The sequence below is a fragment of the Suricata suricatta genome, chromosome 3 (genome assembly GCF_006229205.1).
Source record: "Suricata suricatta isolate VVHF042 chromosome 3, meerkat_22Aug2017_6uvM2_HiC, whole genome shotgun sequence".
Classification (NCBI taxonomy): domain Eukaryota; kingdom Metazoa; phylum Chordata; class Mammalia; order Carnivora; family Herpestidae; genus Suricata; species Suricata suricatta.
The window spans coordinates 146,747,071-146,819,159 of NC_043702.1; the positions used below are offsets into that span (position 1 = coordinate 146,747,071).

At 39.8% G+C, this 72,089-nt stretch overlaps 1 protein-coding gene and 1 pseudogene across 4 annotated transcripts; one reads left to right on the forward strand and one right to left on the reverse strand.

Annotated features, from left to right (window-relative positions):
- Positions 1 to 9,850: 9,850 nt before the first annotated feature.
- DDX59 (DEAD-box helicase 59) lies at positions 9,851 to 33,421 on the reverse strand. Of its 4 annotated transcripts, none has more exons than XM_029935422.1 (8): positions 32,765 to 33,420; positions 31,164 to 31,981; positions 29,631 to 29,798; positions 25,060 to 25,149; positions 18,056 to 18,307; positions 17,221 to 17,373; positions 16,596 to 16,724; positions 9,851 to 10,284 (listed from the first exon to the last, which is right to left on the reverse strand). In XM_029935422.1, the coding sequence occupies exons 2-8, from the start codon at positions 31,968 to 31,970 to the stop codon at positions 10,021 to 10,023; spliced, it is 1,863 nt and encodes a 620-aa protein (XP_029791282.1). In that variant the 5' UTR covers positions 31,971 to 31,981; positions 32,765 to 33,420; the 3' UTR covers positions 9,851 to 10,020. The 4 variants fall into 4 exon arrangements, with proteins under 4 accessions (XP_029791282.1, XP_029791283.1, XP_029791281.1 ...); XM_029935423.1 differs by having other exon boundaries at positions 18,056 to 18,232; positions 31,164 to 32,087; XM_029935421.1 differs by having other exon boundaries at positions 31,164 to 32,087.
- Positions 33,422 to 67,354: 33,933 nt separating this feature from the next.
- LOC115287123 overlaps positions 67,355 to 72,089 on the forward strand; it is a 6,486-nt pseudogene continuing 1,751 nt past the window's right edge.

A 72,089-nucleotide genomic window follows, 5' to 3' on the forward strand; every position in this document is an offset into this window, starting at 1 on the left:
ACCTGGGCACCATAATCAACTCCCATGTGCTTTAGTTTTCCCATCTGTAAAATGGAGATGATAATAATAGTGACTACCATATTGGGTTGGTATCCCATGTTACTCGAAATGTGAATAAACACATTTGCCTGGCACTTAGCATTCAATATTCTTAGTTGAATCCCACTATAAATCCCACTATTTACAGTTTATCCAAATAGGACGTTTAATTGTTCCTTCAAGGAGAAAAAAAACAACAGGAAAAAAATTAAAGTAAGCCATTTTCCCCAAATCACAGTATGAATTGACTCATTACAGGTCTTCTGATGTGAGTTAGAGCAGACTTTAATCACAAGGAAGCTGGGATGGGGGGTGTGGGGCACTGGTGCTGATGAGGAAGGGGGCTTGGTGTTTGGAGGGTCAGGCAGCAGCAGGGGACAGAAGTGGCATTGCGAAGAGGCAGGGAGGAGTACAGAGTGAGGAGGGGAGGGGGCAACGTTACCTTCGTTTCCCACGCACTGGCCAGGGAGTAGGAAGGGTGTGGAGAATTGGTCCGCGCTGCCTTGTCTCCTCTCCTTCTCTGACTCTCCCAGGAGGCCTGGGCAGCGGGGAATATAACCAGGTCTGTTCTCTCACTGGCTGTAGAGAGAATGAGACGGAACAGCCATGGCAGCTAAAGAAAAATTAAATAAAGGGCCTGTGTGGCCAGCACCTCTGCTGGCTATGGCTTCCCCCTGCATTCCAGCTTTCTACCAACAAGAAACAGAAACAGATGGAGGAAAAACACAATAACCTCAGCCCTCTTGGGGGCTTCTCAATAATATTGCACATCTTCTGAGACTTTGTCAACCATAACATCCAGGGAGGGGGGTCATTGCTGGAATAGCCTCTGGCCCAAGATTTCTCCGGATGAATGAAAAAAAATTAACAACTTTCAAGACAAGTATGGACACTTTGTCACAACAGTTACAGAGTAGAATAAACATTTAGCTCCATGGTTCCAGGAGTTTGGAAACAGTCCTTCCAGATGTTTTGTGATCTTTTTTTTTAAGTAGGCTTCACACCAAACATGGGGCTTGAACTCATGACCCTGGGATTAAGAGGCAGGTGCTCTACCAACTGAGCCAGCCAGGCAACAGGTGTTTGGTTTTTTAATAGTATCTGTTAACAAACATTTTCTCTCTTCAGGTGTAGCTGCTGGTGTCTGAATTCTAGCTTGTTCCAGTGTGTCGTGAGCCTCTGTCTTATACTTAATGTTTAATATTTATACTAAACATGTAGAACCAAACATTCCATCTTCACTTGGGTGGTTTTCCTTTTAAAACATTGTATTATGGTTGGAACAATAATACTGTTTGCATATTATTTTTTAATATTTTTAATTTTTAAAATTCTCATTGTGAACCTGGGATTTTAAAAACCATGCAATAATATGTGAGGCAGTAGCAAAAAAAGAGGACAATTTTCATAATCATATGGAGCTGGGCTTTAATCTATGCCTTAGTACACTAACTGTGTGATGTTGGAGAAGTTACTTAGCGCTTCTGTTCTCAGTCTCCTCATCTATAAAATGGGATAAGAATCATTCCCACCACATGGAGTTGTTGTAAGAATTCCATGGTTGGGGCGCCTGGGTGGCTCAGTTGGTTAAGTGTCCAGCTTTAGCTCAGGTCATGATCTCACGGTTGGTGGGTTCCAGCCCGGCATCGGGCTCTGTGCTGACAGCTAGCTCAGAGCCTGGAGCCTGCTTCAGATTCTGTATCTCCCTCCTCTGCTCGCACTGTCTCTCAAAAATAAATAAAAAACAAAACATTTTAAAAAATTCCATGGTTAATGAGTATGAAGCAATTGGCACATAGTAGGTCATTAGTAAATGGGACTTCCTTTTTCTACCACCACAAAGGTTTCCACAGATACCAGGTTTCTGTTGCAATAACGTGATATATAAGAAACAACTCCAAAATTTCAGTGGCTTAAAACAACTACTTACTTTCTTGCTCATAGCTCTATATGTTGTTGGCATGGCTTTATCTCAGGCTACTGGTGAGAAACAGGTCTACTCTGTGCCTCTCTTTCTGGGAGTAGGCTGAAGGGGCAGTGGCTAGCTGGCGTGCCTCTCATGGTCAATGTCAGGAACACAAGACGATAAGCCAAACCATGCAAGCTCATTTCAAACCTCTGCCCTTGTCCAAGTCTGCTCTTGTTCCATTGGCCAAAGTAAGTCACAGTGCCAAGCCTGAGCCAGTGGGGCAGAAAGGTATACCCCACACCCCACGAGATGGAGGGGGAGAGAAATAGTTTCTTGCTGAATGGCAAGGTAATCTACCACACACCTGCGGGTTCAATTTCCATAAATTTCTGACTAATATATCAACAAGTAAAGAGGACTAGAGAACCCAGGTTGAGTTTTCATTACAATTCTTTTCCCTAATATTTTAGGAGGAAAAAATTAACCCAGAATACCCATGAAAATATAATACAATTTGTTTACAAGCATTTCTATGCAAAGAGTTTTGAAATTATAAAACAGTACAAATATGAAAGGATTATTTTTCCATCTGATTTATTTCATGACACAATGATTCATTTGTATGGATACTCTCTGTAAACTGCCAAATACTATAGATTGAATTCAGCTTTCATTTTCACCATCATATATCCACAATTTTTTAAAAAGGCGTAGTAATACTGTGTGATGTATAGTGTTTTTATTGTGTTATTTTATTTTATGAATAGATTTTAAATGTTTTACTTTAAGTCACAGGCTATATACACCCTGGTCTAAGCATTCACTGAGAACACAGCACAGCACTGTACTAGGGGCTTTAGGGACTAATAAAGTCTGCAAAATGATGTCATGGAAGAAATCAAAAGGCTTGGACTCTGGCCCTAGCCCTCCAACAGGCCGTGGAAATTCATACTTTCCGTCTCTAGGAGAACTAAGAGGGGAAAAACAGCAGTCAACCAGGTAGTCTCTCTGGCTCCAAATGTTCTGTTTCTAAATAGAGATATGGTCCCTGCTTTGTGAAGATGGGAGGAGCCAGGGCATAGAGGAAGGAACTTGTACGTGATTCCAGCTGTACCGAAACTCACAGGGAAGTGGTGCTGCACAGAAATGCTAAATCCCGGCCGTCTGGCTTTGAGTCTTGGCTCTGCCACTTACCTTGGGCACCTCTGAACATCTGTAAACTGTTGATTAGGAAAACAGTACCTACCTCTTAAGGCATTTGAGTTAATCATCAAAAGTAGTTAGAACACTGCCTGATACCAAGGAAATGCACAGCGTTAGTTATTCACTGCCTCCATTCAACAGTTTACAAGTACGTGTGTGGCTATTCTGTTTCTTAGAGCTTCGCTAAATAATTGTAATCTACAAGAGTTCCTTTTTCACTCATCAGAGAAACAGTGCCTATTATCCAGTTAGAAAGGAAATCTAAGTCTATTATCTTAGAAGTAATTCAATCATTAGCATCTCCAGTAGCTTTACATTGTGGATAAGAACCAGAGTCTATTTAAGAAAGCAATATTACCTCGGGCTGCCTGGGTGGCTCAGTCGGTTAGGCGTCTGGCCTCAGCTCACGTCATGATTTCTTGGCTCGTGAGTTTAAGCCCTACGTCGGGCTCTGTGCTGACAGCTCAGAGACTGGAACCTGCTTTGGATTCTGTGTCTCCCTCTCTCTCTCTGCCCCTCCTCACTCACGCTCTGTTTCTCTCTCTCAAAAGTAAATAATTAAAAAAATTGTTTTAACTTTAAATAATAAAAAAATAAATATAAAAAGAGAGTAATATTACCTCAACCTCCTTCAGTCCCTTACAACTCCATCTAGGCTTTTTTTTTTTTCACTCTACTACTGTTAGTAAGAAAAATCAATCAGAAAGGGTATACATAATCCTTATTTGATTTGTTCCTTCCCTTTCTTGACCTTTGATGATGTCTTCACTCACTTTTACTTTCACTGATTAAAGCATTCAAAACATAATTGTATCATTAGTTTCATTTTGTATTATCAAAAGCTTAGAAACTGGCCACTTAAATACTTAATGATTATTTGCCATTATTAACAATTCTACTAAAATCACAGACTCATTTTCATAATCAACATTTTTCTTTTTAGCATGTTCATTTTTTTAAGTTTATTTCTATTTAGAGAGAAAGAGACCACGCACACACACGCAAGTGATGTGTGAGAGGCAGAGAGAGAGGCAGAGGGAGAATCCCAAGCAGGCTCCACACTGTCAGAGCAGAACCCCACTGCAGGCTCGATCAACAAACCGTGAGATCATAAGATGAGCCAAAGTCAAGAGGTGGACGCTTAACCATCTGAGCCACCCAGGTGCCCCTAGCATGTTCATTTTAAGTGCAATAGGGTAACGAGACTTTTATTCAACACAGCATGAAAGTTCATAGTAAGTGGTTACAATCTTGCTCTTTTGACCAAGTGAAACACTCTCTCTTCATATTTACTTTTGGGGATCCTGCTCCATCTCATGACATAGAAACATTATGAGCACAGAGCTAAGCCTTGATGCTCTCGAAAGCATGATAAATTTGTTCTCCTTTGTTATTGTCAAATAACGTCTCTCCTTCCCATACACACCCGTACCCACCAGCAACTGCAGGGAAACACCAGTGTTCTGTGCTGTGTTCAGCATTGCCAGGCTGTACCGCGAATACTAAACAGTAAGCCTGTGCAGCACCGTAACCAAGGAGCTCAGAGAAGCTACGAGGAATGGTCTTGCTACCGGACTTGCCAAACCATGTGAAGAGTAAACTGTCAACTCGACATTCGCTTCACTCGTTGCCAGAAACACCCTTAAAACTCATAGTGACCCTTTTGCACAACTCAAGGGGGCACCATTCATGTAGTTATGCTGTCGAGCAGCCCTATGAATTTGCTTTTATTTGTCCAGGCTGGTTGCCTTTTGTAGAGCCTAAAAAAAAAAAAAAAAATGAATTCAATTAACTAAAACTCCCCAATTATCAGCATTTTCTCAAGATTAGAAAAGCGGATAATAAAGCTCATGCAAATCTCAGAGACATGGTCTTTATGTTTAAAGATGTTGGTCTGAAGTTTTCAGATCTTTAAAGACGCTTGACTTTTTGGGAAAGACTTCAGTGTATGTTAATCATGAGCAGTAAGGATCATAAGGGCTAGAATATCATAAAATGTCACCAGCATAGACTATCGACAAAGTGCTGTGCAGCAGTGACATGCGTGGATTTCTGGCAATTTAATAAATGTATAATTAACACCCGTGCAAGCCTGGCCATATACATGCAATTATACATTAGGGAATAAATCTTCTGTAAGATTGTGTCCTTATTTCAGTATTAGAAAAAGTGGTTATCATAAGCATGCATCTGATTTTGTGTTTGCATTTTTTAAAACATAAATTGAGTTTGTTAGTCTCATAAAGGCTACTGATGCCTTCGAAATTTTAATAAAACTGGAAAACGCAACATTTTTGCAAAACAGAAGATTAATAACATAGTTATTTGAGAATACTATGTATACAAGAGTGAAACCACATTCAAAAAGTAATCAAGAAAAGCTATGGAAGTTTTGGGAACCTGGGTGCCTCAGTTGGTTAGGGTTCTGACTCTTGATTTCAGCTCAGGTCATGATCTTACAGTTTGTGAGATCAAGCTCTAAGTCCGGTTCTGTGTTGACAGCATGGAGCCTGCTTGGGATTCTTTCTCTCCCTCTCTCTCTCTCTTAAAATAAATAAACTTAAAAAAAATCAAAGACATATAGTCCCAGCTGTTTCCTCCTCATGGGCTATCACATTTGCCTTCCTAATATTCTTACAAAGATACTTCCTGTGTGCATGTGCACATTTTATGTTAAATGTCATTTCCAATTAGGAGTTTTCTGTCTTATATTTTTGTATTCATAGAAACCATAAGCTGTTCTGTGTGAAATGTCTTAAAAATCTTAACAATGGTTTAAAAATATCCTAATTTCTCTAAAGCACATTTAATGAAATGCACTCAGTTGTCTAACTCCTATATCAGAGCAATTCGTCAGTTCTAAAATGCTGCCCAAGTTTCAGAATTCACTTTACTATTATTACTTGATTCCAAGCACTTAAGATTCTCTGGAATTCCAATGAAAATATTACCAGGATTCAAAATAGGAAAAAAGAAATTGCTAACAACATTCCCTCTTTAATTAAAATTTTCCCTCCACTAGCAGATTCTTTGCTTCCCTTCAGTTGTGTTGGGTGATTGAGAGCTTACCAGTGACATAACAGTTCGGATTGCCAGCAATTAATTATCAGGACTGTGAATGTGTTCACGGAAGTTCTGATGAATGTTTAATCTTTAAGCAATGGTGTTCGGTTCTGTTCTAGTGGGCAGAAAAAGCCATAGCAGATGGTTCCGGCTTGGGAACAGTGGGAAGAAAGCTGTAGAGTGGACTCAGACGAAGGGGGGCCTTGGACACCAGCCAGAACTCAGATCTGATGTTGTCAACAGGAAACTGCTGAAGGTTTCTGAGATTATGCTCTAAAAATACATTGCTGCTCTGGATTGGAGGAGCACTGAGTGGCAGGGGGTCCGGAATTAGAATGGCCAATTCAGAGGCTCTAGTAAAATTCAGATTTGGGGCAATGGAGCCCTAGGCTTCTGTGGCAGCATAAAAAATGTGGGCATTTTGACAGAAAAACAGATAGGACTTGGTGACTAAGCAGATATGGAGAAGAGGGAGAGAGATGAGTCAATGATGACACCACGATTCTGAACATGGCTTGGAAAGTGGTAGTGCACAGGCAGTGCGGAAGTCGGAAGGGGGAGTTCGACTTTTTTGTAAGGAAGCTGATAAACTTGGCTCTAGATGGGCTGAATTTTGAGTCAAAGGTTCAGTGGAAATTTGAAGATGTGTAACTAAGGCACAAGTCAAAGGATAGGATTGGAGATTTTATATATATATGTGTGTGTGTGTGTGTGTGTGTGTGTGTGTGTGTGTACGTATGTACATGTGTGTATATGTGTGTATATATAGGTATATATATATATACACACACATATATACATACCTATATATACACTTATATATATACACACACACACACTTCAATGGAATATTTCAAATACATCAAACATAGACCAAACAGTAAAGAACCCCCATGTACCCATCATCACCTGACTTCAATAATGATCGGGTTTTGGCCAACCTGTTTCATCCAGACTTTCCACTACTCTGAAGCCTATTCCAGACATGGAGAGAGAAACAGATTTAAAAGTATGACATACAGGAGCACCTGACTGGCTCAGCCGATAGAACATGTGATTCTTGATCTCCAGGTTGTGGGTTCAAGCCCCAGGTTGGGTATAAAGATTACTTGATAAAAAAGAAAAGTATGAAGCACAGAAAATACAGATTTGGGAAGACCTCAGAGAAATTTAAAGCACTCCCTCTCATCTTACAAATGAGAAAAGCTAAAGATTAGAGACAGTAATGAATTTACACGAGTTAAAAAAAATACAACAGTGGAGCTATAACTGGAACCCAATTCTCTGCAGTTTTGTCAAGTTTTCATCTCCTTTGAGATAAAATGAGAAAAATAAGGATGACATGAAAATTCCTCAGACAGCTAAAATTCAAAAAATTAGTTTGTAAACATTTTACAAATTGCTCTTTGTAAACATATTTACAAAGTAAACATTGGTCTTGAATTCACTTCATTTGCAATTCTGTCAAATAACACCCTGGGTGCCCTACTAGATGGGGCTCCTCGGTGGCTCAGTCAGTTAAGAGCTGACTTCAGCTCAGGTCATGATCTCATGGTTCATGAGTTCCAGCCCCATGTTGGGCTCTGTGCTGACAGCTCAGACGTGGTGTCTGCTTTGGATCCTGTGTCTCCCTCTCTCTCTGCCCCTCCCCTGCTCACACTCTGTCTCTCTGTCTCTCTCTCAAAAATAAAATAAACACTAGAAAAAAAAAAAAACCTAGAACATAGGTCCTCACACTAACAGCAGAATAAGAAAACTGTGCTCACTTAGATATCATTGGTTGATTTTTATACCGTGGCCCTAGAGCCTCTGGGGTCACTGTAAGTGTGCCTTGGAGACAACAAAAGAGTCCTATCTGTCTGGAGTGAGTTTACTTTTGGCTGCCAGCAAAGTCACCTTGAATGACACATCACCTCTCGTACCATGCCTCCCTACGTTAATGGAGCAAACTTTGTGTTGACTGTGGTGGGCAGAATATATAACACAGCAATAAGAGGTGGATATAAATTCCATGGAAGGTGCAAGCTGAAAAATATTCTGCCTGCACACACACACAAAAAAGGAGTTTTATCAGAAAATATGACAGTTCATGGATTCAACTTAGATTTAATTTTTTTTACTTAATAGTATGAGTCATAGTTTAAATATCTGGCAATGTTCTTTGCAAAGATGTGAGAAAGCCAAAAAAAACTTTGGTTTTTTTTTTAATCTGATTAAATCCTCATGAAGAACCTGCGAGTTAAAGGCTCCTTCCCCCCACCACTGTTTCATTCACCTGCTACCTGAAGGAAGCGAGAATATCAAAGAGGGGGCCCAATACCCAATGCAACAGAAAAGTTCTAGATGAGAGCAGGCAGAACATGGGCTTGTAAGAAAAGAACTGAAGGACCTTGAGTAGAAGTGGGAACAGAAGCCAGCCAGCGAGCCAATGAGGCTGACCCATGGGGTTACATTATAGCCCAACATTATTTATTTTTGTTTAAATATAGCCTTCTAGGGGTGCCTGGCCGGCTCAGTTGGGAAAGTACGTGACTCTTGATCTTGGGGTTGTGAGTTCACACCGACTGTAGAGATTACTCAAAAAAAGATGTTAGTGCCCACTGGTTATGGTTTAAAAGGTTGAAAAAAGATTTAAATTTATATACAGTCTCCTAAAAATGCTGATTGCAAAGTACTCTTATAGCTATACTGCTTTTATTTATACAGAAGTTTGAGTCTACTGAAAAAGAGCCCTATCTCTAGTATTATCAACACTTAAAGGACTCTCATACACGTTGAACATGGTGGTGATGCTTGGTTTTCAGCCTCCTAGTGCACCTGCTACAGCACCCTGGAACCTTAATGGTTGCCTCATCCTTGAAATTAGACATACTTACCACTCAGCTGTTGCCAACCACAGAATCAAGATAGGGACAGCCAGGTTCTTTGGGGAACCTCTGACCTCATGTTTTCCTTTGAGTGGGGACATTCAGAAACTACCTACCGAGGGACTCTAATGAGTTCCATAAATCTCTGCCATACCCCTTTGGGGAGGATGTTTAGGATCTAAAGCTTAAGTGTCCACATTTATTTAACATACTATCTAAATCCTGCAAGTAACTGATAGTAACAGCTTTTAAAGAAATGAAAGTATTGATGTATCAAAGCAAAACACCTGTCTTCCTTCCATTATTTAATATTATCAATTGAATCAGCAAACTGACATTAACATAAAACTGTAATTGCAATGCAGCATTAACATAACTTGACATTATTTTGATAAGAAGCCTATTTAAGTATAAAATAAATGTTTACCAAGCTGAAGGGAAAACAACTGAACATAAAACAGATATTTCACATTGATTTTTAAAGCACCACCAATCATTTCTTCCAGTTTCCACCTCACATTCATTTATTCAACAATAACCCAAGTGCCAGTGTGCCCAGAGTGCGCTGGGGCCACTATACAAAACCATCCCCGTTCTGAGTCTGACTGCTTGCTGTGCGGATTTCTGGCTCTGACAGCAGCTCCGAGAGTATTTATTGAGGAAAAAAATTAAAAAAAAAAAAAAAAAAAGGCTTTGTCTACACACAGAAAAAATTTTACTTTATTTAGCAATTCATTTTCTGATTTTAATTTACAAGAACTACAGGGAAATAAATACAATACTGTGGTATAAATCTGATATTCAATTTTAAAAATTTAAATTATGTTAAATTTTTTTTGCTTCATGTACATGTCCCATTGATTCAAACCATATAGTAGTAATATACAGAGATTTCATGGACAACATTCACAGTAAAAAATTGTTCAGTGGTTTAACAAGTCATTTCTGAGAATTACTTTTATCATGTTTTCTAATAATGTCCATAAGATTAGCTCCTGTAACCAGATCATTCTGTGTCTGTTTATCTTTCTGTTGTTCCTTTCTTTTCTGGTCGTGAAGATAAGGGGAGTTTAGCAACTGGGGGGGAAGAATGGACCCTGTGGGTTTTACCCTTTTTGCAATATCCCAGAAGAGTCTTTTTGAGTTGTTATTGATGAAAGTAATCGCTGTTCCATTTTGACCTAATCTCCCCACTCTTCCAACCTGAAATGAAATGCAAATGACATTTTCAAAATGTTCATTTAAAACCTTAATGTCTCTTGCAAGAAAATTAAGGTTAGTTTTTAAAGAGGCTTTGCTGAGACTAACACGCATCATTCACACAGCCTTGTTTGCTCTGCACGTCTCCACGGGTTTTGTGAAACCAATTTAAGTAGCCTGCCACCAGCATCTTTTTATTTATTTATTTTTATAATAGTTTATTGTCAAATTGGTTTCCATATAACACCCAGGGCTCTTCCCCACAAGTGTCCTCCTCCATGACCATCACCCCTCCCCCTTCAGCCCTTGGTTCGTTTTCAGTATTCAATAGTCTCTCATGATCTGTGTCCCTCTCTCTCCCCCACTCTTTCCCCCTTCCCCTCCCTATGGTCCTCTTAGGTTTCTCCTGTTAGACCTATGAGTGCAAACATATGGTATCTGCCCTTCTCTGCCTGACTTATCTCGCTTAGCATGACACCCTTGAGGTCCATCCACTTTGCTACAAATGGCCAGATTTCATTCCTTCTCATTGCCATGTAGTACTCCATCGTATAGATAAACCACATCTTCTTGATCCACTCATCAGGGGATGGACATTGAGGCTCTTTCCATGATTAGGCTATTGTTGACAGTGACACTATGAACACTGGGGTACATGTGCTCCTATGCATCAGCACTTCTGTGTCCCTTGGGTAAATCCCTAGCAGCCCACCAGCATCTTTTAATGAAATAGCTCAAAAAGAAAATATAAAAGTGATCACATGTAACACCTGTAAGTATTGTTTGTGAACCTTGTGTTTCAGTTCCGGAAGTTGTGGGGGGTGGGAGTGGGTGGCAAGGACATGAAGATGTTCCTTACTGTTGACAGGGTGACAGGGTAAAAGGAAAATTTTTTGAAAGCTGCAGCTTTTAGAGCAAGAGGACAATTACTTTAGAGTGCTTCAGGGCCTTGAAATGTGAGATTTAAGCAAATTCATTTTTGCATAAAGTTATTTCTCATTTTGATAAAATTAAATGGACACAAATTTGTGATGGACATACATGATAAGGAACAAAATTCACTGGTCTCCAAATATACTGAGAAACTCTTCAGAAGGGAGATAAATACACATTCTGCTCCTTAACTGAAATATAGAACAAAGTCTATATTCAGGATATTTAAATGATTAGATAATTGCTGCTAATATATAGGACATTTTTAAAAATTATAGTTTATTGTCAAGTTGGTTTCCATATAACACCTGGTGCTCATCCCAACGAGTGCCCTCCTTCATGCCCATCACCCATTTTCTCCTCTCCCCTTCATATAGAACATTTTTAATATTGCATAAATAAAACATTTTTAATATTGCATAAACAAAACATAACATGGCCCCTCTATGGAATGAGACTGGGCACAAGAGAAGAAATGTTGTTTTATTCAATTATGTTAGTGAATTTTTCCAATAAAACTAAAAACTAATAAAAAGAAAATATTTACAAATCATGTATCTAATATGGATCGTCTAGAATACATAACTTTTACAACTAAATAATAAAAGGACAACCCAATTAAAAAATGGGCAAATTTTTTAAAGTTTTATTTATTTTTGAGAGAGAGACAGTGTGAGCAGGGGAGGGTGAGAGAGAGAGGGAGATACAGAATCCAAAGCAGGCTCCAGGCTCTGAGCTAGCTGTCAGCACAGAGCCTGACGTGGCGCTCAAACCCACGAACCGCAAGAATGTAACCTGAGCCAAAGTCGGACACTTAACTGATTGAGCCACCCAGGTGACCCAAAACGGGCAAAGAATTTAAACTGACATTTCTCCAAAGATGATGCACAAAGGGCCAGTAAGTACATGAAACAACGTTCATTAGTCATTAAGGAAATGCAAATCAAAAACACAAGGAGTTATCACTTCATACCCTTAGCAGGGCTATACTTAAAAACATAAATAGGGGCGCCTGGGTGGCTCAGTCGGTTAAGCCTCCGGCTTCGGCTCAGGTCAGATCTCACGTTCCTGGGTTCGAGCCCCACATCAGGCTCTGTGCTGACAGCTAGCTCAGAGCCTGGAGCCTGGAGCCTGCTTCCGGTTCTGTGTCTCCTTCTCTCTCTGCCCCTCCCCCTCTCATGCTCTGTCTCTCTCTGTATCAAAAAGAAATAAAACATTAAAAAAATTTTTTTAAAAACCCATAAATAATTAAGTGTTGATAAAGATTTGGAGAATTTGGAACTCTCATATATTGCTGGTGAGAATGTAAAATCATGAGGCCACATTAGAAAAGAGTCTAGCAGCTCCTCAAAATGTTACACACAAAATACTGTATGACGCAGCAATTCCTCTCCTGGGTGTGTCCCCAACAGAAGTGAAAATGAACATACGCTGGCGAGGACGTACAGAAAGGGTAACACGAGTGCCCTGCTGGCTGAAATGCAAATTGGTGTAGCCTCTGTGGGAAACAGTATGGAGTTCCCTCAAAACATTAAAAATAGAATTGCTATATGATCAAGTAATTCCAGTACTGGGTATTTACCCAAAGAACAGGAAAACACAAATTCAAAACGATATATGCACTCCTATGTTTATTACAGCATTATTTAAAAATTTTTTAAACTTTTATGTATTCTTGAAAGAGAGAAGACAGCACTAGTGGGGGAGGGGCAGAGACAGAGTGAGCAAGCAAGAGAGAGGGTCGGGGGAAGACACAGAATGTGAAGCAGGCTCCAGGTTCTGAGCTGTTAGCACACAGTCCAATGTGGGGCTCAAACTCACGAACTGTGAGATCATGACCTCAGCTGAAGTCAGACACTTAACTGACTGAGCGAGCCAGGTGTCCCTGCAGCATTATTTACAATAGCCAAAGTATGAAAACAGCCCACGTATCCATCCACACATGAAGGGATACGGAAGATGAAGTAGGTATATATAATGGAACATTGCTCAGTCATAAAAAAGAATGAAATCTTGCCATTTCATTGCAACAACATGGGTGGATGTAGACAGTATAATGCTAAATGAAATATGTCAGAGAAAGACAAATACCACAACATTTCACTCGTGTGGAATTTAAGAAACAAAACAAATGAACAAAGGAAAAACGAGACAAACCAAAAAGCAAACTTTTAACCATAGAGAACAAACAAAGTGATGGTTACCAGAGCAGGGAAGGGAATGGCTAAAATAAATGAAGGGAATTAAGAGTACACTTGTCATGATGAACACAAAGTACAGAACTGTTGAATTACTATATCGTAGACCTGGAACTAATATAACACTGAATGTTAACTATACTGGAATTAAAATATAAGAAATGAAAACCTATGTCCATATAAAAACTTGTACATGGGGCTTCTGGGTGGCTCAGTTGGTTAAGCATCCAACTTTGGTTCAGGTCATGATCCCTGGCTTGGGAGTCTAAGCCCCACATCAGGCTCTGTGCTGACAGCTCAGAGCCTGGAGTCTGCCTTAGATTCTGTCTCCATCTCTCTCTTCCCCTCCCCTGCTTGTACAGTATCTTGCTCTCTTTCTCAAATAAACATTAAATTTTTTTATAAAAAGCTTGTACAGGGATGCACACAGCATTATTAATAGTAAACAAAAAGGAGAAACATGCTAAAGGTCTAGCAACTAATGAACAAAGACAGGTGGTGTATCTTTGGAATATAATGTAGCAATAAAAAATGTACTGATATATGCTACAATATGAGTGAAACTTGAAAACACTGTATAAGTGAAAAAAGGCAGAGAAGACTATATACCTATGATTCCATTTATACAAAATGTTGGGAAGAGATACATCTATAAAGACAGGCCGCAGAGTACTGGTTGCTTAAGGTGTGTGTGTGTGTGTGTGATGAGGAATGGGGAATGACTGCTGAAGGGACAGGTATGGGGTTTCTTTTTAGGATGATAAAAACTTTCTACAATTGCAGTGATAGCTGCACAACTATATGAATATGCTAAAAACCAGTAAATTGTGTACTTTCAACTGGTGAGTTGTATAGCATGGGAGTTATATCAATTGAGACATACTATATTCTGAGATATTTTATACTGCAACATAAGTTGTTCAAAACACAACTGCAATAGTCTCTAAACTCTAAAAGACCTGACTCAACAAATTCCAAATTATCTGCCCAGAAGTCCCTGCCCCCAAGTTAAAAGCAAACACATGGGAATACCTACTATAACTTAAAATACACATATCCTTAAAAACCAATCATAAAAACAGAATACAATAAAATAAAATGCACATATCCTCTGGCTAGCAAGTCTCTGGCAAGTCCATGTTATAAATATACCACATGAGAGGAGCAGCTGTACATTCAGATGGTCACTGCAGCATATTTAACAACAGAGTATTGGAAATATTTAATTATCCATCAAATTGTAAAGGACTTACTAAATCAATTAGGTAAGCCATAGGTTACCATGCAGCAATGAAAATAGATCAAGCCCAATTAAAAACAATCAAAACCATTTAAAGAGTTTAGAACAGTGGCTGGCCATATAGTAAGCACTCCACACATACCAGTATTTTTTAAATGGTATCTATTATGTGTGCTAATAAGGAAGGACACCTACAATTTATTTAATAAGGAAAGCAAGGCATAGAACACTCAGTGTAATATGGTCCCATTTACGTAAGAAGTGTAACATGGTACACCTATACTGGTGCATAAAGATACATTTTCTATTTTCTGCACCATTAACTGTCCTAACTACTCAAAAACAGGAGGGCTACCTTAGAGAGACTTAGTTGTCACTTTATATCTTTTGTTATTTACATTATTTCTTCTTGTGTATATGTACACTTCAATTACTGAAGCCAACAAAAAAATACCCAGAAAAAGAACCAGAAAAGCAGAAGGATATGGGGCCATTCTGAGTAGAGGTTAGAAACTCTACATACTCAACACCCCCTGAGGCCATTGCTCAGGGTACCTGCATGGTAACTCATGAAGAATTGAGAGCCACAGGGTTGATCTTGGGGTAGCAAGAAAAAGCTAAATAATTATAATTAGCATACTCAATTTAAGAAGCTTAAGTATTTTAATATTTTAGAAAGATTAGCATCCAAAATTATTAAAAATTTGAAAGAAAATAAATTTCAGGTCTTTGAACAATCAACTCCTGTGTAATACTCAACTCCCTGAGGCACAGGTAAATGGGGTGGGGGGGGCACTGCTATATCACTGAGTCTAGGTAAAAATAAAAGCAACAACGCATTAGAGGCACTAAAAGCGTTTCAGTGGGTGATCCAGGTAAATGTGGCATTCAGAGGTAATTCTAAGAACATTACAGAAAGGCTTTACTTGAAGAGTCTGTAAGTGATGCCAGAGAAGGAAGACAGGTAGCAGTCAGTGAGATAACAGGACGCTAAGAGAAAGCTCTATTCCTGCTAGAAAGAAGAGCTGCTGTTATCTTTGGCAGCAAAATAAAGAAAGAAAACTTTAATAGGTGAAAGACTAGAGCAAATAAGGATATGAAAAAGAGATGAAGACAAGATTCCTAAAAAACAAATACTTTATCAGATCAATTTTATTTTGGCAAGATAGAACAACATAAAACAAAGTCTTTTTTTCCCCGATTATAAAAGCCATTTAATATGCTCATTATGTAAGAAATATAAAGGAAATTTTAAAAAACCCCAAAAAACAAAGCCAACTACTTAAAATTGTTTTAAACAGATATTTTAGGTTAGTTCCAGTTATTTAAAAAAAACCCTTTTTTAATGTTTATTTTTGAGAGAGAGAGAGGGAGAGACAGAGACAGAGTGTAAGCAGGGTAGGGACAGACAGAGAGGAAGACACAGAATCTGAAGCAGGTTCCAGGCTTACACCTGTCAGCACAGGGCCCAATGTGGGGGGCTCAAACTCAAGAACCATGAGATCATGACCTGAGCCAAAGTTGGACGCTTAACTGACTGAGCCACCCAAGCAACACTCCAATTATTTTTTTTAATCCATTTTAGGAATACATGTATTTTTTAAAAACAAAATTTAGCTTTTATACATATATGCTTAAAAAGCAAAACTATACAAAGTTTTTTTAGGTATATGATAAAACTTATTTTTTCTCTCTTTTTTAGCATATTGTCTTGCTTTTTTTTCACTTATTTTATTTTAGAGAAGAGAGAGCAAGCAGGGAGATGGGGCAGAAGGAAAGAAAGAAAAACACAACCTTGGGATCATGACCTGAGCCAAAATAAGAGTCAGATGCTAAACCAACTGAGCCACTCGGGAATCCCAAAATGTTTTTTTTTTTTTAGTTACCACCCTACCGATAACACCTTGCCCAAGAGAACTTGAGGAAACATAAAATCTCTTTACCTGATGCACGTACTCATCCATGCTCGAAGGCATATCAAAATTGACAACCAGCCGGACACTGATCAAGTCTAGGCCTCGTCCCAGAACCCCGGTGCTCACCACAACTTCATAGTCTCCTTCAAGTAATCCCTTCCCCGGAAAGCAACAAACTTCATTATTCAGAATTTATCTTATGTGGTTTTATCTAATTCAGATACTGTTTTTAATACTTTGTTAAATATTGTTGTCACAGTATCTTTTCAGTAAGTAAAGGTCTTCATATACCTGAGAAATCTGTGTGGTTTAATTTCTTTGCAACTGCCCCCACCACCTCTCCTCCACCCCAACTCCATAATTTTTCTCTTAATGACTCAGGCAAACTTTTCCAAGAGTGAACTACTGCTCTGCCCCAGTCTAAACTGACCTGATTTCAGAAACGGTAGATTCTGAATTAGTAATCTATTTAGTAGATAAGCCTGTAGGGAACAGGCTTACTGCTCCCAAAACACAGAAGCCTGAGCAAGAGGAATAATGAGCTGACAGGTGCTGCTTGCCTGACGCTCTTGTAGTCGTTAGGAAAAGGTCTGCTTTAAAAACCAGCTGGGAATACGGGGGTCCCTTGAAAACAGAATGCTGAGTGTCAAACCTTCAAAGTGCTCTTCCGCTCTGTCTGTGACTTCTCCGAGTGTATGGACACGCTCTTCAGACCAGTGACCTTCTGCACGGCCTCGCTTAGCAGGTCTGCTCCCAGCTTGCAGTCCACAAATACTAACACTGGAGGCTTGAAGAGCTTCTTATCCTGAAAAATGAAAAACATGTATTTACAATTATTCATACAACATGATTTACAATGGGAAGTTTTTCTGAAAGCATTAGTATAAGCTAGTTATCAACAGGCTTACAGGGAAAAAGTGAGTGTTCAAATGAGTGTTTTCTTTAAAATATGCACAAACAGAGGCACTACTATTCACGTGTCTCCAGCACTTCATTAATATTGCAAAAATAATTTTAAAATTTTGAGTGCAATTTAAAATTTTAAATAATGTTCCTGAGTAAATACAAACATATTTAACTTAATACTTTATTTTTAAGTAACTGTATTTATGCATATCACCCATTTAACAAATTTCTGTTTAAACAAGTTACTGCTAAAAAATTCTATTTCCTGAGGACAGAATGATCAAGAAAGAATGTGTCTTTAACCGGATATATAAAACTACTAAACAATTTTGAAACAAAAGAATATTACTTAATAATAATCTTGATATTTAAATATCTTTCTATAATTTGGAAAAGAAAAGGCAACTCTGTATCCATACAGCATGCTTATAAAAATAAATATTTATTTGATCCCCACAGAATTGAGTTACAGCAATTTATTATTAAATATCTATACTAAATTCCCCAAAGGCTGCATCTAAAAATCATGACCTTAAGGACTGTGGAAAATGCAAAACAGGGTTGCCTGCTTAGCTACTCACATTTAAGATTTCAAATAATTTTTTCTTTTTGGCTGGTTCTTCTACCCACAAAATAATCTGGCGCACGCTGGAACAAGGCAGGTTCTTTTCCCCAGTGATAATTCTCACAGGATTATGCAGAAGCTGGCTTCCTAGTTGTTCTATGCTAGTTGGAATTGTAGCTGAAACCAAAATGGTCTGACAATCATTAGGAACGTTTTCCAAAATGTCAAGCACTTGCTGTTGAAAGCCCATCTTTAACATGGTATCAGCCTAAAATAAAATCATTTTCAAGTTAGTCCTACTCAACATGAAAACCCTGGACCATCCAAGGGAAAAACTGACATGATTAGGAGCATAAAAATTAAAAAGTTTTACACAGAAGACTATACCACAATGTCCAAAGATAAAGGATAAATTGGGAAAATATATATTTATATAAAATTATATATTGGGTAATTACAGGTTTTCAATGATATACAAAGGTTTTTATGACATTATTAAGAGTGGCAAAAAATGTATCTATCCTAAATATCTATCAGTAGAGGATTAGGTAAATAAATTATGGTAGATCCACATAATCCAACCGTATGGTATCATTAATTATGGCTGGAAAGCCTTTTACTGGATGATAATGAATCACTGCAGGAGGAAAAAAGCAAAGTACAGAACACTATGTAACGTGATACCAGTCGTGTATACGCTGAAGAAACTTAATTGTTGACTCTGTGGAGAAGTCTTGTAGGCTGTGGAAGGGGGATGCAATTTAACTTTTCATTTTATAGCTTCTTGCAAAGTTTTTTTTTTTTTTACCATGGATGTATATTTATAATAAAATATTAAATAAATATATTTAATGTTGGGGGCTTCCACTTCTGTATATACTTCTGTATTACTGGTCTTAAAAAAATGTATGTCTTACTAAGCAAACAGAAAACATTTTAAGTTAATGCTGCTTTAAAATAATAAAGATTAAGGCTGTCTTGATTTTTAAATACAATCTAGGTATCTATAATTTTTGAAAAGTAAGATCTTTAACTATTTTATTTTATTTTATTTATTTTTGAGAGACAGAGAGAGACAGCGCAAGCAGGGGAGGGTCACAGAGAGAGGGAGGTACAGACTCTGAAGACAGGCTCCAGGCTCTGAGCTAGCTGTCAGCACAGAGCCCGAGTGGGGCTCGAACCCACGAACAGATCATGACCTGAGCCGAAGCCGGATGCTTAACCGACTGAGTCACCCAGGCACCCCTATTTTAGAGTATTTAGACTAAGGCATTGTATTTTTAAGCATCCACTAACATACTATTAAAGTCTAAACGCTCATTTTAATATATTTCCTGTGGCATTTAAAAATCTAAAATAATCATGATGGTCTGGGTTTGATCCCGACTCTACCTATGACCTTAAATTAACCAAGTTAATGAATGGCTGTAGCCTCAGTTTTTCCTGTTACAAATGGGAATAATAATAGTAACTACCCCATAAGCCTGTTTTTTTTCATTTTTTTATATAATTTATCACCAAGCTGGTTTCCATATAACACCCAGTGCTCTTTCCCACAAGTGCCCCTCTCTATGACCCTCACCCCCTTTCCCCTTCCCCCCTCCCTTTTCAGCCCTCAGTTTGTGCTCAGCATTCAAAAGTCTCTCATGTTTTGCCTCACTTAAGACTGTTAGGAGGATTAATGAGGATATGTTATGAGGATGAAACATATAAAACACTTGGGACCACGTCCACAGCATGTTAAGTCTCAATGGTTCAATTTACTATGAGACACAGAGCACGCACACATGCGCACACACATGCTATGTCTTGCAAACATCCCCTCCTTTTCCTTAATAATCCCACTTAGCCCCCTTCATCTCAGATGACCTTGCTTCTCCTAGTTCAGAATATCGGCCGTCAGAAATAAGTTCCCTCAGTTTCCCTTCTCATCCAAGCTTCCCTGCATCTAATCTGTTTACACTAACACGTCCCACATCCAGCTACTTCTCTCCAGCTCACATTTGTAAGACTCCTCCTCATCCCGTCATCCCCACACCAGAAGCCATCCACCTCAAGCACCCAGAATCTTCTAGAACATCAGTCAGATCTGTTACTCCTGTTTAAATCCTCCAGTAATTTCCCATCACACGTAGAATAAAATCCAACTGTTACGCACAGCCTAAAGTCCTCCAGTTTTCATCCTCATCCACTTCTCTGACTTCATCGCCTACCACGCCCCCATCTCACACCCCACGACCCTGCTACACCACCCCACTTTCTGTCCCCGACTACCCCATGATCACTCCCACATCAGCTCCTACATACTGGCTGAAGGCTGACGGAAGCAGGCGTTCCTCCAGATGGATCTTTGTGTGCTGGCTCCTTTCATTCAGATCTCAGCATAAATGTCACTCAGAGAGCCCTCCGCCCATACCAACCTCAGAAAACTCCCCTGTTGTCTCTGTCACACTACCTGTGCACATACATCTGTCATAACTTATCTCACTTTCCATTGCATCCTCAAAACCAAGGACAGTTTCTAACATGTAAAGAGCCCTAAAAATGCGTCTGATAAACAAACAAGCATTCATCACTTCTAAGCACTGAAAAAGCACTGTCAGGCAGCTTGCTAGTCAGTTGTGTCCCAACTCTCCTTACAGATAAGGATCACTCAGAATGAGTTTTTAAATATTCCCAGACTCCAACTCAGACCTACCAAATCAGAGTATCCAAGGAAGACGTCTAGTCTTCTATTATTACATTCACTGAGTACACTGGGTGATTCTTACCATTAGGGAAACTTGGGCAAACACTGGTTGGTTACTGAGATAAAGCAAGAAACATAAGAGAAATAATAAAGTCCATATATCAGTCAACAGAGCAGAGAGGAAAGAAGGCCTAAAGTCTATCTAGGGGACTGATGGAAGGTTTCAGAGCCATGGACACATGACGGAAGAGCAGGTAGCTGGGGTGGGAGAGAATTCTAGGCCAAAGAGTAGGTACATGGAAGACAGGGAACAGATTTTTCTAATTCTAAAGGAATTATCTTGGTTTTCTTGCCTAACTATTCCTGTACCTTCATCCTCCTCTTGGAACACTGACCTCTCTTTTCAGGGACTGTTCTCAGTTCCTTCCTGGTCTCTCAGACTACATCGTGTTTACAGACTCATCTTCCAACTCCACAAGCAGACACTTAGCCCCAGTTTTTGTCTCTCTCTAACCTTCCTCCCTTAGAGAAACCAGTGTGCCCCATGGATGCTGGTGTGCATTTCTCATGTCCACACAGCATTTCATCCATCATTCATAAAAAACTTGACATTTCTAAAACAAAACTCAAATATGATTGCCAAGCTCCAACTCTTACCCACTTGCCCTTTACTTAAAATTAAAGGCACAACCGGCGTTTATGTAATCACTTCAACCCCCTTCTTCTCCATCTTCCCTCAGATTCAGTCATCAGAAGATCATGAATGATTTACAGTGGTTCTCAGATGTACTCATGACTCCCACTGCCTCCACCCTGTCCCTGACCCTACTCACCTGTCTGGGTTGCTAGCCATTCTGTCCCAGACTCTTTCTTCTTTAATTTCTCTTGCATGGAGCAGCAGAATAACCTTGCTAAACGACCACTTTCTACTCATGACACCCCAAATCAATAATTTAGAAAGCCTCATTGTTTCCCACATCAAATCCAAAGTCCTCCTACTCCCTCTCAAGGCCCTCTATAATTTGACCCCACCCTAACTACCCAACTTTACTTCCTATTATTTCTCAGGGAGAACACCAAGCTGCTGGTCTCTCTGTGCATGTGCTTGGCCTTTCCGGCTCTGCCTATGTTAGCTCCTTCACCTGGAATACTCGATACACTCTCCAATTTTCTAAATCCTTTTCCATCTGTGGATGATCAGGTCAAATCCCATTACCTCGGAGAGCCCATTTTTTAGAGTGCCAATTCACACGATGTCTCATTTCTCTCGACCTTAATTGCCCTGAAAAATCAGCTTATTATACATAGTCCTATTATTTTACTAACAGCTTCTATCAGGGGTCAGCAAACACAGGCCTGTATGTGCTTCTGTAAATAGCTACATGGGAACACAGTCACACCCATGTACTGACCTACTGTCTATGGTTGTACCGAGTAGTTACAACAGAGACCAAGTAGCCCCTGAAGCCTAAAATACTATCCGGTCCTTTACAGCAGGAGTTTGCCATTCCCTGGCCTACATTGCCCATTTTAGTTAGTACTTTTGTTTTTCAGTATATACGTTTGATAATGTTCTTGCTTTATTGAAGTATGTATGTCTTTTTCTCCAATAAGATTTCAGTACTTTGTAGGCCTCAATAGTATTTAAAATTTCTATGTGATGCCATCCAAACTTACCTAGAGCCAGCCAATCTACATACAGGTCAGGGAGGAAAGAAGGCCTAAAGTCTACCTGGAGGACTGATGGAAGTCTTCAGAGCCACGGACTCTGAATAGTACTTCTATGCCGACTTCAGTTTTAGGACGTGACCAATTATTTTGTTTACCAGCTCATTTCCTTAAAAGCTGAGGAGCTGGGACAGAGGCTGGACATAACGAGCACTCAGTACAGGTCTGCTGAATGAATACTCCTTTTGTATTCTGAGCACAGCACTGAGATGCTCTGTGAAACCCTATTAATTGGCGAAGATGAAAGTGTGAAGAGACGCAAACAGGAACGGAAATTTAAAAATCTATGTGATGATCCACTTCTCAGGCTCACAAGATGGCAAGAACTTAAGAACATGGGCTTACCAACAATGGGATGCCCGTTCATACTTGCAGGGTGCCAGGAAGTCTGATGATAATCCAATGCAATGAATCAGCTGAACCAAAAGGCACACCAGGAAAATGCGGACTTAGTAGCACCTTTTAAAATATTTTTCAATGTTTTTTTTTTTAATCTATTTTTGAGAGACCGAGAGAGACAGCGTGAGCAGAGGAGGGTCAGAGAGAGAGAGGGAGGTACAGAATCTGAAGCAGGCTCCAGACTCTGAGCTGTCAGCACAGAGCCTGACGTGGGGCTCAAACCCACAAACCGTAAGATCATGACCTGTGCTGAAGCCGGATGCTCAACTGACTGAGCCACCCAGGCACCCCTTAGTAGCACCTTTTAAAGGACTGAATAGGGGCGCCTGGGTGGCTCAGTCGGTTAAGCAGCCGGCTTCGGCTCAGGTCATGATCTCACAGTTCGTGGGTTCGAGCCCCGCGTCGGGCTCTGTGCTGACAGCTAGCTCAGAGCCTGGAGCCTGCTTCGGATTCTGTGTCTCCCTCTCTCTCTGACCCTCCCCTGCTGGCGTTGTCTCTCTCTCTGTCTCAAAAATAAAGACATAAAAAAAAATTTTAAAGGACTGAATAACCAGCTCACAACAGCCAAGGTATGGAAACAACCTGTGTCCATTGGCAGATGAATGGATAAAGAAAACGTGGTGTATATATACACAATGGAATACTGTTTAGACTTAAAATTCTTTCATTTTTAGTAACATGGATGGACCTGGAGGGCACTGAACTAAGTAAGCCAGACAGAAAAAGACAAATACTGTATATAGTACTCATACGTATAATTTAAAAAATTTAAAAATAAGAAAATAAAAGTCAAGTTCATAGAAATTCACAGAAAAATGATTGCCGGCGGCTGGAAGGTGGGTGAAAAAGGAAGTGGTTTGGGATAATAGGGCAAAAACTATCAGTTATAAAACAGATACGGTCTGATGTGCATAATGTGGTTACCATAGTTGGTAAAACTGTACTGTACAAGCAAAATTTCCTAAGGGAGTAGAACTTATTCTCACTGAAAAAAAAAAAAGTAAATATGTAAGGAAGAAAACAGAAAAAAAGAATAAAGGATTGAATAACATTATTTTACATTTTAACAGGACTTTTCAGTCTATGAGACATTTTCACAACGTCTGGAAGATTAAATGACTTGGCCAGCATCCCACAGTAGGAGGAGTAAAGCCTCAAATCCCAGTCTTGTGGTCCTTTCCAGGTGTTCTCCCCACACCCGTGGCACCCACTGCTGCTTACTGGGCCCCACAGAAGGCAGGCCAGGTTGCCATCACAGGTCAGCACCCAGACCCCACATCTGTGATCCCTGCTGAGCCTCTGCTCTGTCACCACTGCTGGGACATGTGTGAAGGCAGACGTGCAACGCCCTGCAGGCAGGACTGGCACCTGTGCAGCCTGGGCTGACACGTGGTTTTGCGTCCTCATGCTTGCTCATGGGGTGGAATATCATCGGATCCTGACATATTTATTTCACGTCATAAGCAAACCAAAAACATAAAAATGCCTATATGCCCTACGTACACTACTGGAAATCACAACCACAGATGACTATGACCACATAGAAAAAAATATAAAAGGTCATCCAACTAAGCATTCTTAGCTACTTCCAAAATCCCTGTTAATAGTTATTTGCCACTGATTCGTTTATGTTTGTAGACAAATGATAGCCAGCGACAAATGCTTAAAAAATTTACCACTGAGAATATAGTGCCTGTTGGATTTTCAGAAAACAGCTGTTTTCTGTCAATAAGGAAAAGACAACTAATTTTATTTATGAGTGTGGTTTATTTTCGGTGCACCATACCTTAGGGTAGTTGCAGTGCTACACAGGAACTAGCTTAAGAATGACCACTGCAGTTAGGAGCACCTGGGTGACTCAGTCACGGTTAAGTGTCCACTCAGGTTATGATCTCACAGGCTGTGAGTTTGAGCCCTGTGTCAGGCTCTGTGCTGACAGCTCAGAGCCTGGAGCCTGCTTCAGATTCTGTATCTCCCTCTCTCTCTCCCCCTCGCCAATTCAGGTTCTCTCTCTCTCTCAAAAATAAACAAACATTAAAAAAAAAAAAAAAAAAAGAATGACCACTGCGATTAAAAAGAATCCCTAAACGTTTTTTCCTTTGGGGAGAAAATGCCTGAACACAAGGTGAAATTATATAACTATAATGTATTTTTCATAAACTATATAAAATCAAGTGACTAATGTTCTAAACAACACTACTTACTTCATCTACGACTACAATTTTTATACCACGGAGATCTACAGAGCTCTGTTTTATTATATCCAGAAGTCGCCCAGGAGTTGCAATGATCACCTGAATAAAAAAGAAAAAGAAATTAGATAATATTTCTTCCTTCATTCGTTCTTTCTATCTGTACTTACTGAGTGGCTAATATGTGCCAGTCACTGGGGTTAGGTGCTCAGAATTCAATGATGACTAAGTCAGACGTAGCCTCTGCTCTCATGAAACTCGTAACACAAAGGAAGGAACAGATAAAACACATAAATGCCCCTGAGGTCAGAATGGTATCCAATAAATGGAGGCATCTATCCAGTCCCAGCTAACATATAAGCTAAACCCTAACACAGAAGTAGTAGCAGTTGGCAAGGAGAGGACCAGGTAGAGGAAAACATCCAAGAACCTTCTGAAGCTGGAAGGCCACCGAGGCTTCCATGAGGTGAAAGAGGGGAAGAAAGACTTGGATGAAGCCTGAAACCAGGCAGAGACCAGACCAGGAAGGGCGTGCAGGCAGGCTGACCGCTATTTGGCTCTGTAAACAAGTGCAAATCCCTGAACCTCTTTGGACCTGCTATTTCGCTTTAAATGAAAGGGTTGGGCACAATGATTTCTAAAGTTGCTTAAGGCTCTTCACAGTTTTATAATATTACGTTGAAGGAGTGGCTATAAGTAGGGGCTGTTTAGGGGTGCTTGGGTGGCTCAGTCGCTTAAGGTCTGACTTCGGCTCAGGTCATGATCTCATCGTTCATGGGTTTGGGCCCCACGTCGGGCTCTGTGCTGGTGGCTAGCTCAGAGCCTGGAGCCTGTTTTGGATTGTGTGTCTCCCTCTCTCTCTCTCTGACCCTCCCCTACTTGTGCTGTCTCTGTCTCTCAAAAATAAATAAAAAACATTAAAAATTTAAAACAAATTTTTTTAAAGTAGGGGCTGTTTAGTCAAACTTCAGTAGGAGTCTTAGCTCTAGCACTTAATAAATGGTGTGAGCCGCTGTTCGCACATTCATAAAATGGAAATAATAATTACTGGAAGAATTAAATGAGACATGCCTGGCATAAAGTATAGTTGAGTTAGAAATGATCTAATAAACTCAATTTTATTCCACTTTTCAAGGACACCCTAACACAATGGTAAGATCATGGAGAATGATAAAATTTCACGGTTGTAAGGATCTGTATCCACAGAACTCTAGAGCTCTGCTTAGCTTCTTCAGAAATACCATAAACATTTAAATCCATTTTAATTATTCTGAACTGAATTCATTTCCTTCTATTCCTCTTCCACTTCTCCCCTCTTCTGCTGGTTTGGAAGTTATAAAATTTTCCCCCCATTCTTCTAGTGCTTCCCTTGAATTTTAACAAACATTTATGAACTTAATAAAGTCAAAAGTTAACTGATGTATTTACCTTTTTCTTAAACAATAAAGGGCAATTGATTTACACCAATCACAACCTTCCTGTACTTATAGGTTACAATTGGCCAGTATTTTCTTTCTTCTTCTTTTAAACCCACAGATTGTCGATGATTACTTTTTATTTAGTCAATATTTGTTTATACTTATCCACATGCTTACTATATTCTTTGTTTACCATTCTTTCTTTGATCCCACACCTTCCTTTCCTGAATCATATTCTTCATGTGCAAAATATCTTAGTTTAATGTTCCTTTAGATAATCTATTGGTAAAAAAACTCTCTCAGCTTTGTTCGTCTGAAAAGGTCTCTATTTTGCCTTGACTTCTGAAAGATCACTTTGTTGAACGATTTTTTTTCTTGAAATGTTTATTTGTTTTTAGAAGAAACAGGGAGAGGGAGGAGAACCAGCAGGAAAGGAACACAGAGGGTGACAGAGGATCAAAAGCAGGTTCTGCACTGACAGCAGAAAGCCTGATGCAGGGCTGAAACTTAGGAACTATGAGATCATGACCTGAACTGAAGTCGGATGTGTAACTGACCAAGCCACCCAGGCGCCCCTTGAACGGACAGGTTTTCTCAGAGGGCGTCTGTGAAGGTCATGCCCAGCATAGGGAGTGGAGAGGTAGGAGGGTGACAAGGGGACCTCCACAGAAAGGTGGCCCTGCACAGGGTGCCGTAGTCTCAGTGGGGGAAGAAGGTGCAGGGTGGAGTCTAGTAAGGAAGGCGTCTCTATGGGGCAGGGGACAGAGATGAGAATGGGCAAGTGGTTACACAGAGGAGGATCGATCAAGAAAATAACTCCATAAAAGATAATGGGTAGCAAGATTCTCACTGCCAGGGTTACAAATATGGAGACCCCTTAATGATAAATCTCGTGTTTAATTAGAGTTGGAAGTATCGACATGAACTCATAAACACAGATGCAGAAATACCCACTTATGGAGTAATTCCCTCCCTCTATTCACTGAGAAGGTCCTAGAAGTAATGATAAGTCAACAGTAAAAGCAATAGCAATGAGCCCAACCCAGAGCCCAGATCTTGGTTTCTAAATACTATCCTATAACAAAAGGAATCAGGGCAACCTGGGGGAAAAGCATGAGACCAGGGCTGAGGCAAGGAAAGAACAATGAAAGCATGAACATCTTCAGAGAGAAAAAAAATGAAGTGCTCAAAGAATGATGGGCATATAATAAAAGGACAAAGAAGCCAACTTGACACTGATTCCACTGCTCAAATTGGGGACAACTGGATAATCAAAACATATAATGGTAATAACAGATTATAATCCTTTATTTAGTTTTTTAATTTTTTTTTAATTTTAGAGAGAGAGAAAAAGAGAGCAGAGGAAAGGGGTAGGAGAGACAGAACCTTTTTTTTTTTAAATGTTCATTTATTTCTGAGAGAGAGAGAGAGAGAGTGAGTGCACATGCACAAGTCGGGGAGGGGCAGAGAGAGAGAGGAAGACAGAGGATCAGACGTGAAGTGGGCTCTGTGCTGACAGCAGAAAGCCCGATGTGGGGCTCAAAGTCACAAACTGTGAGATCAGGACCTGACCCAAAATCAAAAGTTGGACGTTTAACCGAATGAGCCATCCAGGTGTCCCCAGATTATAATCCTTTAAATGAAATAGGAAATCATGAGTCTGTACTGATTGAAATATATATATATTACAATACGTTTGAAATGGTGTAAAGCACAAGAAATTTACAGTATGAAAGTACACCTCAAAATACAAAGAGAAAAAATAAAACTTTGGTTAATTTATAGGTAATATCACCAGTACAAGGACAAACAGAAATTATGTATCATCTACAAGGATGTAATGAAAAGAACAAAGCATATCTTCTATGATATTCCTTTCAAACATACAAAACTTGAATCTAATCAGTTGAGGGGCCTTCTTCAAAGTAAGCAGTTTATAATCCATAAAAGTGTCAAGATCATAAAAAAGAAAGAAAAGCAAAGACTGAAGACCTGTTCCCAATTGAAGGAGATGAGAGACTTGACAACTAAATGCAAAATATGATTCTTAACTGGATTCCTGTGTTATTAAAAAAAAAAAGGTGATGGGACAATTAACAAAATATGAATGGGGTCTGAGGAGTAGATGACAGCAACATTAACTCCTGATGCATTCCAGTATATCAAGGTTGATTTCCTGAGTCTATAACTGTATTGTGATCATATGTGATTATATGTGATCACCACCTTCTCTGTAGGAATCACACTCCTCTAGGGGCACCTAGCTGGCTCAGTCAGTAAAGTATCCAACTCTTGATCTCAGGGTTGTGAGATCAAGCCCCATGCTGGGCACAGAACCTACTTAAAAAAGAAAAAAGGAAATCACACTCTATACTAGCTATGGAACCTTAGATAAATCCCAGCTTTCTGAGACTCAACTTCTCAGCCATAAAAGACGGATATGCCAACCCCATCTGCAAGAGCAAATGTGATAATTGAATGGGATGATGCATGTGAAAACATCCAACAGCATTTGGCATATGATAGACAATAAACTGGGTTCCTTTTTTATAGAAAACAAACTTATGGGGCACCTGGGCAGCTCAGTAGGTTAAGCGTCTTGATTTCAGCTCAGGTCATGGTCTCCTGGTTCATGGGTTCAAGCCCCGCATCTGGCTCTAAACTGATAGCGTGGAGCCTGCTTGGGATTCTCTCTCTCCCTCTCGCCTGCCCCTCCTCTGTTCTCGTTCTCTCTCTCTCTCTCTCTCTCTTCTCTTTCAGAAATAAATAAATATACATTAAGAAAAGTAAAAGATTTACTTTTATAAAAGCTTCAGAAAAAATTAAGGCTTACTCGGCAAGAATTTAAAGGCTAATCTAAGGGCACCTGGGTGGCTCAGACAGTTAAGTGTCCGGACCCTTGATTTCAGCTCAGGTCATGATCTCACGGTTCATAAGGTCGAGCCCTGCACTGGGCTCTTTGCTGGCAGCACAGAGCCTGCTTGGGATTCTCTCTCTGCCTCTCTCTCTTGCCACCCACCTCCTCAAAATAAATAAAGTTAAGAAAAAAGGGTTTAAACTAAAATCACACTTGTAAGTTCATAAAGGGCAAAACATAAACAAAACAGCCAGCTCCCATACTGCTTATAATACATTTCAAAGGCATTTTACCCAGTCGGTGCTTACCTTAACATGCTGTCGAAGACGGTACAGCTGCGGGGGTAAGGGTAAGCCCCCCACCAGGAGCACGGTTTTCATGCGTGGCAGCCCACTCATCAGTTCCTTGGCTTGGCTCTCTATCTGAATGGCTAACTCTCTTGTGGGTGTAAGAATGAGTGCAGATGGAGTTTTGCTCTGCAAAGATTGGGAAAAACAAGTCTAAAAGCGCTGGCAATTAATTCCTGTGGATGTGGACTAAATCTGCAAAGTGATGCTAGGAGCGTTCCCATCAGCCCAGCTGGATATGCCCCCTCCTGCCTTCTGTTCACTGCAGATGTTCCCTCCCCAAATTACTGTCAATTGAATCCATTTCTTATAAAACACAGATATACAATGAAAGATCAAAACTAGGGCCAGGGAGAGGTACCCACAACAGGAAAGTGGGGGAAACAGAAAGTTGGCTCCCAGTCTAATAGACTGCAATCTCCAGTCATGCTCCTCTGAAGAGAAAACCCCGAAGATCTGGTTAAAGTTTGGCATTCCACCCTTGAGACTTCCTTCTCGGCTCTCCTGTGGGTTCACTGACTGTTCTAAGCGCCCTATTTCCTGCACTATCGCTCTATTTTGGACACCCAGTGGGTTTTACCTATATTTTGAACATGAGGTGCTTTCTTTTATTTTTTCCTCGCATTGTCTTCTACAATTCTTAGTTTCCCAAATTCTCCTTCTTTACTTCTCCTCTCTTTGCCTACAGTTTGCACTGGTTTCCCTTCCTGCCCTACTCCAGGCCTCACAAATTTAATAGAACTTGGCAAACATTGTTGGTTAAAGTAATTATGTTGGGGGGTGCTTTATATACTATAAACTAACAAGTAAAGTAAGGCAGCATTATTTTAAGATGCACCAGGAATCACCTCTAAGGGTATCTTTTGAACTCTACGATAGTGTTCTAACTTCGGTATAAATCAGTTTTTTCAAAACACAAAATCCAAGGAGGCTAAATTGACACAAAAATTGTAGGTCATCCAGTCAGCAGGATTTTTTTCCCCCAAAGCAAAAGCTTACTTCTTAAATAGAAAATTTGTTGAAAAGAAAATATTTTGTAAGGAGGGCAATTTTTAAGACCTTCAAGGGAAAGATCTTTGGTTCAATCTAATCAAAGTAAAATTCCAGGGCACCTGGGTGGCTCAGTTGGTTAAGCATCCAACTTCAGCTCAGGTCATGATCTCATGGGCCCTTGAGTTCAAGCCCCACATCAGGCTCTGTGCTGTCAGCTCAGAGCCTGGAGCATGCCTCGGACTCTGTGTCTGTCTCCGTCTCTGTCTCTGTCTCTCTCTCTCCCCCTCCCCCGCTCGTGCTCAAAAGTAAACATTAAAAAAAAAATTTTTTAAAGGAAAATACCCTAAAATTATGTTTTTCATATAAACTATCATCAGAAGCCAAATCACTAGGAGCACTAATGACTCAGATTATAGTTCAGTTTGCAGCTTTAACATAATCAAGGCTGCAACTTGGTATGTCCCTGACTTGTTTCTGAGAGTAACACATGTGAACTCTTACCTCACATAAAGCTCGGGTGATAACAGGAAGAAGAAAAGCAGCTGTTTTTCCAGAGCCGGTGTCCGCACTGGCCAGGATGTCTCTTCCCAGGAGTCCCACTGGAATCATCTGCATTTGGATGGGGGTTGGAACTTCATAGCCTGATTTCTTCAGGTTGAGATTTAAGGCCTCAGGGAAACCACAATGCTCGAAGTCAATAATAGGTCTGGTGACATCTTGCCCTTGAACTACAATACCTAGCTGCCGTTTAAGATTTTCAATCTGGTCTTCCTGAAGGTTCAAAATAAAGGGGTGTTCTTTATAGACATAAGAAGCATGAAGGGGAGACTCGGGCTCAGAATCAGCTTTCTGCGGATTGCTGAGCTTTAACCTCTCTTCCTTTTCCTTTACTTGTAGAAGATGTTTGGCCTTACACTCTAAACTACACACGTCTTCATCTGTCTTATCGCAGATGTATTCTCCGTAACGACCACAGACAACACAGACAGGTTCCCCAGGTTCTGCCCAGCGCTGTGTTTTGGAAAATGACTTGACAGGCTCTTCAGAAAGATCTCTATCCTTGGCGTCCTGCTCAGGTCCAACCAAACAAACCTCAGCCAACTGGCCAGCTGGACCTGGGAAAGGGCACGGTTCTGCGCTGTGCCGGTCGGATGCCGTGGCCTCTTCTGCAACTAAAGCATCAGCTGGATCCTCTCTGCCTTCATCCAGCTGAAGGTCTTCTGCATCTGGTTTCATTTTCTTAGCTGCACAACTTTTGCTGTCATCATTGGCATTCCTCTTGATTTTTAGAGATCTTGGAACAAACATCTTCCAAAATTCTGTTAAGGAAATTTTATCAGGAGATTTATTTTACCCCAGTGAAGAATAAAATTCACATATAAAGTCCGGCTATCTTGGAGTCAGCCTAGGGTCCCTGGGCTTTGCCTGAAAGAATAGAGGAAGTCATCATGACACTACTTAGAGCAAGCTTTTCTGCCATTCATAAATTTCCTCTGGTGAAAAAAAAACAGCCTCTTTTCCTTACACATGGGAGTGGTGAAACCTTGCATACTGCTTAGCACAGCCTTGTGCCTACAGCCTACCGCTGTTTACTGACTACCTGCACTTTAAAATGCCAAATATTATAGAAATTCCAGAGCAAATCCTTTTATGACATTTCCCAAAACAGCAGAAATACTTCACAATTGGAATCTTTAAAATCAAAACCACAAAGCATAGAGAAAAATGCTATTTTGATGTCATAAGTAACCTGTATGTATCTGTCTACATTCCAAAGGGCTTAGTGCTTCACCTGTTAACTTTATCTTCACAAGCTTGGAAAGTAGGTTAGCAACCCCCATTCCTCCACATACATAGCTATTTATCATGCTGCATTATGTATTCTATTATAACGGCTTGTCCAAGCTCACACCATTCTCAAGTGTCAGAATCCAGGCAATTCTGGCTCCAGAGCGCAAGCTCTCAACCACCGCTATGCCTATTTCCACCAGAAATGTTTCTGCGAAATTACTGTGGGTTGTGAAACGCTTTTAACTTAATTTTGAGCCTATTAAATATACTAATATACATTTTTCTAAAAAAAAATTCTTAGGAAAAATTACCAGGTCCAATTTTTCCAGAATAATTCCAACAAAAATGCAACTGGAGTTCTAGAATTACTATCCCAAGTCTCCGCGAATGTCAAGAAGGTGGGGAGAGGGACGGCTCTAGGTCAGCAGGGAAGAACTCGGGAACTCAAGGTCCTCAAATGGCGAAACGGAACCGGCTCCGGCAGGGAAGTGGGGGCGGCGCGGCGTCCCAGTTGCCAGATCCCTCGGGTGGCGCGCTCCCAGGCCCTCCCCTCGGGCGTTGGCCCCTCACCCCGCCCGCAGCCCGGCTCCCAAAGGCGCCCGCACGTCACCGCGCTGCTAGGAGACGGGGAAGGCGGGGCGCCGGGTTCAGGCTGGAGGCCCGGGACCCAGCCACTGCGAGGGTGGGAGGGGAACTGCCTCCGAGCGGGGGGATCCTACCGCCGCGGCCTAGCGCCCCGCGTCCTAGAGGCGAGGGAGCTCTACGGGCCCGAGCTGCCGGGGCCCGCGGTACGCTCACTCGCGCAGACCCGGGGCGCGTCCGCTCCCGCTCGGGGCCGGCTTCCCGCTCCAGGCGCTGGGCCCAGTTTCCGGTCGACAAGCCTGGACCCGCTCGGCCACACTACGGTTACGAAGGGCCGTGCGCAGCGCAGACTCCACTTCTCCGGGTTTTGGAAGGAAGCCGCGGCGCGCCTCGGCGCGGCGGGGAAGGCGGGGCTACCGCCGGAGGAGGAGCTTGGCTAGTAGCTGGCGGGGGCGGGAGGAACGAGGGAGGGGCGGGGCCCGGGAAGTGTCGCGCGCCTTTCCTTGCCCTTCCCGGCGCCCGGCTGCCGGTAAACTTCGGAGGGTGGCTGGAGCTGGCCGGGTTCTGCAGGGCGGGGCGGGTTTGGGGATCCTCTTGGAAGAATTTACGTAATCGAGTGGGCCAGGACTGGTGAAAAACAGTCCGCCCGGAAAGACTGAAGCGGGTGGCGCGGGGGCCTGGTACGCTTAAAAGTGTGAAGTCTGAGTGTAGAAGGGAGGGGCAGAGGCCCCAGAGGCCTGAAAACCCTCTCTGCTTTTAGCTGGCAAAAGAACTCTAAAACTAAATGGGGTAAGTTTAATGTGATGTATTTGATACACAGGATAATATTTCTATACTACCATACCCCACCCATCAGCAAACAGAAGATAACACAAGTCACGGTTTTTGGTCCCAGTGGATTGCCATTTCTCTGCTTTGCCAGACTCTGGAAGCTGGTAGTTAAGAGATTGGATGGGAAGAAAGGTGGAGAGGAAGGAGGAAAGCCCAGGTTGCCGACTTCAAAATTTTTCTGAATTGTTCAAAAATACTTTCAGTCTAATATTTGGTGCATACGAAATAATATTTTGAACAATTACGTTAAATTTTAAAGCATACTGATAATAGGAAAGTCTGACTCCACCATGTTATTAGTACAAGCATATATCCCTTCGTTTCGGATTCAGCACCTTCCCTCAGCGATCACCATTCTGGACTTAGTGTGTCCTTGCCATTTTTAGTAGTTTTATCATAGTTGGATGCATTCCTAATTGATATACTGTTTCCTTTTCCTTCTTTTTGAGCTTTATAAAAACAATATATATCTAGCCTGTGGGGTTTGCTTTTATCATTCGTTTCTCTGATTCATCCAAGTTGTTAAGCATAAGCAAGCAGTAAAACATTCATTTTTATTGTTATAATATTTTGTATCTGTAAAGTTGTGTAGTTGTTATCCACTTTCCTATGGACTCTTGAATTGTCTCCAGTATTTTGTATTTATTAGAGGCAAATTTACCATGAAGCTAATGAAATTTGAGCTTCAGGGCCCCTCACTCCCATGGGACCCTTCCAAAGCCCTCAAGAGGAGCCTTGTCAGTGTCTTCACATGGTCATATGTTTTTGTAAAATCTTTGAAAGAAATATTTAAACCACGATGGATTAGGACCACTTTTCTCTTTATACTCCAGGGTTCCCTTCTTCAACACCTCTCAAGTTGGGTGGTGATAGATAGCAGCAAGCATTTGGGGATCTAGCCAAGGTGGGTTGAGTTGCAGATGCATTTACTTGAGTTCAGTGGACTGTATTTATGGGTTTGCAGTCTGTTAATGTTAGGCTATTGGTTTCCATCTCAGAGTAGGAAGGTGCAGGGACAAATGTCATATCAGGATATGAATATGTCCTATAGCATCCAGCACCAGAAGTATATGCACGTGACAGGAAGAAATATAGTTTGAAATGGAGGGAGCTAGAAGCTGGTCTGTAAAGTTATTAGATCTGTAAAAGTGTAAGCAGAGAATGGAGTTCTGACCCATGCTTAGTCAAATGGAAATTCTCTCCCATCAGGAATGTATTTGTGATTATATCATAAATGCATTTTACATTTTCCCTTTATTGATGTGAATCATTAAAAGTAAAGTTTATCAGAATCCCTGAGTTTGTAGGTCAGGAATTCTGTCCAGACTTTTTTTATATCCCAAAGATTAATAATTTTAAAAAACCCAACCATGTTAAAAGAAAGACTTAGCCTTTTTATTTTCTCTGTATAAACATTGTCATGAAGAGGGATCAAAGAGTATGCAGTTAAAAAAAAAGGAAAAGGTATAGAGGTGCATAAAACACTTAAAAAAATAGTACGGTACTTTACTGGGTTTTGTCACATTTGCAATGTATTGTGATTTTTCTGCAATGATGTATCTCATGCTCTCACAAAACCCAAATCTTCCCCTGGTGATTACTAACAAGGCTGGTGGGAGCATTCTGTGCAGATCTTCTGTGGATGTGCCCGAGTCTCATTTGAACCTAGGAGCACCACTGCTAGGTCAGAGGCTTTGGGGTATTCGACTTTAAAAGATAAGGCTGATATGTTTTCAACGTGGTGGTACCAATCTGCTCATCAGCCCTTTCTTACTACTCCACATTCTCTTCAAACCTTATGATTGTCAGACTTCTTAATTTTTGCTAGAATAAATCAGTACCATAATGTTGAGCGTTTTTCATATGTTGATTATCCATTCCTATTTCTCTTCTTCTTCTAAGGGTTTTTCTTTTCTTTTCTTTTTAGTGCTTATTTATTTTTGAGAGAGAGAGACAGAACATGAGCAGGGGAGGGGCAGAGACAGAGGGAGACACAGAATCCAAAACAGGCTCCAGGCTCTGTGCTGACAGCTCAGAACCCAACACAGGGCTCTAACCCACGAACCATGAGATCATGACCTGAGCTGAAGTCAGATGCTTAACTGACTGAGCCACCCAGGCGCTCTGAAGGATTTTTCTTTTTAAAAATATATTCTTAAGGGGCACCTGTGTGGCTCAGTCGGTTGAGCATCCAACTTTAGCTCAGTTCAGGATCTCACGGTTTGGGAGTTCGAGCCCTTTATTGGATGGGCTCACTGCAGTCAGCACAAAGCCCACTTCCTGACCCTCTGTTCCCCACCCCACCCCCGCCCCTCCTCTGCTCACACTCTCTCAAAAAGAAATAAAATATTTAAAAAATAATAAGTAAAAAATACATTCTTGATACCAATCGTTTTGTCAATTGTATGTGTTGGAAATATTTTCTCCCTGTTTATAGCATGTGTTTTCAAGCATTAAAAACTATTTTTACTCTATTTTGGAAAAAAAAACCTCAACCTTATAGAAAAGCTTCAGACAAATACAGTGAAATCCTGTGTACATACCGTTTTCATCAATTCACAGTTTGCTACATTTGTGTATAAAAGAGACAATATATACATCACTTTTGCTCATCTATTTGAGACTAAGTTGTAACATGTATCCTTGAAAACAAAAATATTATTTTATGTACCCATTTCCAAATTTAGATAGTTAACACTGAACCATTTTCAATTTTAGGTAGTTTAACACAGAGAGAATACTGACATCTAATTCACAGTTTATATTGAAATTTGGCCAGTTCCAATAATGTTCTTTAGAGCAATTTTCCCCCAATTCAGTCCAAGATTTTTTAACTTTATGGAATCTCTTGATGAATAAAAGTTCTTAAGTTTAATGTAGTTGAAAGTGTCCGTCTTTTCTTCTGTAGTTTACAACTTTGGCATCTAGGAAATCCTTGCCCTGCCTTGGGCAGGGGGGCGGGAGGGATGAATATGTTTTTCTGGTGGTGAAAGCATTGTGTATGATACCATAATGGTGGATACTGTCATTAGAGATTTGTCTAAACCCACTGAATGTATCACACCAGTGAACCCTAAGGTAACTATGGACTTTAGATGGAAGTGATGAATCGGCAAAGATTCATCAATAGTAGCGAACATACCACTCTGGTAGGAGATGTTAATAAAGGGAAAGGCTATGCATGAATGGGCAGGTAGGTCTATGGAAAGTCTCCAGAGGGGCACCTGGGTGGCTCAGTCAGCTAAGTGTCAGATTTCGGCTCAGGTCATGATCTCTGAGTTCGCAAGTTCCAGCCCCACTTCAGGCTCTCTGCTGTCACCACTGAGCCTGCTTGGGATCCTCTGTCTCCCTCTCTCTCTCTGCCCCTCCCCCAGTCTCTCTCCCTTTCTCCAAAATAAAAATAAACATTAAAAAAAATTTTTTTTAAAGAAAAAAAATTCGTGCCTATCCTAAAGCCAGGCAATTCCTAGAATTTGGGAGGAAACATTAAAAGTTTTGCCTTTCAGGGGCACCTGGGTGGCTCAGTCGGTTGAGTCTGACATCAGTTCAGGTCATGATCTCACAGTTTGTGAGCTTATGCCCCCTGTCGGGTTCTGTGTGACAGCTCAGACAGAGCCTGGAGCCTGCTTCTGAGTCTGTGTCTCCCTCGCTCTCTGCCTCTCATTCCCCATTTGCACTCAGTCTCTCTCTCTCTCTCAGAAATAAACATTTAAAAAAAATTTTTTTAAAGTTTCGCTTTTCACATTCAAATCATTAGTTCACACAGAATTGGTTTTTGTTTGATATGAAATAGAAATCCATTTCTTTGTTTTTGGAATGGCCAGCCAATGTTTCCAATACCATTTATTGACTAGGATTTCTCCAGTGATCTGCAATGCCATCTCTGGTCATTTATCAAGGTTTCATAATGTATAAGTCTGTTTCCAGACTTACTATTCTCTTCCAAGCTGTCTATCCCTGTGCTAAAACCATTCTGTCTTCATTTCTTTACCTGTAAAAGTTTTGCTATCCAGCTGAGCAAGTTTTTTTCAAGAGTGTGTTGGCTGTTGTTGGCCCTTTGTTCTTACTTACATACACATTTTAGAATCAACACACCAGTTTCCACAAAGTCCTGATGTGATTATGACTGGAAATATATTTTCTGTACATCAACTCATGGGGAAAATGGACATTTTTACAATATTATCTTCCTATATATCTCTAGTTTTTTAGGCTTTCCTTAATGATTTCCATAGAAATTTCTAATTTTCTCCAAAGAGGTTTGTCTATCTTTCATCAGATTTATTCCTGGATTCATTATACTTTATATTATTATTGTGAATGGTCTTCTTTTGAAAACATGTTTTTCAATTGTTTGCTGATTTATAAAATAAAATTTATTCATTTTTATAAGTTTATATAATTTAATTTTTATAAATTTTATAAATCACTTTGCTAAATGCTTTTCACATTCTAATAATTTTAGTTTCAGCTTTCTAAAAATAAGTAATTTTAAGTAATAATAGTTTTGTTTTTCTTTTCCTTTTCTTCCTCTTACTTTAACTGTGCTGGCTAGAACTCCAGTGCAGTATTAAAAAATGTGATGTTAGTAGACATTCATGTCTAGTTCCTGATTTTAAAAGCCTTTAAAATTTTTTGAATAAATAATAAATAAATAAGAGCCTTTAATTCACATAGTCCTCATTAAGAATGATGTGTTTTGAAGGTTTCTTAAATTTCTTCCTTCATCTATGGATGAAAAATTCTGTAGGATATCTACAGGATGAAAAATTCTAAGTTTTTCTAATTTCATCATCTTTGCATTCCTAAGATAAACCTTTTATATACCTCATATTTTATGTTAACATTTTTTAATCTGTGCTTATAAGTGAGATTGATCTAGAATTTTCCTTTTTCACACTCTCCATGATTAGACAGGCATCAAACACTCAGTTGGGGAATATTTCCTTGCCCCTATTATCTGGAATAACATATATAAGATTAAAATAATCAAGGGGCACCTGGCTGGCTCAGTTGGTAGAGCAACCGAGTCTTGGTCCCCCAGTCATGAATTCAAGCCCTACATTTGATGTGGAGATTACTTAAAGAAAAAGTTGTTGTTTTTTTTTAGATGGAAATAATCTCTGCTGAAAGTTTAACAGAATTCCCTCTAAATTATCTGGGTATGAGGGTTTTGTTGTGTGTATGGAAAGATTGTTACACTGAGATTTATTGTCTTTAATAATAATAGGACTAGACTGTAGTGTGCGCGCGGGCACACAGAAGCAGGGACGCGAGGGCAAGGGAATGAGGAAAAGAAGAGAGAATCAAAGGCTGGGAACGGGAGGGACCACAGGAGCGGTGCCCACATTGCCGCTTTATTTCTCACATGCAAGTAATTTTCTACAAACGGCCACAGCTAAGAGAAGGGTTTTTTCTAGACAAAACTTTTCCTGTTCTCACAGTTATTGTTACAACATTTTCCTGGGAACTTTACATCTCTTCTAATTGTTACTATAAGAGTGCCAAAGCGTGAAGGACATTTGTACCATAACATCTTAACTCCAGAAGCTTGAAGAACTTTGGTGCAATAACATCTTAACTCAAGTGAATTAACCTCTGAGGACCTGGATCAGCCGCAAGGGCTGTAAGGGCACCAGAGCTTTGCTCCATCACACTCTCCTTACTGGCTCCTCGCTGCTGCTTCCCACACTAGACAGCCTTTCTCAAGGAATTCTTGAATCGGTTTTGTTAATTTATATTTTTAATGTCTTTTTCAACTGTTTTTATATTTATTTTTATAAAGTTTCTCATTTTTGGGTGCCTGAGTGGCTTAGTCAGTTAAGCGTCTGACTCTTGGTTTCCATTGAGGTTATGATCTCAAGTTCATGAGTTCGAGCTCCACATCTGGCTCTGTGTTGACAGTGCAGAGCCTGCTTGGGATTTTCTCTCTCCCTCTCTCTGCCCCTCCTGAAGTCTCTCTCTCTCTCTCTCTCTCTCTCTCTCTCAGTTCCCTCTCTCTCTCTCAAAATAAATAAATTAACTTTAAAAAGGTTACTCATTTTATTTTTTAAAAAATACTTGTTTAATATGTAATTATGCCTCTCATTCTTTTAACTTCTTTCTCATATTTTTCTTAATAAATTTCACCAGAAAGTTCACCTTACTGTACAATTTTTTTTTAAATCAACTTTTGGCCTGTTGGTCATCTTCTCTGTCATATGTTTGGTTTTTCTTTTACTGATTTCTGTTCTTTTTTCCTCTTTCTCTCCCTCTTTCACTCCCTACCTCTTCTCTTTTCTACTCTTTTCAGATTATTCTGTTGTTCTTTTTATAATATCTTTCTAATAAGCTTAGCATATTTTTAATCTTTCTATTTTTCTAATGAAGCATTTAAGGCTATAAGTTTTCCTCAAATTAGCACTTTTTCTGCATCCCACAGTTTTGATACATAGCATTTTATTCAGTTCTAGTATTTAAAATTTTCCATTATTATTTCTTCATTAAACTATGAGTTAAAGTATTTTTAATTCAAAATATTTTATATGTATATTTTAAAAATATGTATTTATTGCATTGTGGCCAAAAAGAAATAGGACATTAGTTCTTCAAAATATCTCGAGACTTGCTTTATGAACTAGTCCCTGGTCAGTTTTTACAAATATTCTAAGTCAGACAAGAATGTTTTTCTTTTTTAAGTTTATTTATATATTTTGTGAGAGAGAGTGAGCACACGTGTGCGGAGCATGGAAGGACAGAGAGAGAGGGAGAGAGAGAATCCCAAGCAGACTCCATGCTGTCAGCACTGATCCCAATTAGAGGCTCAAACCCACAAACACATGAACCATGAGATCATTACCTGAGCTGAAATCAAGAGTTGGATACTTAACCAACTGGTGCCACCTAGGTGACCCAAGAATGTTTATTTCTTATCAATAGAAAGCTGCGTATATCAAATAAATCAAGCTTAGGAGTTCACGTTCAAATGTTCATGTTCACATTTGTCCATCAGTAGGCCTCTTGCCCATTGATAGTAAAAGAGTTCAGTCAGGCTTCCATCATGCTGGTGGATTGGTCTATGTCCCCCTGTCGTTCTTGCAATTTTTGTTGTGTGTATTTTGGGGCTGTTTTAATTTTGAATCAATACTTGTAAAGGTATTTAAGCACTAACGTCATAGAGTCTTAGATCTGAATGCACTCACTGGAGCGCAGTCACATCCCCTGACACTCCTCATGCCCGTGCAGGGGGAACGGACAACCACACAACCAACAGACTTACCGAATCCTTTTAGAGGCAGCCGAGCTTCCTACCTTATAGGGCAGCCCAGTTCTTCCCTGGAGATCTTTGCTTGATTATAGTTCCCACTTAATTAGACTCTAAGACCAGGCAGTATGTAAAGCATTTTACAAACATCACGTTTAATTCTCTGTACAATCTTATAAAGTAGGTGGTTTATCCCCATTGTACTATGAAGAAGTAGAGTAATTAAGTGACTTGCTCAAGGATGCACAGCTAGTAGTGGAACAGCAGGAATTTAAGCCCAGGTTTGTCTCCTAAACCCACTAGACTGCACTTCAGGTTTTGTTTTTTGGTTGTTATTATTTTTTTTTTAAGTAGTCTCTTCTCTCAATGTGGGGCTTGAGCTCACAACCCAGAGATCAAGAATCACACGCTCTACTGTCTGAGCCAGCCAGGCGCCCCCACACTCCTAACTTTTTAATGTTAGGTCTCAAATCATGTAGCTCTAACCACTATTGTTAATGTTCCCAGCACTTCCCAAATCCTTGGAAACCTTAGAAGTAACTGCAGCTAATGTTACTTCTAATGATTGTGTTATTTATATGTTACAGCTAATGGTTGTGTTATTTATATATTTTGTGAGAGAGAGTGAGCACACATGTGCATGAGCATGGGAGCTTTGGCCCTTTGCCATATGCCTTCGCATATTTTTTTTAGATTTTATTTTTAAGTAATCTCTGTGCTTAACATGGGGCACAAACTCATAACCCCTGAGATCAAGAGTCACACACTCCCCCCACAGAGCCGGCCATGGGCCTCACCTTCATGTATCCTTACTACTACGTTCAAAACACTAGTCAATCCTTACATGTGGGATGCTTCCTTCTTCATGCACAGCCTAGTGAGTTACAACTCATTTTCACTCCTGAGTCAGGCCTGCTGGATGAAGCCTAGTATTTAACATCAAGCCCTTTATCTTCCAGGGTTTATAAGTCAAACTTCAGAACTATGCAGGTCTCAGATGTAGTTCTTTACTAAAGAGCTCAGGGGCACCTGGGTGACTCAGTCAGTTAAGCGTCTGATTCTTGATTTCGGCTCATGGGTTCGAACTCCACATCGGGTTCCTGTGTGAGTGCAGAGCCTGCTTAGGAGGCCTCTCTCTTTCCCTCTCTTTCTGCTCGTTTTCTCTCTCTCTCTCTCTCTCTCTCTCTCTCTCTCTAAAGATAAATAAACTTAAGAAAAAAAATAAAGGGCTCAGATTCAGATTTCCTTTTAGTTCTCCCAGAGCACAATCTAATCAATCTAAACAGCTATTTCAGTTTTCTTCATAAAAAGTCTTCACCAACATGGTTTTATGATGGTCTTTGAATCATGGGACCACAGGAAGCCTTCCCTATAGTAGTGCACATGGAAATCGCAGATGGCATTACTAACACATTGCTATTACGCACTATGCCTTATGGCAGGGAGGGACAGGAAAGTCTCCAGGGTGACTCAGTTAGACAAGAGTTGTGGAATGCATACATCCTCCATAACCGTTCTGACAGTTTGCCTGAAGCTGTGTCCTAGAACAGGAAACGCTGCAAAAATGTGAGCTGGCCTGTATGTTATTCTCAGGTGCTGTTGAGACATGTACGGAAATAATAATGCCTACCATTCCTTCATCCCAGGAACCTTCTGTCTCTCACGCCTATTAGTTTATAGCTACTCCTTACTCTTTTAATATGGGAGGCTTGGAAAACCTGTATAAACTTACGTCTAGGTAAGGACAGTCAAGCACAGATTGACAGTGACTGGCTGTCATTGATATTTCTTTCACTTGTACCATCACAGTGAATCAGACCACAGCTCAAACTCTACAGCGCTTTCCTGATACATCCTATGACAACACCTTCAAATTCTAAAAATGGAATTATTTACTCATTCAACAGATCTGTGGCATCTACCACGTGGCAGACCCAGGGAATATAATGATGAACAAGAAAGACGTAGTCTCTGTTCTCACCCCAGCTTACAGTAGACGAGGGGAGACAATTACAGAGTAGTGAGGGCTATGTATGATCGGGGAAGCACAGAATGACCTAGGAATGTATAGGATGGGCACATAACCCAGACTTGAGGGCTCAGGGAAAATTTCCCAGAGGAAATGCCATCTAGGGTGAGATCTGGGGGCACCTGGGTGGCTCAGTCAGTCTTGGTCCAACTTCTACTCAGGTCATGATCTCATGGTTCATGGGTTCAAGCTTCATGTCAGGCCCTTTGCTAATAGCTCAGGGCCTGGAGCCTGCTTCAGATTCTGTGTCTCCCTCTCTCTCTACCCCTCCTCTGTCTCTTAAAAGTTGGATAAATGTTGAAAAAAAAATTTTTAAGTGAGCTCTGAAGGCTGAATAGGACTTGGAACAATTAAAACAAAGAAAAGAGGAGGGAAAGGCCCAAAGGGTGTGGCACATCCAGGGGATTGAAAGGAGTCAGGTGTCAGTCTACTCAGGTCAGGTTATGCCGCAGTAACAAATGACCCAATACCTCAGTGGCAGTGGTATATAACAACAGAGGCTTCTTTCTCATTGCTGCTGCAATGTGGAAGAAAGATTGTAGGGGATGCTATAAACTGGGAAAAAAGACTGTAAAACTGAAGTAGGAAGGCTAAGGCATGATTCAAGCCAGAAAAGATGGTAGATTGAACTAAGGCAGTGGCAGTGGAGATAGAGAGAAATGGATAGAATCAAGAGATTTGTAGAAATTAGAGTTAATAGCTCTTCCTGAGTGATTGGATATGGAGCAAGAAACAGAAGTCACAGTTGACACTCAAGTTCAATATATACTATGTAGCTGAATACTAACCATGAAGCATAACATGAAGATAAAAGCTTTTATAATGAACTTAATACAATAGCATGATATCTGATCGTTTAGGAAATATCTTCCTGCTAATCTCAAATACATCATGGAGTTTATGATCTCAGTGATCAATATTATTCTTTCTGCCCAAGTTCCTAATACAGATACATTCACAGAAGTACAAAATTCTTAACAATGAAGATTGTGGGATGCCAAATTAGGAGATGCCTTGTTAAAAGTATGTCTATTTTGTCAGTTAAGCATCTGACTTCAGCCTAGGTCATGATCTCACAGTCTGTGAGTTCGGACCCTACATCAGACTCTGTGCTGATAGCTCAGAGCCTGGAGCCTCTTTCGAACTCAGTGTCTTCCTCTCTCTCTGTCCCTCCCCCACTCACACTCTGTGTCTCAAAAACCAAAAACAAAAAAGAAAAAAATTGTTTAAAAAGAGTATGTCTATTTTACAACTCTACATTCATCCTAAAACTTGAACTCACAAAGATGTCATTGGGCAGTTAAGGAAAACTACAGTCTTCTTTTGTAAACCTTCGCAAAGGGAAATACATTCAGGTTTTACTAGTTCAACACTGTAAGGCTTTCACATTCTGAAAATACTACATACGAGAGGTATGACCATCAGAACACTTAGAAACCTGCTGCCAGTATGGATTCATTTTACAGAGGAAAAAATGCTGTGCTGGATTCTCCTTTTCAAGATTAGGGATGTTGTTGGGTCATTAAATTCTCAAAGAGAAAGAGTAAAGCATCTTAAGTTTTTCCAAGGCAACTCTAAATTTCTCAGCAGTGGACAAATTGAGAGCACCAATTCATATATATCTGGCAATAGCCTCTTTAATCTGGCAACAGCCTCTTTTTCTTCTAACTTTACTTGTCCAGCTTCTCTCACCATGATCATTTTTTTTCAACCATACAGGGGCTGATAGTCTATTAATGTCTCTATTTTCTCCCAAACTTCTGCCATCTCTGTCTTCCTTTTCTATCTTATGCAATTTAGATTCTGTACTGTGAGGGTTAATTTCAGCAAGCCTACAATAAGCCTGAGCTATTTCACTGAGATCAGAAATGTATCAGAATTACACAGACTCCTGTCAAGACATGAAATGTGCTGATTAATAGTGTTGTTTTATGATCAAGAGTCTGAGAAGTTGATTCCCTAGCATATGACCTTAAGAAAGTGTTGTTTTCTAATCTTCATGAACTCAAAAATTTAACGTATTTGATGCATTTCAGTTCATGTCACTAATATTTCTTTCTGAAGCTGAAACTGTGCCATCTTTGACATGGGAACCTCTTCAAGCTGGCTTATGGGTCCTTTAGACATAATCAGTCCCATTAGTCTTTGTTTCCTGGTTTTCTGGTATGACAGAGCCTAGTCTAGGCTCATCTTACATATTTTTTCCCAGATTGGGAAGATATTTCTGCCAGGAACCTGGTTCCCTGGGCTCCCTTTAATAGAAAATGATATTTAAAGGCCACAGTCTAAGCATTAGGATTGCTAATTGCTACTAACTTGATTATTATCTTCTAAACCTTTTTAGTGAACTGAGCCAAGATATTCTTCTTATACTTCTTTTTCTCCTCCTTCTCCTCCTCTTCTTCCTTCTTCTTCAAGAAAAAATTCATGGGTTCGTTCAATTCAAATTTAGAATTACAAGATTTTTATTTAACTTTTTTGACTTTATACTGGAATCATTTTGGGGGCACCTGGGTGGCTCAGTGGGCTAGGCATCCTGCTTCGGCTCAGGTCAGGATCTCACGGTTCGTGGGCTCCAGCCCCGCATCGGGCTCTGTGCTGACAGCTAGTTCAGAGCCTGGAGCCTGCTTTGGATTCTGTGTCTCCCTCTCTCTCTGACCCTCCCCCGCTCGTACTGTCTCTGTCTCTCAAAAAAAAAAAAAAACATAAAAAAATTATACTGGTATCATTTTTATACTAAGAGTCTTGGTGTCTAAGAATATTAATGTAATTATTTATTTATTAAAAATAAGATTTGAATAGCTTCAGAATGACAACCAAAATGATTACTAATCATATGATTACTGAGAACAGTTTTAAATGTCTTTCAAGTTTAAAAAATTTTCACATCTATTCCGGTAGGTATGTATAGTCAAATTATTGTGTTTTAAACCTATGTGAAATAATTCCTCTCTGTGTGGCTAAGACATGAAATCAATGCACAGGTGGCCTCATTTGTTTCATTTTGCTTTTGAGTTTTAGGAATTGTGTCTCTTTTCCATTTTGATTTAGTGCTGTTTTGTAATTGTGTAAAACATTTACATCGTTTGAAATAAAATCTAAAACATGGTGTATATTCTCTTTTTTTAATAAGCAGTTTGTTGTTATTGTTGTTGTTGTTAATGTTTATTTATTTTGTTTATTTATTTTGAGGGGGGCAGGGGCAGAGAGAGAGAATCCCAAGTGGGCTCCGCACTGGCGTGCAGATCCCACACAGGGCTCCAACCTACAAACTGAGATCGTGACTTGAGCCGAAAGCAAGAGCCAGAGATTTAACCAACTGAGCCACCCAGGCACTCTTCAAAAATAGTGTATGTTCTGAAAATTTTAGCTTTTATCTTTAGTTCTTCTGTCCTATTCCTGCCTTCCTCACAGGTTATTTTTATTTTTAGAAGGTCTATTTATTTTTGAGAGAGAAAGAGAGAGCGTGCACACGTGAGCAGGAGAGGGGCAGAGAGAGAGAGGGAGACAGAGGATCTGAAGTGGGCTCTGCGGTGACAGCAATGAGCCTGATGTGGGGCTTGAACTCATGAGCCACAAGCTCATGATCTGAGCCAAAGTCAGACACTCAACCGACTGAGCCACCTGGGAGCCCCCTGGTTATTGTTAAAATAAAAAAAAATTATTTTGTCTGTCCTTCCAGCTTTGAAAATATAAGCAAATACTTTATATATGTGCACAAATATATACACCCTTTCAGAGAAACAGTAGCTGCAAAAGACACTTTCTGTACTTTGTTTTCACTTAGCAGCATATCCTAGAGATCACTTCACTCTTTCTATTCTTTCTATCACTTTATTCTGTCTATTCTTTTCCTTCCTCTATTGGGTGTTTGCACTATACTTCTGGTTTCCTGTTGACAAACATTTGAGTTGCTTACAATTCTCTGCTGTTTAAGGTAGCTCTGCAATGTACAGCTTTCCAGATGCTTTATTAAGCATTTACAAGTCTGATTATATTTCTGATCATATTTCACTGAATCTAGACCTCCGTTGATTGTAAGAGGCACCATTGCTTTATGTGACACCAAGAAAGAAAAACATCCTGTCAAATTAGTCCTAAGATACGTCTCAGTTTCAGAGATTTAAAATGGGGGTGGGGGGGAGTGTACTTCTTAAAACTTTAAAGCCACAGGAAATGGCCACTAAGGAGCATGTGCATATGGAGAGAAGGGCCTGAGGACAGAGACTTCTGGCAGTCCAGCATTTAAAAGCTGAGCAGCAGGGCGCCTGGGTGGCTCAGTCGGTTGAGCATCCAGCTTCCGCTCAGGTCATGATCTCACAGTTCGTGGGTTTGAGCCCCATGTCGGGCTCTGTGCTGATGGATAGCTCAGAGCCTGGAGCCTGTCTTCGTATTCTGTGTCGCCCTTTCTCTCTGACTCTCCCCTGGTCATGCTGTCTCTCTCTCTCTCTCTCTCTCTCTCTCTCAAAAATAAATAAAAATATTAAAAAAATAAAAAAGTAAAAGCTGAGCAGGAAAATAACCTGCAAAGGGTTTGAGAACAGACTTCATTGAAATAAAAAGAAAACCCAGGGACTGTTTTGATCTAGAAGTCAAATGAAAAAAAGCATTTCAAGAAAAAGAGAGCATGTCCATAATGCCCAGAGATTCAAGATAACAGAGAAGTGACCATTATATTTGGCAGGAAGAAAGCTGTTAATGACCTGGACAGGAGGAGTCTTGCTGGGGGGATGACTATGGAGAAAACGTGAGAAAACAAGGTAAGTCAGTGATTAAGGTTAGTTAACTCATGAAGTTTTGTTAAGAAGAGAACCAGAGACGCTAAATTAGAAATAAAGGACAAATGGGTCAAGATCATATTTTTCCCTTATAGAAGGTCTTATGTTATATTGTTTGTGTGTGGAAATAAACCATTAGAAAGGGGGAAATTGACGATATATACAAGAGAGGCAACAATTGCCAGAGCATAGTCCTTGAAGATGAAAAAACTGCATAGAATCCAGAACACAAGTGGGATTGGCCTTGGAAATGAACTGGGACAGCTGGTCCATAGAATTAGGAGGTAAAGCACATGGGCGTATATGAAGGTAAATTGTAGTCTGAGTGGTTGTAGTTGTAGTTTGGGTTGTCTGCTTAATCTTTAAAAAATTTTTATGTTTATTTTTGAGAGAGAGAGAGCGGGAGGGGGGCAGAGAGAAAAGGGGACACAGAATCCAAAGCAGGCTCTAGCCTCTGAGCTCAGCACAGTGCCCCATGTGGGCCTCAAACCCACAAACTGTGAGATTATGACCTGAGTCAACGTCAGACTCTTAACTGACTGAACCACCCAGTCTTCTCCTTTATTGTTTAACTTTTTATGACCATAATTTAGGAGACTTCAAAAGATAGAAGGTGTCAAATAGTCTTTTTGAAGAGTGGGAAAGAGAACATTGCAAGACATATAATAGGATTGTTAACCAATACTAAGCACGCAGTTGAGATTTGGGGCTAGTGGACATGGTGAATTAAGACCAGCTGAGTTCTACATAGCTGCTCTAGTACAAACCCAAAGTGGGCAGATTGTTTGGTATAACCAGAGCTGGGAACTTTCCTCATGAATACAACAGGCAGAACTCAGGGAAAAGGTGGCAAGGATTTTAAGGATATCTTTAGGAAGAAATTATAAATGTTAACTGTAGACTTTTGGCAGGGTGAAGAGGAGGATGTGATGATATAAGTAGATGATTATAATTGAGAAAATGATAGAATTTATGGACGAGAGTTCTTGATGAGGTCAAAAAATTGCTGGAGCACCAGTTCTAGAGAAGGGGAGCCAGAAGGATGGGTGATGGTGGCCAGAGAGTGGGATTCTTGAAGTCAGAATGTCAGAGGTAGTGCAGTGATTGTCACGACAAGGCAAACAATGTGACCATGGATGAGTAAGTCTGGTAGAGGATTGGATTTTTAGAGGCTGAGAAGGCTGAGGAGCTGAGGGGCGCCTGGGTGGCTCAGCTAGATAAGCGTCTGACTCCAGCTCCGGTCGTGATCTCGCAGTTTGTGAGTTAGAGCCCCACAACGGGTTCTGTGCTGACAGCTCAGAGCCTGGAGCCTGCTTCATATCCTGTGTCTCCCTCTCTCTCTGCCCCTCACCCTGTCTCTCTGTCTCTGTCTGTCTCTCTGTCTCTAACTGTCTCTCTCAAAAATAAATACAACGTTAAAAATTAAAAAAAAAAAGGCTGAGGAACTGAGACACCAAAGCATCAAATAGACCATCCATGTGAAAATCTAAATTACTAAAAAAGAGAAAGAGAGAGAGAGAGAGAAGATAAAAGGAGAGCAGTGAACCAAGGGGGATGAGGACTATTTAGGCTTTATGTAAGGCCTGGGGCCTTTGACTCTTTGGCTTCCTGAGGGGAAGATATTTCCAAAAAAGAAAGGGGATGAAACACAATATGAAAGGAAAAATCTAAAATATTTTGTCCCAATCCAATTTTCTGGCATGGCAGCCTGACTGTGAACTTCAAATACATTTTACTCTCAGCCAAACCTGAGCATCATTTCCCTAGAAGGGCAAAAAGAGAAGGGGACCATAATGAGAAAGGAGCATAGATTTTAGCCCACAAAAATCTCCATGTCTACATATATTCTTTCTACTCCCATCCAATTTCATCCCCTGCTAAAAGTGTCCATGCATTTCATTCAATTCTCAAGTGAACATAATCCCAAAACATCAAGCAACCCCAAAGATCAGAATGTGTTACCAGTAAAGGGAAGACAAGAGCAAAGCAAGAGTCTAAAGAGTCTATGGCACGATAATGATAATGATATAATAATAACATCAATAATAATAGTGATTGACATTCATCGAGTACTTTCTATGTGCCAGGCCTCACGCAAGGGAAAACATGCCCTCAGCAAACTTCATAAGCAGTCGGGTCTGTGTCAGTGAGATGGCTCACAGGGAGTCCATAGGTGGACACTATTTTCAACATCTAGCTTTTATTTTCACGAATCGTCTCACCAGAGACCAAACAACCCTAACTATATGGATCAAATTTACTCTCTGGATGCGTATGACTAGCCTCAACCTCGATGACCATATCAGTATAAAGTAATCAAGTGAGGCCCTGCTAGAACTGGTCACCATCTCTACGAGTCTATACCAGTTGGTTACTTCATTTGAAATGTTTTCTTCCAATGGTAGTCTACTCTGTGAAGAAAATAAATCAGTACTTCATACAGGAAAGAAAATAACATTTAACATTAAGATTTTTAAGACATGTAGGGGCACCTGAGTGGCTCAGTCGGTTAAATGTCTGACTTTGGCTCAGGTCATGCTCTCGTGGTTCATGAGTTTGAGCCCCACGTCAGGCTCCATGCTGACAGCTCAGAGCCTGGAGTCTGTTTCAGATTCTGTGTCTCCTTCTCTCTCTGCTCTTCCCCTGCTCACGCTCTGTCTCTCTCTCTCTCTCTCTCTCTCTCAAAAATAAATAAACATTAAAAAAATTTTTTAAGATAATTAAGACAGGGAGAAAAGTTTATTTGACTTTTAGTCAATCCATCAGAAGCTATTCATTTTGAGATTCCTTCTTCTTGTATGTCCACAATAATATGTGAATGCAAAATTGGTCAAGTTTTCAAAATAATGTCTACCTTTAGTAAGGGTGTGGAATGCTGATTCTCTTGTACATTGCTAATCAATTAATACAATAACAGTATGTATCAAATGCTTATGAATATTCATACTTGCCAATTCCCTTTCTAGGTTTTTTTGTTATAAAGTAATTACTGATACAAATAAAAGTGTATTGCGATGTATTGATTACATCATTTGAAAATAATATTATTCTGGTCTCAGCCTAAATATTCACTCAAAAGGAATTCATTCAACTTATCATTATACACGTATACAGTGGAAAATAATGCAACCATTGAAAGTTACGTTGAATATTTAATGAAATGGGAGGATACTAATGATCTATTAAGAAAAAAACAGGCTGGGGCACCTGGGTGGCTCAGTCGATTGAGCGTCCAGCCTTGGCTCAGGTCATGATCTCACGATTCATGGGTTCAAGCCCCATATCAGGCTCTGTGCTGACAGCTAGTTCAGAGCCTGGAGCCTGCTTCAGATTCTGTATCTCCCTCTCTCTCTGACCCTCTTGTGCTTGTACTGTCTCTCTCTATCTCTCAAAAAAAATTAAAAAGAAAAGAAAAAAATAGACTAAAAACTGTATACTTGGTATGATCCGATTGTCTTGAAAAAACAATATATAAATAAATATACAGTGAGGAAAAAATGAGGAAGGATTCATGGCAAACATTGGTAGTAGTTACATAAAGATAGACATATAGCTCAGTGGAATAGAATTAAAAGTCCAGAAATACATCTTTACATTTATGGTCACTTGATTTTCAAGAAGGGTGCCAAGACAGTTCAGTAGGGGAAATAGTGTTTTCCACAAATGGAATGGAGACAACTAGATATCTGCATACAGAAAAATGAAACTGGATCCCTGCCTCACACCATATACAAAAGTTAACTCAGAATGGATACACACAATGTAAGCTCTAAAAATTTTAAACTCGGAGCCTGGAGCCTGCTTCAGATTCTGTGTCTCCTCCTTTCTCTATGTCCCTCCCCTGCTCATGCTCTATCTCTCTTGCTCTCAAAAAGAAATAAGACATTAAAAGATTTTTTTTAAAGGGCAAAGGGTTTGAATAGACATTTCTCCATAGAAGATATACAAATAGCCAGTAAACACATGAAAAGACACTCAAAATCTTTAGCTATTAGGGAAATGCAAATCAAAACCTTGGAGGAAAACATAGAAGTAATCTTTGTGACATTGAATTAGCCAAAACTTTCTCAGGTATAATACTAAAAGCACAAGAGACAAAAGAAAAAAATATAGATAAATTTAAAACTTTGTGCTGGAAATGGTGTCATTAAGAAAGTGAAGACAATCCTAGAATGGGAGAAATTATTTGTAATGCATGTATCTAATAAGACAGTTATATCCAGAATATATAAAGAAGCTGTATGACTGAAAAAGAAAAGGAAAAAGAACCTAATTTTTAAAAGAGTAGGGGTACCTGTGTGGCTCAGTTGGTAAGGCATCCAGTTTCAGCTCACGTCATGATATTGCAGTCTGTGAGTTTGAGCCCCACATCAGGCTCTGTGCTGACAACTCGGAGCCTGGAGCCTGCTTCAGATTCTGTGTCTCCTCCTTTCTCTATGTCCCTCCCCTGCTCATGCTCTATCTCTCTTGCTCTCAAAAAGAAATAAGACATTAAAAGATTTTTTTTAAAGGGCAAAGGGTTTGAATAGACATTTCTCCATAGAAGATATACAAATAGCCAGTAAACACATGAAAAGACGCTCAAAATCTTTAGCTATTAGGGAAATGCAAATCGAAACCTCAATGAGATACCATTTCACACTAATTAAGAAAAAGGAAACATTTAGTGTTGACAAGGATGTGGAGAAATTGGAGGCTTTGTACATTGCCAATGGGAATGTAAGTGGTACGCCATCATTTTGAAAAACAGACCGACGGTTCCTCAAAATGTTAAACATAGAGTTAACACATGATCCAGAAATTCCCCTCCTAGATTCCAAGAGACTCAAGGCAGGTGTTAAAACAAAAATTTGGACATAATATTCATAGTAGCATTATTCATGACAGTCAGAAAGTGAAAACAACCCCACATTCCTTATTAATGGATAAACACAATATGGTATATCCATACAATGGAATATTACTCAGTAATAAGAAATTAAGTATTGATACATGCTACAACTTGGATCTTGAAAACATTAAGCTAAGTCAAAGAGGTTACTCACAAAATGCAATTTTATTTATTTGAAATGTTCAGAATAGACAAATCTAGAAGGACAGAAAGATTAATGGCTGCCTAGGGCTGAGGAGGGGTAATATTGTGTGGTAGAGAAAATGAAAAATGACTGCTAATGGATTTCTCTATAGGGTCATGAAATGTTCTAAAATTATATTGTGATGATGGTTGTACAACCCAGTAAATATACTAAGAGGCATTGAATTGTGCACTTGACATGGGTGAATTGTATGGTATGTGAACCCCAATAAAGCTTTTATTTTTTTAAATGTTTTTATTATTGAGAGACAGAAAGAGACAGAGCATAAGCAGGTGAGGGGGAGATAGAGGGGAGACACAGAATCTGAAGGAGGCTCCAGGCTCTGAGCTGTCAGAACAGAGCCCAATGCAGGGCTTAAACTCACAAACGGCAAGATTGTGACCTGAGCCAAAGTCAGAGGCTTAACCAACTGAGCCACCCAGGCGCCCCCACAAATGACGCTTTTAAAAGTGTTAACACGGGCACCTGGGTGGCTCAGTAAGTTGAGCCTCCGACTTCAGCTCAGGTCAGATCTTACGTCCATGGGTTCGAGCCCTGTGTCAGGCTCTGAGCCTGGACCTGCTTCCAGTTCTGTGTCTCCTTCTCTCTCTGCCCCTCTCGCTCTCATGCTCTGTCTCTCTCTGTATCAAAAATAAATAAAACATTTAAAAAAAAAGTGTTAACACTAGTTTGGATGATGGGCTTATGTTGATTTGATCGTTTTGTTCATAGGGAAAGAAAAACAAAGTTATTGGCTAAATGGTTTATCTCAACAAGATGACTTCTTAGCCTTTAGTATAGAGGTTCATGGGTTTATGACCATTCATTCTTAAGTTACATAATTGTCCTTGGAAGAAATCTGCTCCATTCTCCCAAGCCATTTCCCTCATCTTTTTACTGTTCTCTACTGTAAAATAGAGGAAGTCTTTTTTTTCCCCCTTCAAATAATGGAATCTGTGGGTGTTTCTATTTTTCTCACTTTGTGCGGTGATTCATTTCAGGCTGGATGCCTTTCCATTTTTGACTTTTCATTGTTTGCTGCATTGCAAGAAACTTCTGCACTTTAAAATCTTAATTTGGATGGTAATACATTCAATGTGATTTTGCAAATCGAGTTTTAATACTTTAAGCCACTTTAGCAGATTGCATTCTTGTTCCTTCCCCTACCCCACGACCAGTTATCATTTGGTTATAATCCCTTAGCAGTGATAAATACAAATAGCAATGAATATTGCAGTTTTTTAAAAATTTCAATTTGATAGTATAATGATATATTGTAAGAATTAAACATGTGTTTAAACAGATTATAAATAGTCTGCAAGATTGTATAAAAGTATTTTAAACATTTGGGGATTTTCTCTTATTGTATATAGCATATGTTAATAGGTTGATTAATCACTTTGCTGCAAGTGGGTGGATCAATCAGTATCTGATAACTTGGCTTAAGGAAAATAACAGTCAATTCATACTTGCTTAGAAGAGATCTACTCAGTTAAAGGGCAATATTGCTTTAAGCAGAAAAATACATGAATATGTTATAATTTCAAATTCCTTTCTGACATAGACCATGAAATTAGAAATGACTACATTAAAATTGGAGGCAACACAGACCACAGAATCTGAGATAATTCATAGAAAAGCCCTTCCAAAAGTGAAAAGCATTATAAAATATAAGATATTATTAGTAGTACAATTATTATTACATGAAGCAAGAAGATATATGCTCTCAAAAAGCATGAAAAGAAGCCCTCACAAAAAAAAATTTCAAGTTTAAGATCTTTGTTTATATTGTGGTTGTGTTGCATTCAATGTTCTAAAGAATAGCAGGAGTTCTACACAGGCCCCTGAAAATTGGAAATGATGACAGCCTTTATTTGTATATCAAAGGATGGTTTCATCTAATCACAGGGTCTGGGGGCGCCTGGGTGGCTCAGTAAGTTAAGCATCTGACTTTGGTTCAGGTCACTATCTTGTGGTTCATGAGTTCGAGCCTCACATTGGACTCAGTGCTGACAGCTCAGAGCCTGGAGCCTGGATTCTGTGTCTTCCTCTCTCTCTGCCCCTCCTCCACTCACGCTCTGTGTGTGTGTGTGTGTGTGTGTGTGTGTGTGTGTGTGTGTGTGTGTGTGTGTCAAAAATAAATAAACATTAAAAACATTTTAAACACAGGGTCTGGAGCTAAAGAAAGAAAAATAAAAAGATTTTTTCGGGGAAACATGCTGGTTTCCGTGACCACTTACATAAATAATCTTTTCAATATTAATTGATCACTTTTGACTTCCCCTGAATTCCAAGGAGGGTACATGATGGCAGGCAGATCCAGAACTGTGCTAGAAACCGCTGTCAGACAGAGCATTAGCTCTGGAAGGGCTTCAGTTGTGGCAAGAGCCAAGGATGTCATTGTGTTTGTACCCCTTGGAGACTATGCTTAAGCAAAAGACTGGTGGAGTGAGTGTCAGGGAAATGCTAATACAGTCAAATACAAGATACATGTTTTCACTCAGGGTTATTACATAATTATTTTGGAGGGGGAAAAATCAGGCTCCATCAGAGTCCTTCACGGACATTGCTTGCCTGTTTCCTGTCTGCCTTACCACTCTACTGTAATTCCTTTAAGACAGAGGTCCTGGGTTCTACTTTGGATTTCACCTTTGCAATACTTGGCACATCAAAATATGTCTTTGAATGACTTACAAGGATTTAGGGCATCTGGGTGGCTCAGTCGGTTAAGCATCCAACTTCGGCTCAGGTCATGATCTCACAATTTGTGGGGCTGAGCTGTCTGTGCTGACAGCTCAGAGCCTGGAGCCTGCTTTGGATTCTGTCTCCCTCTCGCTCTGCACCCCCCCCAAAACAAATAAACACTAAAAATTTTTTTGAATGACTTATAAGGATTTAATACTCTACTAAATTATCAGTTTAAATGATCTTCCAGCTCAAGGTAACTGTGGCTCTCAGAGTAGTGAAAGCTGTTAGGAAGTGCCATTTGCAGATATTTGGGGGGTCAAGAGAGTTCCTGGACCCTCATATTTTCCATCTTAATAATGTTTGTCCCTACACCTAAAGTACTTTTTATAAGGTTGAGTCATACAAAACCTCACACTGCCAGCCTGGATGGCACGTTTCTCTGTAAGGTGAAAGAATTAGAGAAATAGTCCATTTGGATTCCTCCAAATAACAACATCTTGAAAACGCATTACAAATATTTCTGGATTAGACTTCGAATTTGAGAAATGTGAAGAAGCTACATTTCCTGAGTCAAATAAAATTTTTCTATAAATGTGGCAGATGCATCTTTACCTCACTTGCTTACATCTTTACCTAAGTAGGCCAGTATCAATTTGTATGTCTATAATTTCTTTTTTAAATTTTGTTGGGACGCCTGGGTGGCTCAGTCGGTTAAGCGTCCGGCTTCCGCTCAGGTCATGATCGCACGTTCGTGTGTTCCAGCCCCGCGTCAGGCTCTGTGCTGACGGCCCAGAGTCTGGAGCCTGCTTCAGATTCTGTGTCTCCCTCTCTCTCTGCCCCTCCCCGCTCATGCTCTGCCTCTCTCTGTCTCAAAAATAAATAAAACACTAAAAACAAAAAATTTAAAATTTTGTTAATACTTATTTATTTTTGAGAGGGGGCAGGGACAGAGAGAGAGATGGAGACACAGAATCAGAAGAGGCTCCAGGCTCTGAGCTGTCAGCACAGAGCCCGACGTTAGGTTTAAACTCATGAATCGTGATAGCCTCCAAACCTGAGCCAAAGTTGGACGCTTAACTGACTGACCCACCCACGCACCCCGTCTATAATTTCTTAATTTTAATTTTTCACCTTGTTACTAAAACAAACAGTATTTAGTTTACTTTTCAGTGACTTGCAAAAACAAACAAACCTGTATGCTATGACCTGAATGTCTGTATTCTCCTAAAGTTCATGTGTTGAAAACCTAATGCCCAGTGTGATAATATTAGGAGGAGAGGTCTATGCAAGGTGCTTTGGGGCATGAGGGTGGAGTCCTCATGAGTGGGATTAACATGTTATAGAAGAGACCCTACAGAGAGCCCCTGCCCCTTTCAGCATGTGAGGACACAGGGAGAGAACCAATGAACCAGGATGTAGACCCTCACGATATACCCTTTATTGGTGTATGTGGGATGATAATCTTGGACTTCTAGTCTCCAAAACTGTGAAAGTAAATGTCCATTGCTGATAGTCTACCCAGGCTGCGGTATTTTGTTATAGGAGCTGGTGTGGACAAAAACACCATGGTGGCTTAAATGTGTAATACAGTAGGATATGGACTTGGTTTCCTTTTACGATGTAAAAATTTTAAAAAGAGTGTATTGGTAATCATTTTACCTAGCGTTACTTATGTTCATCTTATAGGTAGAGAGTGATGTGGATAACAAAGGCAGAAGAAAAAAAATTAAACTTCTTTACAACTTATAGCCCAGCTCCTTCCTCAAGGAGCTTAGCTGCCTCAATGCAACCTTAGCTTGACATTAACCCTAATTCCAGAGTCCTGTAAAAATCTTTTTGGAAACTTCTTTATCTCTACCTTCTTCCTCGCCCTGCAACCAGGATATGTGTTAGCAATCATCTTCCAAGCAAATGGCCCACTGATTTACATCCGAAGGTCCTCATGACTCAGGATTTACTGGACAGTAGTAAATGATTTTATCCTAACAGAAGCTAGCTCCTCAGGATCCTGGAAAACTTGCTTCCAAATTCTGTAGAAATTGTCACTATCCCAAACCCCCTCCCAACCTGAAAGGATATGATTAGTCATCCCTCAGAACCCCAGTGCAGCTGTTCTGCCTACAGGTCCTGTCCTTGTGCTTTAAGAAAACCACCCTTTTTGTACTGAAAGCATCTCAAGAGTTCTTTCTTGATCATTCACTCCTGAACCCCAACATTTCATGTCAGATAGATTTCATGATGATGGAAAAAAAAAAGGCAAGAAAAAAAGAAACCACAATGAGTCATCTTTGGAAGATGCCAGAGAACTGTGACATAAGAAATATGTACTGGATCTGTGCACTGGGTTCCTGGCACAGAGCTCCGAAAACCCTAGAAATTTCCTGAGCGATAGGAGAGAGAGAATCATCTTTTGTTCTTTTATAACAAGCCCTTTTCAATTACACCTAAATTGATGTTAATGATGTGGCTTTGAAAAACCCTTACCTATGGGATTTCGGAGGACTGGTTGTCTGGGGAACCAACCACCTGATTGGAGGGTCAGACTTTTAGCACCACTTCTGGCCTTGGGGGATGAGAGAGAGGCTGGAGATGGACTTAATTATCAACGGCCATTTAGTCAGTTATGCCCACAGAATGAAACCACCATTAAAAATCTAAACAGCAGGATTCAGAGAGTTTCTGGGTTGGTGAACACACCAGAATGCTGGGAAAGTGATGTGTCCAGAGAGGGCATGGAAGGTCCACACTCCCTCTCCACGGCTGTTCCATTTAGCTGATCCGAGGTCTGTGAGTCACTACAGCAAACCATCAAACCGGAGGGGAGGGTTGTGAAAACCCTTGATTTGTAGCCATTTGGTCAGAAGCACAGGTACTGTAATCAAACTAACATGAATTTCCTCCTTGGTGAGGCGCTGATGGAAACTACGCTAGGTGAGTTATTGCACAAAGGAAACTATTCGCAGCAATAAGGAGATCCCCAGGATAACTTCCAAAGCTGCTGTGTCTCCCCAAACAGGGGTAAAGGGGTTCCTTTTATTTAGGGTTAGGATGAATATTTGTTTGTTTGTTTATTTATTTATTTATTTATTTATTTATGCTTGAGAGAGAGAGAGAGAGAGGGAGAATCCCAAGCAGGTTTCATGCCTAGTGCAGAGCTGGACATGGAGCTCGATCCCACAACCCTGAGATTATGATCTGCACTAAATCAAGAGTCAGCTACCCAACCAACTGGCCCACCCAGGCACCCCTAGGATGAATATTTAGATAGAGTAGCCTTGTCATCATATGTAGAGGTGGGCATAAGGTTGCACATGAGCCTTCAGGAAGCATGCCTATTACATACATTGTATGTTATGTAAATGAGGCTTGTACTCTTCCTTGGGCCGAGATTTTGGTATTATAATGAGCTAAAGGGAATTGTGGGTCAGTCTGGAGGTCACTGCTTGGCCCATCTGTGTAGACACGGGTTGGGGGCTTAGTTCAAACTAGTCGGGGAGTCTGGGCCAGCTAGAGCTCTTCCGCCAGGCAGTAGTTATTGCTTGAGGGGTAATTTCAGTTTCCATTATGGGGTGTTATGCCCAGAGAGTCTTTTGCCTGAGTTAAGAGATAAATGGGACAGAAGAGCTTAAGAAAAAATAGGTGACAAAGGTTGGTGGGTACATGCAGGTAAACAATAAAGGTTGAGCCTTGCGGACTAGCTGGTATCAGTACCTGAACTTTGCATCTAGATCTGAAGTTGGGGACAGTCTTGTGGAACTGAGCCTCTAACCACTCTGTGCTAAGTCTGGGTAGTTAGTGACAAAATTGCTCCCCCCACATTTAGCCTTGTTGAGAGGAGAAAGAGCAGTATTTTTCTTTTGGGAACCAACTTATAATTCTAAAACTTCATAAATAAGAAGGAAGAGTCAAACAATTGCCTGTCTTTCTTGTACAAACCATATATGAAGGCAACCATTAGTTGATGAAATAAAGTTTCTTTTTAATAAATGAAGCAGGCATAATAGAATTACAGTATCACTGTGTGGGGACCTCTAATGAAATAATGGATGTAAGAAAAGATCATCAATGGCTCCTAAAAGCATTAGAGGAAAAACTGACAGAGAACTTGATAGTGCATGATTCACTGGCTTTGCCTGAATCTGCGGATCAAACTTAGCATCACAGAGAGAGGCAATCAAATATTCTGTGCTTTCTGATGAAAGGGCCCAAACCGCTCACAAAATATTCATGCCAACAAATCAAACCTAACTCTGATTGCGCCTGAAGATGTATTCTTTTACAGACAATGTAAGACACAGGAGTCCTTTAAACAACATTGGTGGGATGCAATTAGCAGAATTCAGATCTTAGATAAAAAGGAAAAATGACAAGGAAAAAAAAGGGAGAACGACAGAAACAGAGGAGGAACCCAGTCTAAAAGAGACAGATAAACTAAATGTAATATGCCACCCTTATTTGGTTCTTGATTTAAACAAACTGATTGTAAAAAAAAAAAAAATTTCAAGAGCTGCCAAAATGTCTGTCCCTAGTAAAGGCAAAAACAGGATCACAGCCCACCTACTCTCATTGACTTTTGTTGGTGTCAATCCTACCATTACAAAGGGGTACCTCTTAGTTAACCCTTCTTGTCTTGAGTAGAACACTCCCAAAAGTCAGCACATTAAACCTCATCAATCACTGAGTCTCAACCTTAACTGAGTTTGTGAGCTCATTTTCTCAAGGGCAGGCATCCGTAAAGCACCTAAATCTTAAAAATGATGATACTTTGTTTAAAGTGCCCAGAAAAGGGGAGATCATACAAAGAAAGGGAAAACTCCAAAATCAAATATCACAAGCTTCACAAATTTACTGTCATCCTTGAGCTTTAGACGTTTGGTTTTTCATACCGTCAATTCCAGATAATCGGCTAGTAGAGGTGGACTACAGCACAGCTTGGATTGAGATGGTGACATTTGGTTTTTTGTTTGTTTTGTCCTTGGTTTTTTTTTTCAGAGTGTTTTAATATGAATGACTGAGAGTTTAGAAGACCAAATATTTCCAACCAAACAAGGAAGCCATTTTGTGCAGTTTAAAAAAAGTTTTTAACATTTATTCATTTTTGAGAGACAAAGAGAATAGAGCATGAGTGGAAGAGGGAAAGAGAGAGAGGGAGGCAGAATCCAAAGCAGGCTCCAGGCTCTAGTCAGCACAGAGCCCGACGCAGGGGTTGAAATCACTGACCATGAGATCATGACATGAGCCAAAGTCAGACCCTCAACTGACTGAGCCACCGAGACATCCCCATGTTGTGCAGTTTTAATTCCAAGGCAGCCAGAGAGCCTCCTGGCCTCCCAGCTACATATGCCTCAGGATCACTTTTCAGGTGGATCTGAATCTTGAAATCCAAATTACAGGTGGAAAGGCCCCTTCAGCAGCACCTCTAATAAATAATCATCCACTCTATTTAAACATGTCCAAAAATAGAAAACCTCAGCCATAGTCCATATTTGGTGATGTTGGCTATGAAGTTTTATTGTTGTTGCACAAGAACACATCTGCCCATCTCCAGAGACAGCACTTTAATTCTTGAAGACGGCTTTCTCATCCCCCCTAAGGCATCAAACTCTTACCTGGAGTCTAGCGAATGTGGAAGCAGAATGAGGAGAATGCCTTCCTTTTGGGCAATATCAGCACGTTAGAGCAGGAAAGGCTAGTAGTTTGGAAAAGTGTTAACTCTTGTGATGCCTCATTGAAATTAAAAACTTATTTCAGTGGTTAAAAAGAGAGCATGCATGCTAAAATCTTTTTAAAATGGTTGTAAAGCCATTATTTTAAGTCTTCCCCTGGTTAAACATTTCTTGCTCTTTAAAATGTTGGCAATATGTATTAATATATATTTACTATAATATTTAATAATGTATATCATTTAAAAATATATAAGAAATATATTTTATATTATTAATGTAACTATATATGTAATAAATATATATTGATATAAAAGAGTAACCAAATCCACTTTCCCTTTTAGGATTTGACATGGAAATTATACCCATCACTTCTATTCGCATCTTTCTGGTTTTTGGTTAGAACTTTGTGACGTGGCTACCCATCCCAGTAAGGGAACTGAGAACTGTAGTGTTTATTCCGGGTAGCCATGTGCCTGGATAAAGATTTCCTTAAGAAATTGGAAGAAGACGGTTAAGCATCTGACTTTGGCTCAGGTCATGATCTCATCACGGTCCATTAGTTCGAGCCCCATGTCAGGCTCTGTGCTGACAGCTCAGAGGCTGGAATCTGTGTCTCCCTCTGTCTCTGCTCCTTCTCTACTAGCACTCTCTCTCTCTCTCTCTCTCTCTCTCTCTCTCTCTCTCTGTCTCTCTGTGTCTTTCTCTCTCTCTCAAAAATTAGTAAAACATCAAAAAGAATTTTTTAAAAGAATTTGGAGGAAGAGGAAAGTGTATAGTGGGAAACTATTGACAGTCTTTGCTCCAATAATTCTAAATAAAAGCTATCACTGTATATCACAATGATCATGTGTCCTAAACTAAGAGTTTTAGTGAAATACCCAAATATAGGTAATATATATGTGATGGACATTTCTTCTTGGCTGCCTAACATCATTCACTCTACTTCCAGTAACAATTCTGTTTTGTGGGGAATCCTTCTTCCTTTCAGTCGGTGTGGTTCTGTGGGTGTGCTTCCGTTCTTGGACCCAGGGGTGACTTGTGACCTAACTAGCCCAGCTGGTTAGAATATCACATTCCTTAGACAACAATGACTGGATCAGGAATGGGCACACGATTTTCATTTCAGCCACTAGAAAAGCAGACTCTCCTTTAATTCTGCAGCCATCTTGCTACCTGGAGTATGATGGTTAAAACCATTTTATTTTAAGTCCAGGATCCAGCCGTGTTTGGCATCTGCTGTACACTGGGGCTTCTAAGCTACAAGATGCAGTGAATCCTCTTTTCCATTTTTGTTTTCTTTTATTTTTATCCTTACTCTAGTTTGTAGTGGGTTTTCTGTAACTTGCAATAAGAAGAACCCTAACTGATATTCGAGACTATTTCTAAATCTCCAAAATGTAAACTTATACAACAAAACATTAAAATAATTAAAAAACTTTTTAATGTTTATGTTTAAAAGAAACAGAGAGAGAGTGTGTGAGCAGGGGAGGGAGGGAGGAAGAGGGAGACATAGAATTCGAAGCAGCTTCAGGCTCTGAGCTGTCAGCACAGAGCCCAAAACAGGGCTCAAACTCACTGACCATGAGATCATGATCTGAGCCAAAGTCAGATGCCAGACTAACCGAGCCAACCAGGTGCCCCTCAAATAATTTTAAAAAAGCAAGTAAGTTATCTGACTGGTTCATGTATTTAAATGAATGAGCTATTATCAAATAGCAAAGATACACACAAGGCATCATTGTTCCATACTGTACTTCCAGAATTTGAAGCTCTAGTTTGATTACGGGCTTCAAGAATTCTTTCTCAGGGCGCCTGGGTGGCTCAGCCGGTTAAGCGTCTGACTTTGGCTCAGGTCATGATCTCAGAGTTCATGGGTTCCAGCCCCATGACAGCTAGCTCAGAGCCTGGAGCCTGCTTCGGATTCTGTGTCTCCCTCTCTCTCTGACCCTCCCCTGCTCACGCTGTCTCTCTCTCTCTCTCTCTCTCTCTCTCTCTCTCTCAAAAATAAATTTTAAGGGGCTCCTGGGTGGCTCAGTCGATTAAGCGTCCGGCTTCGGCTCAGGTCAAATCTCATAGTTCGTGGGTTCAAGTCCCGCATCGGGCTCTGTGCTGACTGGTAGCTCAGAGCCTGGAGGCTGCTTCAGATTCTGTAGCTCCCTCTCTCTCTGACCCTCCCCTGCTCACACTGTCTCTCTCTGTGTCAAATATAAAATAAAAAAATAAAAAAAATTAAAAAAATAAAATAAATTTTAAAAAACATTAAAAAATTTTAAAAAAGAATTCTTTCTCATACATTACCAAGTAACTAATATTCCTGCAGATTCAAGAGCTTTGAAATTTGGTGATTATCAGGAATCATCCTTAAATCCTTCTGGAATGAGGTAGGAGTTTAAAGCTTTAAGAGGTATAAAGCAATTTCTTTCTCTTTCTAGTAGCTTCTTTTTAAGGCAATAGACTCTCCTTTTACACAGACTCCACAGTCTCATCCCATGGTTCTTTAAAAAGCACTGATAATACTTCTTCTAACCACTTAAAGTGAATAAATAATTCAGAATAAGATAATACCAAATGTAACATAGAACTAATCGCATTTCTTCCAAATCCCTGGAGAAATATCTTCAAAGGAAAATACTGAAGGACAATTTTGTGTATTCCTGAATGTTTCTAATATTGTCAAAATAATAAGAAGCATGCACATTTCTTTCTGTCTGTTTGGAGGAGCCGCACGTGACCCATGGGGTGGTGCTGGTGCTCAGTAGCGCCAGCGCAGCCCAGGCAGCTCCTGCAGTGTGCCAGCCCAGGGAATACGGGCCGAAAGGTCTTCTAGCACATCTCCCCTAATGTGTGATTGCATCAAAATTACCCTAGAAAGAAGAGGGGTTTTTTTTCTCATTTTAAAGATTGGCAGAGGAAGGAATTTCATTCTTTCTTAGTAACCCATGTGCTACATAATAAGCTTCACAAGAAATTAATCAACTATATTTTATCCAAATCATTTGAGCTGAAATTCTTCTGTTCTGGAAATAAAAAGCTGCTGATGACTGTCATCAGCGTGAGAGCCCTTCATATAATTGGACACCCTAATTAAAAGCCCTTCTTTTAAAATTCTTTTTATTTTAAGAGAGAGCACGTGAGCTGGGGAGAGGGGCAGAGAGAGAGAGAGAAAGAGAGAGAGAGAGAGAGAATCCCAAGACCCAGGGTTCATGACCCCAGATGATCTCAAGGGTTGGATGCTCAACCGCCTGAGCCACCCAGGCACCCCTAAAAGCCCTTCTTTGTGCTGTTTTAACTCCCTTAACCCAGTCTTTCCCAACTGGGAGTGATTTTGCCCCCAGGGACATTTGGCAAGGTCTACAGATTTCTTTGGTTGTGACAACTGGAGGGGAAATGCTACTGGCATCTAATGGGTAGAGGCTTGTCATGCTGCAAACTAGCCTGCAATGCACAGGAGAGTTCTGCATGTGCGCACACATATGCACACGCACACAGATGTGCACATGCACGTACACACACGCACATACACGTGCACACACACTCAGAAACACACTACACCCCAAAGAATGATCACAAAATGCCAGTAGTATCAAGATGGATGAACTCTACCTTTTCTAACAGTCTTATTTTCCAGAACTTTAGGATAATCATTCCAATTCTCTTTCAACCTCTACTCCAACTTACATCATCCCACTTAGATCTGGAGCTGTTAATTACATGTGACTATTACTGAAAAGTAAGAACGAATTCCTTCATGATTCCTTCAGTCCGTGATATATGTTAAGGAATGGCCTGAAGCAACATGTCCTGTGTGAAGATTATAAACACAGAACTTCACTGGGGATGTAAATGACTCACCTCAAATGTCTGTAGACATTTGTATGAACTACAAGGGCCCACAAAAAGTTCTACTCAAATAAGAAAATTGGAATATCTCAGCATGATAGAAAAGGAGAGGAGTTGAGAGCATGGGCAGGAGAAGGGTGATCTTCCTGAGCTGCGGCCAAAGCAATAACACGGAGTGATGGAAAATGGAAGAAGTAGGTCCCCGGGGCTTGCTCTTACAACTCTCAATGTAAGCAACCAAAGAGAGAGGCTAAGTAAGGCCTCCTAGCCACAGATACATTTTACTGTGGCCTAGGGACACATATCTTTTGGTAAATTCTTAAACTTCTGTAACTCTTCCGGTGTCTGTTTATTTGTAATTCTGTTTTTCAATGTATAGCAGTGAAAAAACCCTTAAAATGAAAAGACTCATGTGATTGCTTCAAAAATAGCTGGAGTAGCCCCCTGTAACCTTGGATTACCTTGGGGAAAAAATATTTCTGGAAGAAAAACTAAACTGGCCATGGCTAAGAAGAGAAGCAATCTGGGAAAGTCCTGAGATCCGCGAGAAGAAATGTGGGATGTATGCAGGACTAATGCTGGGGTTGGAAAAAGTGCTTCAAGTCTTCAAAGATGGGTGCTGAATTGTGTTTTACATAGAGCCTCATCGCGTAATACATGGTTCTCTGATTTTGATTAGCATTTTGCTTCTAACTACTGCTCTTAAATTCAAATTACAGCTTTCCAGAGGAGACGAAAAAGAAGAAGAATATGCTGAGGTTTGCGTACAGATCAAATAACCATTCCTAAAACCATAGATTCTGCCATTTGTCAAGATTTCGTGCCAGGTTTGACCTTTCTCATGCTTGATGTCTACATACAAATATTCACATTGGAGAGTCTAAACAAAAATCATTTGGTTGGTTTGAGTTCCATAAGGAATATATAAAATGTTCCTTGAGGGGCGCCTGAGGGTTCAGTGGGTCAAGCATCCCACTCTTGGTTTCGGCTCAAGGTCATGATCTCAGGGTTCATGAGTTCAAGCCCCACATCAGCCTCATGCTGACAGTGTGGAGCCTGCTGGGGATTCTCTCTGTCTCTGTCCCTCCCCTGCTCACTTCATCTCTCTCTCTCAAAATAAATAAACTTAAGAAAAATTTTTTTAAATGTTCCTCGAAATCTTAGTTCTAAATATGTCTTGTCTTTATGTTTAGATGACTTGCAAAGACTTTATTCACACACTATCCATTTCACATGAAAGATGATATGGATGAATATGAAAAACATTTCAAATTTATGCAAGGGAAAGATGAAGCCTAATGTCTCCGACATTCCCTCTACTTCCAACTCTAACTACATTCCAACTTCATCTGCCAGCCCTGTCAGGAGGCAGGGGGAACCTGGGCAGTGGGAGTCATAGGCCCGAGGTGATGTTTTCTGAAACTGTGGGTAGGACAGAAGCCGGGGGACAGGGTGGGGTAGTCCTGATGCAAAGACATGAAAATGCTACCCTTCCTTGGTAGTTGGATTTCTTGATGGTGATGTCATAATATAGTTGGCCTATGAGCAGGTTGATTTCTGCCCTGTTTAATTGTGTATATTCTCTATGACCCCAAGCACCTGGGGAGGAATCAAACTGAGGCCATGAGAAGTTGAAGAGGTCAGAGAGCAGAAGGACTTCTTTCCTTCCTGAGGACATGTCTGCCACTATGCTATCATCCAATCATTGACCACTTTCCTTCCATGTTCTCAGGGCCACTGATACTTCAGCTATTCCCAAGAAGTTAAATTCCAAAGAAATAGTACAAATCACACAATTAGATTAAGTTCCCTCATGTTATATAGAGTTGCTGGAAAAGACAGTAACTGCACACCAAACAACAACAACAACAACAACAACAACAAAACAAACAAAAAAAACAACAACTAATAAGAACCCAAAGGAGATCTAAGTGCAGCATAAAAGAGATGCCCTGAAGAGAAATCAAACCAGGATTGTCAGACTAAAAATTTAATAAAACGAAGGTCATTGTAGATACTCAATGGCAAATTCAGTGGCAGACATATCTCATGACAGAGCAAAAGTACAAAGAGATAGAAATCATAATAAACAGACAAATAAACTAAAAAGAGAAGAGATTTGGCATATAAAGCCTAAAGGATTGCTTCTAGAAGGAGGAAAATGAGTAGATGGAGGAAAGGTAATAATAGAAGAACATATTTTTGTGTTAAAAAAGACCAGTGTCTGCAAATTCAAGAGGTTTGCAAAGTTCCAGGCACAATCAATGAGAAACATACCCAGGCATATACTGGTAAAATTCTTGAACTTCAAGAGAAAGGGAAAATTTTATACATTTCCAGGAAAGGAAAAAAAGGTAAATTATAAAGAAAAATAATCATACAAGCATGTGACTTATCTTCAACTTTGGTGGCTAAAAGACAGTGGAGTAAACTACAAAGTACTGAGAAAAAAAGTACAGAAATTCAAGAATTCTTGAGGCGCCAAAGTGACTTAGTCTGTTAACCATCTGACTCTTGGTTTTGGCTCAGGTCATCATCTTACAGTTGTGGGATAGAGCCCTGCACTGGACTCTGTGCTAGGTGTAGAGCCTGCTTGGGATTCTCTCTTTCCCTCTCTCTGCCCCTACCCCATATCAAAATAAACAAACTTAATATTTTTAATGTTTATTTATTTTTGAGAGAGAGAGGGCATGCATGCACAAGCAGTGGAGGGGAAGAGATGTTAGCACAGAGCCCAATGCAGGGCTTGAACTCATTAACTGTGAGATCATGACCTGTGCTGAGGTCAGTGCTTACCCAAGTGAGCCACCCAGGCACCCTTGAAAATAAATAAACTTAAAAAAAAAAAAGAATCCAAGAATTCTAGACCCAGGCAAGTTATCATTTACCTGTTTGTTTGGAAAGATATTTGTAAGTACCTAAGGATTCAGAAAATATATCATAGACATACCACCAGTTGGGAAAAAGACCTGAGAAAGAGTACTGCCTAACAAATCAATCTGAGTAGAACTTTTATACACAGTATTAGTTATTTGCATAACAAATTACCCCAAAAACTTAGTGGCTTGAAACAACACTAAGCATGTATTATCTCTCACAGTTTTTGTGGGTCAAGAGTGGCTTATCTGGGGGATTCTGGCTTGAAGTCTCTTAAAGATGAACCCATGATGTGGACCAGAGCTGCAGTCATTTGAAGACTTAACTGAGGCTGCAGAATCTGCATCCCCACTGGGTCACTCACGCGGCCAGCAAGCTGGTTGACTATTGGTCGGATGCCTCAGTTCCTTTGCACACCAGCTCTTCTAGGACTGCCTGAGTATCCTCATGATATTGTAGCTGGATTCCCCTAGAACTAATTATCTTCAAGACAGAGGCAGGTGGAGCCACAGAAGTCACATAGCATTGTTCTATTTATTAGAAACAAGTAACTAAACCCAGCCCACAGTCACAGATAAGGGACTTGGGAGAGTCAAAAAGTGTGTGAAACCACACAGATAAAATAAAAGCTAATGGAAACACGAGGGAAAAAACCTCATAAAAATTCAATTAAATGGAGATATTTTAACATACCCTTTTCAGAATTGAACAAAATAAGCAAAAATAAAGAAATTGGAAAAAACTAATCAATATACTATATTTAATATACATACATAGACCCTTACATTTCTCAAGAAAAAAGGACATATATCTATGAAATATTTTTTTTAAGTGACTGAGAGTAAATATATTTAGCAGTATATGTGCAGGCATTGCTTAAAAATGCATTATGTCAGGTGCTGTTCTAAGTATTTTACATGTAATAATTCATTTAATTCTCATAAAAATTAATGTAGTAGAATTAAATAACTACTTGGAAATGAACAAACACACCCCCACACCCCTAAATTATCTTTGGTCCAAAGAAAGAATAAAAACTGAAATTATAAGTGGGAGTTGCTATTCATTAATGTGCACTGATAACAGCTATACTGATGTTAATGGTTAATATCTATCCTGATTGGTGGGTGTTCACAAGTACTGATTGTTCAATATTTTTAATACCAGTCCTATCACAATCTACCTATTCTTTTTAAAAAATACTTATTTTTGAGACAAAGTGAGAGAGAGAGTGAGGGAGAGGCAAAGAAAGAGGGAGACAGAGAATCCTAAGCAGGCTCCACACTGCCAGTGCAGAGCCCAATGTGGGGCTTGATCCCATGAACCATGAGATCCTGACCTAAGCTGAAATCAAGAGTTGGGTGCTTAACCAATTGAGCAATCTAGGCACCCCACATCACAAACTATCTAAAACACTTTGAAAAGAACACTGCAGAACAAAAGCTAAGAAATTTAGTAAAACCTGAACACAGAGAAAACCTGAATGTCTTTATTATGAAAAAAGAGAAACAAAAATGAAAGAACAAAATTAGAATTAAGAAATCCTAATTAATTAGTTAATTTAAAAATTAACTAAGATATTAGAATAATAGCTAAATAAACCAAAATGCAACGATGGAGTTAACATAAAGATATTATAATATAAAGATAATATAAACCTGAACATAGTGAAATAGAAAAAAATTAGTAGGATAAATAAATTCAAAAGCTGTTTTTTTAAATAATAAAGTCAATAAATTCCTAATAGAGCCTTATTAATGGAAAAAGAGAAATAGGCCAGACCAGGGATGATGAAGAAAACAACTATTTAGAGAGGAGAGATGAATATAAAATTGAGATAATATCACCCAAATTAACCACAGAAGAAACTGAGTCACCATAGGAAATTTCCAAAAGTTATTAAAGAGTTATTTAAAAGAACCAAGTTCTATAAATGTTAAAAATTGATAAATCCAGTGTTATTTAAACATTCTAAGACAATAAAGAAAATGAAAATCTTCCCAATTTATTTTATTGAACTGCTTAACTTTAATACCAAATTTGAATATATTGCAATAAAGAAAACTACAGATTAATCTTACTTATAAACCCAGTGGTTTGTGACCAAAGTTGAATCTAGGAATACAAGAATGATTGAGTTTGAGAAAATGTATCAACACAATTCTTTACATCCATAAAGGGGAGAAATATATATCTAGTTGTTTAAAAGACATTTTATCATATGCAGTAGCCATTGGTAATAAAACTATAAAGCAGGTAGAATTGCAAAAAAATAGACTACATAACAAAGATCCCAAGTGAGCAAATATTATTGTAAAATGTTAAATACTAAAGCCATGTCAATTACAATTAGAATCCAGGTAGGGAGCTCACAATTTCAAGTATCATTCAATGTTTTCTTTGAGCTGCTAGCCAATGAAAAAAAATGGTATCAACATTGAAAAAGACAAGATAAAGGTTTTTGCTACTGACTTGATTGAAACCAAAGAAACCCAAGATAATCTTGTTTAAAAAAAAAACTGTTAGAATTAATAAAAGCATTTGGTACATTATTTTAAGAATCAGTCACTTTTCGGGGCGCCTGGGTGGCTCAGTCGGTTAAGCCTCCAACTTCGGCTCAGGTCAGATCTCACGTTCGTGGCTTCCAGCCCCGCATCAGGCTCTGTGCTGACAGCCAGCTCAGAGCCTGGAGCCTGCTTCCGGTTCTGTGTCTCCTCCTCTCTCTGCCCCTCCCCCTCTCATGCTCTGTCTCTCTCTGTATAAAAAATAAATAAAAAATTGAAAAAAATTATTTAAAAAGAAAGAATCAGTAACTTTTCTCAATATTACCAACAAGTGCCAGAAAATGAAAATAGGAGAAAATTTTTCACAATAGCAACTCCATAAAATTATAAGCAATGAACTTAAAAGAAAGGCACTCTCCCTCTCAGCAACCAAAATAACTACAAGACAAAGAAAGCATCAAGGACACAGGAGATCTGAGCACCTGTCATTCAACCAATGGGAGTTAATTGAAATATATACATTATTTCACCAAATAACAGCAGAACTTACATTTTGCTTTCAAGTAACCATGGGACACCTACCAAGATAGACCGTATTTTGGGCCATAAAAAAACTTCAACCAACTTTAAATAACTGAAATCATACAGAGTGTAATTTTTACCATAGTACAGTAAAATTGAAATCAGTACCAGAAGAATAAGAGGAAAACCTCTAAACATGGGGAGATTAAGCAACATACTTCTAAACCCATGGGTCAAAGGGGAAATCATAACAGGAATTTTAAAGAATGCAAACAATAAAAAGTAAAAATTTAACATATCAAAATATGTGTGATGCAGCCTAAGTGGTGCTGAGAGGAAAATTTTAGCACTAAACATATTAGAAGCAAATGAAGATCTTAAGTCAGTCATTTACGTTCATACCTAAAAAAAATAAAAAATAGAAGAGCCAGGGGCACCTTGATGGCTCTCTTGGTTCAGTGTCTAACTCTTGATTTTGGCTTAGGTCGTGATCTCACAGTTAGTGGCATTGAGCTCTGTGTCTGGCTCTGCACTGCTTGGGATTCTTTCTGCCTCTCTCCTTCTGCCCCCCTCCCCCACTTGCTCTCTCTCTCTCTCTCTCTCTCTCTCTCTCAAAACTAACTAATTAACTAACTAACTAACTAACTAACTAACTAAAAAACAGAAGAGGAAAATAAGTTTTCAAAGTGGAAGGAAACTTAAAAAAAACACAATAGGTGCCTCATTGGCTCACTCAGTAGAACATACAATTCTTAATCTCAGGGTAGTGGGAGATCAGAGAAAATCGATTAAAAAAGCTGTTTCTTCAAAAAAAATAATAACATTTATAATATCTAGCAAGACTGACAAAGATTTTAAAAAGATGACACAAAACAGAATAATAAGGATGATAATACAAATCCTAAAGGGAATACCATAAGCAGTTTTATGTTAATAAATTTGACAAGTTAAAAGAAATGGACCAATTTCTTTTTTGGAACAATTTCTTAAAAATGACCAAC

Excerpts from the sequence above, each read along its gene's own strand:
- DDX59 (XM_029935422.1), bottom strand. The coding sequence starts at position 31,970 with ATGTTTGTTCCAAGATCTCTAAAAATCAAGAGGAATGCCAATGATGAC. Across the intron at positions 25,150-29,630 it reads GTCTTCGACAGCATGTTAAG|GTGATCATTGCAACTCCTGG; the intron begins GTAAGCACCGAC and ends TTTTTTATTCAG. Across the intron at positions 16,725-17,220 it reads AGCGGAAGAGCACTTTGAAG|GGATTACTTGAAGGAGACTA; the intron begins GTTTGACACTCA and ends TTTCCGGGGAAG.